The sequence below is a fragment of the Chenopodium album genome, chromosome 18, assembly GCF_948465745.1.
Source record: "Chenopodium album chromosome 18, dcCheAlbu1.1, whole genome shotgun sequence".
NCBI lineage: Eukaryota > Viridiplantae > Streptophyta > Magnoliopsida > Caryophyllales > Amaranthaceae > Chenopodium > Chenopodium album.
This window is the reverse complement of record NC_137851.1, coordinates 14,386,792-14,458,880: the sequence shown is the minus strand read 5'-3', so window position 1 is coordinate 14,458,880 and position 72,089 is coordinate 14,386,792. Positions and strand designations below refer to the sequence as shown.

At 35.5% G+C, this 72,089-nt stretch overlaps 5 protein-coding genes across 5 annotated transcripts; 3 read left to right on the top strand and 2 right to left on the bottom strand.

The window, feature by feature from the left end:
* Positions 1-27,555: 27,555 nt before the first annotated feature.
* LOC145591892 (uncharacterized) lies at positions 27,556-32,976 on the bottom strand. Its single transcript, XM_081648376.1, has 7 exons — positions 32,476-32,976; positions 30,443-32,364; positions 30,259-30,269; positions 29,899-30,161; positions 29,739-29,856; positions 28,191-29,552; positions 27,556-28,034 (listed from the first exon to the last, which is right to left on the bottom strand). Exons 1-7 carry the CDS (start codon positions 32,974-32,976, stop codon positions 27,556-27,558), a joined length of 4,656 nt encoding a protein of 1,551 aa, XP_081504502.1.
* Positions 32,977-35,859: 2,883 nt separating this feature from the next.
* On the top strand, positions 35,860-40,588 carry LOC145591890 (uncharacterized). Its single transcript, XM_081648375.1, has 6 exons — positions 35,860-36,060; positions 36,295-36,473; positions 36,633-36,706; positions 38,651-40,061; positions 40,162-40,411; positions 40,532-40,588. Exons 1-6 carry the CDS (start codon positions 35,860-35,862, stop codon positions 40,586-40,588), a joined length of 2,172 nt encoding a protein of 723 aa, XP_081504501.1.
* Positions 40,589-40,715: 127 nt separating this feature from the next.
* Positions 40,716-41,407, top strand: LOC145590948 (uncharacterized). The gene is made up of 2 exons (XM_081647332.1): positions 40,716-41,033; positions 41,134-41,407. The coding sequence occupies exons 1-2, from the start codon at positions 40,787-40,789 to the stop codon at positions 41,331-41,333; spliced, it is 447 nt and encodes a 148-aa protein (XP_081503458.1). The 5' UTR covers positions 40,716-40,786; the 3' UTR covers positions 41,334-41,407.
* Positions 41,408-54,930: 13,523 nt separating this feature from the next.
* On the top strand, positions 54,931-55,590 carry LOC145591889 (DNA repair protein XRCC3 homolog). Its single transcript, XM_081648374.1, has one exon. The coding sequence runs from the start codon at positions 54,931-54,933 to the stop codon at positions 55,588-55,590; it is 660 nt and encodes a 219-aa protein (XP_081504500.1).
* Positions 55,591-57,502: 1,912 nt separating this feature from the next.
* LOC145591888 (protein FAR1-RELATED SEQUENCE 4-like) lies at positions 57,503-60,456 on the bottom strand. Its single transcript, XM_081648373.1, has 4 exons — positions 59,096-60,456; positions 57,883-59,011; positions 57,721-57,792; positions 57,503-57,622 (listed from the first exon to the last, which is right to left on the bottom strand). Exons 1-4 carry the CDS (start codon positions 60,454-60,456, stop codon positions 57,503-57,505), a joined length of 2,682 nt encoding a protein of 893 aa, XP_081504499.1.
* Positions 60,457-72,089: the final 11,633 nt, after the last annotated feature.

The window sequence follows — 72,089 nt, the reverse complement described above, 5'->3', positions numbered from 1 at the left end:
TTTGATTCAGGTATTTTAAGAACAAGTGATGATAGATTTCAATCGAAATCCAATGTAACGTTGGAATACAAATTAGAAATTTCTAAGTTCCTTGCGAAAGGGCGAAGGAAAATTCTTAGTGTATGGAGATGAAGATTATTATAAAATTTAGAAGTTGCAAAATTCATGTTTATGGGAATGTCTCATGAACTCTACTTACTAAACCCCTTCTATGACCAAGGTATGAGAGTCATACTAAGGTTCTTGGATTGTAGCAAGTTATGTAATTTAAGTTGTGTATGTTTTGAGAAAACATGTCGTATAAGTAATACATTAACTTGCAGAATTATGTTTATCAATTGAAACAAAGTTTCAATCTTATTTAATTATGGTTTTTAAAATTAAATAAAATGTCCAAAATAATTATGGATTGATGGGCTCATCAGGTTGATGACCTGGTGAATGAAACCCCACAGGTGAACTAAATTCATATATTATTTGGTTCCTAATTCGAAATCATTAAAGTGGACATCAAGGCCGTCCTGAACTTTTTAGGGGCCCTGTGCTATTTAAAATTAATGAATTCCTATATATATTTATTATCTCCGTTCCATAATAATTGGCACGTTTAAACTTAACACACGTGACAATATGTGAGTTTGACTTGTTATTAAGCATTAACTTTTTTTTTTTTTACGGGAACTAAAATTATTTAGTATAAAATTTTTTATCTTAAAAATAAAATTATTTAGAAATTAATATAAGTAATTAAACTTCATATTAAAAGCTATATACAAACATTGTAAATAATACCACTTTTTTTTTTCAAAAAAAATATAGAAAATTTGTGTGGGGAGAGTCGAACGCGAATCCACTGACCAAGGCTCTGAATCAATGATTCGCTACAAAAACCAACTCAACCACTTTGTTATAATTTGCATTTATTCATTGTATATTGCTTTTATACTTAAACTGATTTTACAGATTTTGGGGCCCCAAGTAACATGAGGCCCTGTGCTGTTGGGCTGTTTGCACATCCCAATAGCCGGCCCTGGTGGACATAAATGGTTTCAATAAATGGAATAGCATGTAATATTGATTGGATAATGCAGTTTCATGGGCTATAGGAGCGTAGTGAAGCTCGTTCAATCATATGGATATGCATGAATGATGCATAATTGAACTATAGACCTACTTTGAAGTTCAAGTATAAGAGCTTCCGGATATATTAGTGGATTCCTTTGACATGAGTGGAACACTGATTCCATTCAATAATTGATTTGACTGTGGTACTTTCAAACGTCTTTCCGTAACTGGAGATTATAAAAGATGTTTCCTAGTTACTTCAGGAGTTGAGTGGGAGCTTTGGTTGCCACAAGATTGAATTAAGTCTACCTATTTAATTAGGAATGTGTCTTGGCCCCTTGAAGAGGGAGAATTCAGAAAATGCATGGCCGTGCTCAAATGGATTACATAGTAATCATTTGTTTTGTAATTCTAACTCAGATTTCAAGAAAAGATTTGTAGATTAATATGATCACGAAATGAGATGCAATCATATTATCAAATCGACACACATTGACTTAAGGAATTTGAATATTGCGCACTTGTCTCAGACAAGTGGGAGATTGAAGGAATTATGTCTTCGACAAGTGCAATTACTAGATATATCAAGGATCACTATTATGGAGATAATAAGTTCGTTCTTTTGGGTCATCATTGTCTATTGCTAGATTATGATAAATGATCTTTAGGCTAGTCAAATAGTCCAAAGCCCACTAGAAAGGATCCTAAGAGATCACACAATAAGGGTATTGGGTTAAACAAGTTAGGGGCCCATTATTGGGCCTCATGAGGATATGACATACCATGAATGGAGTTGGGCTAGAGTAGTTAGGTTAGAGTTAGGTATTTGGGCTTGACATGGACTCTTATTTAGAGATATGATCTATAAATAAGATCCATGCTTAAGGTTGCATTAAGTCACAATTAACTTACAGTAAATTGTGAAACAAGGCAACCAATCCCAAAAACCCTAAGCTCTCTCTCTCTCACTCTCACGCACGCCCTCCCCTCTCACCCCTCCGTACGGACGGCCACCCTAGGTGGCGCGTGGCGTTCGTGGTGGTGGTTCTTGGTTGGTTCGTTCCTCTCCTCTCTGTAGAAGGTTGATTAAAAGGTTCAATCACGACTAACTAGCATTAGTGGAGGTTTAATTTGTGCCCGTGAACCAAGTAGAGGAATCACGCTTGAGATTCTTTATCTCCCATTGTTCTTGCTCGATCGCACGTGGAATCACGCTTCAAAGGTATAATTAATTGGTCTTTATGTGTTATGCAATGATCTTGGTTATTAGATGCTTATGAATATGATTCATGAAATTCCGCTTAGAGTATCTAAAGTCTTACACATATCCTCGCCTGTATTCTACGTTATTCTTCCTGCTAACTCACTGTAACATTTTCTCCTCCCAACAAACCACCACCAACGAGGCCCCCATCAATCGAGGGCAAGATTATCGCTGGAATTTAAGTCGTGTTATTTTCTCTCCTCCCAATACCCATGGAGTTTTGAAAATTTTAGGCACTTCTTTGCAAGTTTTTTACGGTTTTTGTTTTTGTCATAACTTTTGATCCCAAACTCGAATTAAGACGAATAATATACCTTTGAAAATATCTGGATGTCTATTTTTCAACCCAATTAAAATCAGATCATTTTTAGACATTAAGATAAGGCCAAAATCGTGCAAGGGTTTTGGTTTTAAAACGAGTTTAATACTTCAGCCATATCTTAAAATCTAGAAATGATATTGATGATCTGATTCCGATTAGGTTAGAAAGTAGATATCCATAGCTTTCCAACGATAAATTAATTGTCTTAATTCAAGTTTGGGATCAAAAGTTATGATTAAAAACAAAAACCGGAAAAGAAACACCTAAAATTTTCAAAACTCCATGTGGAGAAACGCCTAGAATAATTTTAGTTTCTCCCAAGGAGTTTTGAAAACGCCTAGAAACTGATATATTTATTTTATATAGTGATTTACCCCCGTCCATTGGTCATATTTGGGAGTATTTTCGGCTATATGGAGCTATTTTTATTACTAATATGCGTTTTCTACTATTTTCGTATCTTTGGTATTATTTTATAGGAATTGCAGATTTGGAGGCATTTCTCAAGATTATTTGATTCAGCCACTACGAGCATTTGATATGGAGAGAATTCATATGACTGCTTTTCGAAGCCCAGTACCGCGTTAGAGTAATCGAGCTCGGTGATTAAGGGCTCGGCGAAGAAAAAGTAATCGAGGCATTGGACCAGATTTCAAAAGATCCAAGGAAGAAGAGCTCGGATTGGGACATGCAAGAAGTCAAATCGAGGAATCCAAGCTATTCCCGGAAGCTCACCCGACTGGGCGATAGAAAGAGTTACACCCGGAGGCTCGCCCGACCGAGCGAGATGGAGTACCCTACACCTGGAGGTGCTCCCGGCCGGGCAGTCAAGCGCCCAGCAGGGCGCATGTTTCTTTAGAGAGAAAGAGCTTATTTTATCTTCGTTTTATTTTAGGGTTTTCTTGCTTAGTATAAATACACTTTTGTTAAGCGAGATTAGAACGTCATTCATTAGTTAAATTCTAGATTTTTGAGTTTAAGATTTTCTAGCAAATTGTTCTCTCAAGATTATTACTCTCTAGTTTATGCAATTCATTTTTTCCTTTATTTCGGTAACGATTTTTTTTCCCTTTTATTTCTAGTAATTTTATTGCGTGCTTTAGTTTAATTATGTCTATTTTAATTGCTTTGAGTAGTTTAGATTTAATTATGTGTTAGTAGTTTAATTCTATGGTTCTTGGGGATCCGTAAATAATATGAAGGGATGATTTATTATTGTTGATTGTTAATGTTTTAGATTAATTTCTTATTGATTGATTTACTGCTATGCTATTAGATTAGGCCTTGTTTAATTGTTTAAGTTATGAAATATTGATTCGAGATTCTACATAATATGAGAATTGATGTTTAGGCTAAGTTTCAATAGGCATGTTAATTTATAAATGGTTAAGCCAAGATTCAAGAGATGTGATTTATTACCGCTAATAAGTTATTTTGTGATTGTAATACGTAGCAAAAGCCCTTAATAATCCGGTTAATTTATGCATTGATGATTGATTGTTGTCCTTCATCCCGGAATATTATTTATTGGTGAATCTATGCCCTAGGATATAGTTTATTGATATTCTCTTAATTTTAATTATTATCCTTAGTTTAATTCATATAAAATCACACTGGTTACTTGGTAATTTAGATTATATTATTTTATTAAGAGTATAAATAACGTTGTTTTCTTGTGGATTCGACCCTACTTCCCTATCTAATTTAGTTAGAGGACTTAGCTAATTCTTTTGATTAAGTGATACAACTAGATACTGTCAGAAAGTAATTCGAATTAAAATTGAACCGAACTGAAAACCAAACCGAATTAGTAATTTAGTTTGTTTTTGTTTTTTTTTTGTTTATTTTTTAAATTCGGATTGGATTGGTTTGGAAAAATTAAAAAAATATGAATTACGGTTTGGATTCGGTTTAGGGTAAAAAAAAAAAAAAAAACCGAAAACTGAATTACAAATTGAAATTTTGACCTATTACATTAAGCCAATTTTCTTTTACAAAGTAACCCAACCCCTTTCCCTTTTGATATATAAACCTAAATGAAAACCCTAATTCTCAATTCTCCTTTCTCAATACATCTCACTCTCTCACAGAGAATATAATTAACAAGAAAAGGTTGAATGATTGTAGGAATTTTCTAGGTGAAGTCCGGGTTTCAGGCTTGAATATTATGAATGAAGGGAAGAAATTCCGGTTTGAATTGGATTTCAATTAGAAAAATCGAATTAATTCGAATTGATTTGGATTGGACCGAATCTTAATTCAATTTGGATTCGATTTGAGAAATCCAAAACCGAAGTAATTCAGATTGGATTTGGTTTTGGCTTTAATCCAAACCACAAACCGAACTTTTACCCCTACCCGCATTGGCCCTACTCATTAATGACCCTTTAAAATATGACACTCTTTGACCCGACCCGCACCGACCCATCCAATAACCAAATCTATTTATTAGAGTTGTCAAAAGTTGACCCGACCCGAAGAACCGACTCGAACCCGATTATTAACCGACTTGTTTGAACCCAGAAAAGTGGTGACTCAAACTTGATATGACCCGACCCGAAACCAACCTAGACCCGAGTTAACCCGAGAATTTGAGACCAAACCCGAACATGAACCAACCTGAAGATGACCCGACCTGAATATAACCCATAAATTATTAACCTGAACTGAACCTGACCTGAACCGAAATTGACCCAAACCCGTTTTAACCCGTCGAAACCCGAATGTAACCCGATCTATTACTAACTTGACCCGAATTTAACCTGACTTGTTTCTAAACCGACCCGAATTTAACCCGACAAGTTATTAACCCGACCAAGAATTTACCCGACCTATTAATAACCCGACCCGAAATTCAACCCGATTTGTTACTAACCCGATCCAAATTCAACCCGAATTGTTCCTGACCCATTTTGAACTCAACCTAACCTGTTATTGACCCGATTTGATTTCGAATCACCTTAACTTCAATAATGTAGACCACCTTATTAATATTGATCAAAGTATAGTTATATAGTTACGTTGTTACTGGTTTTTTTTATGAAATTATTACGTATATCTTATCAAAACTTATTTGAACTAACTAGCTCGAATTTAAGCTTATATGAAATTATTTCTCTTACAATAATTGAAGAAATTGATAATGATTAAAGTATTAAATGTAAACGTCATTATATGAACTGTTAACAAACCGATCCAAAAAATGTACTTGAACCTGATATGACCCAATCTGAAATCAACCCGAAACCCAAATTAACCCAAATATTTGAGACACGAACCCGAACATGACCCAACTTGGAAATGACCCAACCTGATTGTAACCCGCAAATTATTGACTTGAACCGAACTCGACTTGAACCCGAGAATGACCCGACTTGAAAATGACCCGACCTGATTATAACCCGCAAATTTTTTACTTAAACCAAACCCGACTCGAACCTGAGTATGACCCGACCTGATTATAACTCGCAAATTATTGACTTGAACCGAACTCGACTCGAACCCGAGAATGACCCTAACTTATTTTAACCCGTGAAAACCCGAATCAAATCCGACCTATTATTCACCCGACCCGAATGTAACCCGACCTGTTATTGACCCGACCCAAACCCGAAAATATGTATGACCCGACATGACCCGACTCACGCATGACTCAACCTGAACTCGAACCGTATAGGTTACAAAATTAACCCGACCCACACTTACCTGACTCAAACCCGACCCGTTTACCCGAATTGTTAGCTCTACTATTTATGAGCGTTACCTTACTATATATTAAAATTTGTTTACAACATGAACACGTTAGCAAATAGGGGGGTGTTAAATACCGCCATCAATAATGATCAAAATCACCAACATTTAGCGTGAATGGACAATCATGCCTTTAGTATTTCACCATTATCTTCCCTCTTGCCACCAATTACTAACCGGCGACAACCACCACCACCACACTAACCTTCGATAACCACCACTACCACCCTGACCGGCCACCACCACCACCCTAACCGGCGACCCATCACTTTCCCTCGCTGGCAGTGGTGGTTTTTTATTTTCGGCAACTGCGGTAACCAGAGGCCAAACTCAGTTACCGTGCCCGATAACTGGAGCCCGAAACCAGTTACCGTGCCTGGTAAGCGGAGCCCAAAATCGATTACCGTGCCCGATAATTGGAGCCTAAAATGGGTTACCATGCACGGTAACCGGTTTTGGCCTCCGATTACCGCGGTTGCCAGAAATAAAAAAACCACCACCTTCCCGGCGGCGAGGGAAGGTGTAGGGTGGTGGGTCATCATTAAGGGGGATGTGGTGGGCCGCCAGTCAGGGTGGTGGTGGTCATCGTCGGTTGGTAGGGTCACTACAACAAATCATCACTAGTGTCACGAATTATGCCACGGGAATTCAAAATTCGTGGCATAATTTTTTCTAGCCATGGGAAAAGTAAAATATGACACAAAAATTAAATAAGTAGAATAATTATGCCACGGGTATTCATTTTCTTGTGGCAAACTTTACGTTTGTGCCACAAGTAGCTCTTTTCCAGTGGCAAAGTTTACAATTGTGCGATGAGTAGATTTTTCATGTGGCAAACTTTACTCTTGAGCCACTTGAAATAATTTTTCCATGGTTAGCATATATTTATGCCATGGGTTTTGCTACCAAAGAATTTTTAATAGCTAGGGATTTGGTCATGCCATTAAAAAAAGGAGCAAATTATAGCATATAATAACTTTACTCAGAATATATATGTACATATATGACAATTAAATTAGATACTATTCGTATTTACGTGTATGACAATTAGATATTTACGTGAAATACCCATGTTACTGTGTTTTTCTTTAATTTTAAATTTAAACTTTAAGATATTTGAAATACCATAAGCACTAATCGATACTAAGTAGAATATCAAACATAATACAAATTAGAGGTCAAATATATTTATATATATGATCTATTTCTATTACACGCTTAAAATTTTCTTATAGATATGAGTGTACTGTATATCACTAGACTTTATTTAATAGGAAAAACATTACAAGACCATAAGGATAAATATTAATTCAGTTTGCTTTCACAAATTTAATTTCTCTTTATGAATTGTTTGATAGTTTTTGTGACGGTTAAATATTGTGATGGTGGGCGGAATTCAATATGCCCAATTTCTTTTTATAACTACTTCGTAAGTTTGTAGTAAACAAAAGCTTTTACAGCTTCGCATTTGTAGAATTTGTTATATACACCCTGGGTGTACCATACACTCAGGGTCATTTTATCAAATATTGCTCAAAATCAGCAAAAATTAATGAGCAAATAAAAAAAAAAAGACCCCTGAGTATACGGTACACTCGAGTGTACAGAACAGGCTCTCCCCTATCTGCAGCTTTTTTAATCACAAATGGTCGTAATTACTCTTAAATTAGCATTGGCCAAAGGAAAAAGATATATGCTAGGCTGCATATAAAGAGCTAAAAGTGAAAATAATAGACATGAAATTAACATTTATTACACTGATTTACTCGTGAATTGTTGTTAAGTTTCCAACTTAATACTAAAAAATGAAGTATATTAAATTATAGCATTACCCTTGGTGAAATAGTTATCTAGTTTTTTTGCGGCTCACTTAGTTAGAAAACCATCAATTTAAAATTTAGCAGAGGCTTGCTTGATTTAATTAAAAATAAAAATAAAAATAAAAAAAATAAAAAAAAAAATCAAAAGAAAAGGTTGCGTTTTAACCCGGGCAGTAACACTATTTTATTTATTTATTTATTTGTTTGCTTCCTTTTTTGCGCTTTTGTATCGTAATATATTTTCCTATATGATTTGGTCTTTTATCTCTAACATTTAGCTGTTGAGAGCAGTGGTGGATCCAGGATTGTGGGAATGGGGGTACGAAATTTGGCTCGTGAACAAAAAATACAAAGCATGACAAACTAAAATATCATATCTATTGTTTATTTTCATCATCTAATTAATTACATCAAATATATCCCTTACTCCGTATGTGTTATCCATAATTAGTCCAAACAAATAAAACTAATAAAAATTACGGAGTAGTATAATTAAAGGCCATATTTTTACACTATTAAAAAACTTCTAGACGAATTTTTATTTTAACAAGTCAACGATCGTATGTAAAAATAAACTTAATTATACTTGTAGTAATTTAAAGTGTAACTAATTTACTTACTTTAATTCCTTGTCACAATCTAATATATGAATATTAGAATTGAGGCATACTATATAACTATTTATTAATCATCAATAGTAATTAAAATATGTAAGTTTTAAAGGAAAAAAAAATAATAAAAAGCATATATATTGATTAACATACTACATTTAGAAGTTATAATGCGCAAACTCTTTCAATAAGAAATCATTAGACAATCCTAGAATATTAACAATATATCTTAAGTAAATATATCTTAAATAAATATATCTTAAGTAAGATATTATATAAAATAATTGATATTTGATAGTATAGTAGTGTTATAGACTTATAGTAGTATAAACTAAAAAATTACTACTAGGTATGATATATAGTTAGTACAAAAAGTTTTTCATAAAAAAATAGTTTAAGTGTTTTGGATGAAAACAAATAAAAAAGGAAAGGAAAAAAGAAATAAGAAAAAGGAAAAAAAAAAAAAAAAAAAGTCCAGCAAAACAAATTCTTCGTGTACTTGGTAAAAAAAAAAAAAAAAAGAGAGGACAGTTGTCTTAGTAGGCGGTCACTTTTCATATAATCTACAAAACCAACACGTCAGTCTGTCAGACGCTCAGACATGTTGTCAGCGTGGTAATTTGTATGACAATACTTAAGAGACCACCTGTTACAAAAAACAGGTCTCTTTTCTCAACAGTTTTTTTTTTTTTTTTTTCCCGAGAATGGGGGTACAACTGTAACTCTATGTACCCCCTTGGATCCGCCACTGGTTGAGAGGTACTCTGAAGCATTGGATATCCTTGAGTCATGTGTCTGTGTTTAATTGCAACATGATCTGGTCTTCTTTATTGAACACTGACTTATAACTTTAATTCATTTTATTAATCAGTTGTATGCTGAGATTGCGGTCCATCTGCTAAAAGTTGTGCTAAGTTTCTAATTGATGGCTTGTGTCATTGTAGGGATAGTTTACAATAACAAGGTTACTCTTTTTGTGTTCTATCTCCATCATATTGCTTCTCACTAAAGTAGTTCCGAGTTTCTCATAAAATATATCTTCATTATTCTTTCCACTATCTTAAGTTGCTTGTACAATTAGGAAGCTCGCATGCTGACTTTGTTCTTCTTTGGTTCCCAAATTTATAAACACACTCTCTCTTAGCTTGAAAAGTTTCATGCTTGCTGACACTACCTCAATGTTCCTTCACACATACTGACAGAATTCTGCGTGGTTTTAAAGTGCTCATATAGCTTCTCTTATTTTCTTACTATTATTTTCTTATTGTGCCTTTAAACTTTTGAACAATAGGTTTATTTTTGCATTTTCATATACCGCGGATCTTTTACCAAGGTGCAATCAGTATACTATGATGTTCTATCTGTTTTTGATATAACAAACTCGTAGGAATACAAATAAGAATGTCTGATTTGTGCCCAGATTTTGGGGTATAAAAAGGCTATTTCTTTTCAATATGTAGCATTAGTTCTGGCTCTTATAACTTTGTAATTAATGCTAGTCCGGAAAGCAGTGTGCTTGTTGAAATCACACCTTGGAGGAGCTCAAGCTCGAGCCAATCTTTGTTGTATGGAAGTGTACTTTGGACTTTCTTTCTTAGTGTGCTATATGCTCCCCTTGAGCAAGCTCTGTTACATTGGCTCATTTTCTTTTTTTTTTTTTTTTTTTTTTGGGAAATAAAATATGCTTCTTTTGAAATTGCAGTTAATTAAATTTTGGACTTGTAAGTTATAACGACAAAATCTCGAAAAGAAGAAAGCAGATGCTGGTTGAAATCAAAGAAGTTCATGTTGTGCAGTGTATTAGTCAGAGAAAGCAAGGTGTTTAAGATGCTTCAGGATTTGCCGCTGTTGTTGTAGTTAGATGCTGCTGCTGTGTTGGACATTGCTTCTTCTATGCTGATTGTTGCTGCTCCAACTATAGTGTACTTTAATTGAATACTTGTATTTTTTTTTTCTTCTATTTTTTTTTGGGATTAAAAGTGTAAATTTACAATCTGTTATTAATGAAAATATATAAGTTTATTTGTATATATGTACTGTGTCTGTTTATCAAATTGGGTAATAAAAATGCAAAATATAAGATTTGTGGCAAGCAAGCTTATTGGCCACGATAATATGTGGCAAAAATATTTATTAGCCACGTTAATATTTCTGGCAAGTGAACTTGTTTGCCACGTGAATACCCGTGGCATAAAATTTAAGAATTGCCACGACATCCATTTTTCCGTGGCAAATTCCTTGCCACAGCCTCTTGTGCCACGAGAGTAAATTTTTGAATTCCCGTGGCTAAATTACATAGCCACGAAAATTTCAAACTTGTGCCACGATTTTACTCGTGGCACAAAGGTCAATTTGTTGTAAACTTGTGCCACGATTTTACTCGTGGCACAAAGGTCAATTTGTTGTAGTGGGTGGTGGGTCGCCGGGGAGGATAAGGGGTGGTGAAGTAGTATGGACATGGTTGTCCATTCACACCAAATGTTGATGGTGGTGATCATTTTTTATGGCGGTGTTTAGCAATCCACTAGCAAAAAATGTAACCATAGACGTATTAAAATTTGTTTACAACATGCACACGTTAGCAAACAATGTAATTGATACGACTAAATAGATTATTATCAAACAATGTAATTACTTGAAACAACTAAATAACTTATTATCATAGGCAGGGGCGAAGCCAGGATTTTAAATCCACATGGGCCAACCGACCAAAAAAATTTAAAACCAAAAATATATATTCAAAATATACTTCAAAAATCAATACTTCAAAAATCCAATGTTCTTGTCTTCATAATTTAACCTTAACATAGGCATATCAACCAAAAAAAAAAAAAAAATCAATCAATAATTAATACAATGTTATAAAAATAAGAGAAAGAGAAGAAAGTAGGAGAGAGAATAGATCGATATTCTTATTCAATAATATGTGGGAGTATACATATATTTATACATGAGATATAACTAGGGTTTTGGGGAATAATAGTATCTAGAATATTCCCGAATAATCCTAGGGATATAATGGGCATCCACTAATACATATATTATATAACACTCCCCCTTGGATGACCATTATCGAATAGTGTGCCTCGTTAAAACCTTACTAGGGAAAACCCGATGGGATAAAAACCTAGTGAAGGAAAAAGAGTACAACACTTTCGTAATACGCCTTGACATGCTGCCTCGTTAAAAACCTTACCAGGAAAACCCAATGTGGGACAAAACCATGGTTAAGGGAAAAAGAGTGCAGCGCGTATTTTTCTCCCCCTGATGAATGCATAACTTGAGATCTTCCAATGTAATGTATCCAATGCCTTAGTGACTTCACATTTGTACCTGAATAACATTCTTTGATAGCCGATCCTCCCTGATCAAACTTGAATCTTCAAATCTTCACTGTTAGGCATCTTCATTTATCCATGCATACTTGTGAGAACAATACCTATGTTGTGTTTACCACTATCTTATATCACAATTTTGTTTCAAGTTGCCTTACCACAAAATTTTGCCTACTTCTGGAGGTCGTAAAGTAGCTATTGATAATCAAATATTGATAATATTTTATGGCAACTTGTGATATATTGATATCATTATCTAAGCTTATATGAATTAGTAATAATATAACATAAGTAATTATTATATACTTTACTCATGGTTCTTCTGGACCATAATAAGATTATTCTTACTGTAATATATCTCATTACTATTCTTCTTTAGACATTTTCATTTTAGACGAGAGTTTTTCAATGAATACAAAAATCGATTAACTCTCACTTGGTTAAATTTCAGGTTGAAAACTCAATAACTTAATCACCAATACTCTCCATGAGTTTGATAACAATATCAACATTGTCATTTTTCAAAATATAGAATTTGAAGGGCTAGATATTTGAATACGTTGTATGTAAGTTCTTCGGGAACTTTTATGCATGATTCATAACATGCTATTGAATCGTCATCGTATAAACTTTCATCACAATTAATTATAAGCCCATCGAAATATATATAAATTTCTTCTTGTAAGCCTTCATCATAATTATAAACTCGTCATACCACAAACATTCACATATAACACAATTGTTGTATATAACTAAGGCATGCAATATGAGATGTAGAATTTATGATAAAATCATGAACAAAATACATATGTGATGAGTAATGCATCAAACTACATCCTATACATACAATGAGTAATGCATAAATCTAAAACTCAAACATAAAAGACTCAAAATGTAAACACTGTACAGTGTGGATTTCAGAAATCCATTTTCAAATTGGACTACTAGTCCATGATAAACTTTTGATTTATTATCTTAGTTTCATGTCGACATCAAAATGGACATATATTTCTGATCCCTTATTCACAAGTCCATTCATTTTGCATATGCATATTATGTATCGGTTCCATCATATACCGGTATCATATAATTCCTCAAGATACAATTTAATTTGCATGTTATTTTGCAATGATATCTGAATACATTTCTTATTGGTACCATCATAACTTTCTTACATCATAGGCCATCTATTGTAATAATTCAGATATCTATACCACTTTTAGGGTATTTCATACACTAGAGTATTTATATACTATTACACTATTAGTGTTAACTGCACTATCTTGCCATATATCATATATATTAGACTTATCTTTATTTTGGAACCGATCATACAACCTACACTTTAGGTGTAGTGATTCAAGTATAATTGGCAAGATTTTATCTCAATGTATACACATAATTAATATGACCAAAATGTATCTTCAACGTTATGCAACATGAGTCATAACTAAATACAAATCAAATCATAAATGTGCAACATATCTTGATAATATGTAGACAATATTGACATATAACTTTTCAAACTTACATTACAGGGATCATCAAGTTTTTGATCTTGCCAACTTATGCTAACCCTTCTCCCCCTAAGTTGGTAAAATAACTCATATATAGGGGAATTAAAATTCTTGACCAACTTAGTACATAAATTTGCAAAATAATTCATTTCATTGGGAAGATTATATATAATAAAATTTATCTCTTCTGGAGAATATTATCCATTGGGGGAGAGTATATTGTGCAGTTATTCATCATTTCTTATCTTTATTCTTGTGCTGACTGATAATAGCCCCAATAATCAAGAGATTGTTATATAAGTATAAGTCACTTGTATATAATTCACTAGACAGTGATCTTCTGATCATCAAAAGACTTTAATAATGAGATATTAGTTACTCAAAAATTTAACATACAAGTAGCCTTAGTGAGCTTTCAGTCACCTAATACGGTGAGCTTCTACTCACCTGAAACTATACAAAACATAAACTATCCTGTTGAACTTCTGGCCACCCATTACATATGCCCATACAAAGTTGTTAGAAACTTATATATATATTTATATATATACAATCTCTTGAAATTTTTTTTCGTCAAAATAAACTATTAAATTCACAATTTAAATGTATCTCAATCTCAATGTTATGTCTTGCCATTCAATTCATTTCATATATCTAACATTGAGAGAGCGTCAGCACATAATTTCTTTCATATCAAATGAAACTTCAGGTTCTCATAACGAGTATTTATTGAACCCGGATGGCCTATTTAATTTTCACATTCAATCACTTTTTATTTAAACTATATATGGTCAGTTTTCCAATTCTGTGATCACCTTATCAAATGTATTTTATGCATGGTCATGAATGTAATGTGATATAAGAACAATAATATGCATATCTTTATTCACTTGGCAAGACAACCAACTAATACATGATCGATAATAATAACTTAATTACGCTCTGCTGGAGCATTAAGTATAATCTTGATACATGCTAATCTTGTTGGACATTTCCTACTCTTCTGGAGTCTTTTGTATAAATATGGTAAAATTTAATTTTACTAAACATGATGCTTCTAGTGATCTAATAAAGTTTATCACTTCATCATCAAATTTGTCATTGTCAACAGTTGCTCCTTTCTTTTTTTTTCGAAAATTCATATTATCTATAGGTATCCATTAATCTACCACGCTTCAGGCGTCTCCTTGGTTGATTAACAACTGATATTGTCCTTTCTGGGACATAAATTTTAATGGGAGCCTTTACAACTAGTATATAGTCAATGACAGTACAATTGTTCATATATATCTCCAGGATGGTATCATACTAAAGATTTAATTATCGTGTGGCCACCTCTATCAAATAAATGTTGATATGTAAGTTAATGTATGTATCAAACTGACCATCAAAGCATTTTAGTGTTTTTGTGCAAGGATTACCTAAATTAACGGAATGAATAATATCTCCCCCTAATCCTTGCATATGGGGGCATAATATTAATCGTCCAACAACCTTTAATTAATTATATTGCGTCTTTTAAGCCAGAATTTATTTTTGGCAATGTCATGTATCAAGTCAAATGTTCCTGTTGCATTCATTTTAAATTGGAATATCTCATAAGTATGGGCATAAACATATTTATCAAGTGAGTTGCTCACAATGTCATGCATGTTCAATCTCTTGCTCATAAAGATAATATCTATTCATGTTTGCAATTCTATCTTATGAACTTTTCCATGAAGAATTATATACAATCAAAAGAACATCATGCAAGCATGCTAATCTCTATTAAGTATGCAAAATATCATTCACTTCTGGGAACGAATATATCTAGTTATTTATCAATATTCAGCTAGAATTTGGTATCTTGGATATCCAAACAAAAGACAATAATATATAAACTATATAAATTCTTTATATTTTCACATGACATTGTGTATATAGGAACACATTAATTATGTAAACGGTGGATTATCCAAGCAACATACATTAGAAACAATTAGAAATTTATTGGTCATTTATAAGTCTTCATATTATTCCTGGGGCTTTCTGGCCATTCATAAATATTTAAGGAACTTCAGGTCCATATGGTATAATTATTTAATATATAAATGACACATCAATCATTCAAAATACATTCGCATATTTTTCATATGCAATTGAAATAAATCACAAATCTATCTATCATCCATCTACATTTATTAAGGAATATGATATCATATAGTAAACATTGTCATTATTACCACTATTGCTCATAATCCCAAAATCAATTATTTTCACATAAAATAAAAGATTACCCTTATATACACATTTAAATTCAAAATACGATCAGACTACATACAAGTGTATATATATATTTCTTTATAAAGTTTGGGGAATTTTAAATCCATATAAATGAAAAAATTCATTATTTCTAATCATAACTCTTTTCAATATTATTATATTATAGTACTATTTGATACTTCACTACATAACTTGACTATTTCACTATGAAACAATCTTCAACCAAGAACTGTATGAGCATGGTACAATCACTTGATTCAATCAAGATAGACCCAAAGTAAAATCTGTAACAAAAATAATATATACATACTTCTGACAAATTCAATGTTTAGTTCTAGTGGAATAGAAGATTGGCATATATGCTTTAGTAGACTTTATAGAGAGAACAACGTAACCAAGCTAAAGATATTACAAATAAAACAACTTAAAGTGATAAGTATGCTAGGAGATAAGAATGCTAACTATAGTTGACTGTACAAGAATTATCATATGTAAATAATTATGAGGATAATAGTTTACCGTTGTTTCACTTCAATAAATATAGTTTTGACTTGTAATTATTGATCAAACAAAAATAACACATATAATATGATTTTAAACACATACTTACAATTGAACAAAATAAATTAGTCCTAATCTAACGTCATGCTTCTAGTGAAATACAAGTTTCACTTGCAATCCTCTCATTATAGATCAGACAACTTGGTCTGTACTAGTATAATACTTTAACTCTGTAGTAAGATTGAATCGAAAAAAAAATATATATATATATATATAATTATATATAAGATTGAAAACCAAAAATTATACTCCGTACTTATTTTAAATCTTCAAAACTAATGCTCCTTAGAATATCATTGAATCTATAAAAGGGCATAATGATGGATACTCTACATCAATAGTCCATATATACTCAACTAGGCAACAGATACCACTAACATCAAGTTGAAATAATAGTACACAAATAATAATATCAATCATCATATGAATGTTTCAAGCTGCGTCGTGTCTCATTACTACGAGTAGAAGAAAAGCACAACTTTAACATCCTATCATAATTTAACAAAGCAACCTCCAAAATGAGTTCATGTAACTATCTACTAATAGGCTTACCAGAGATACTTGCTATGTATGTAGTAGTTGTACGAAAGATTGACAATGATCATGACACAATTTATTTATTATTTACCAAAGTTTATCAGAGAAAAAATAAAATAATACGAGACGTAAAAAAAACTTCCACCAATTCAATAAATCCACCATCATCCAATAATGCTTATATAATAAGCCATAATTCATTATAATAAGGTAGCAATGATAATCCTAAATCAATAGCATACAAATAAACATAATAATCATGGAATCATAGAGAATAAAGTAATACTCCGTAATTCTTAGTATTGGGCAGTTGGCATTTTGCAACACCTTCAATGCAGGGTTATCAAATTGCATTCCTCAAGCATATAAGGAGATTATACAATAATAAATAAATAATTGATTTTAATAAATTGAAGCATCTATCAAACTCCATACAACAAATATAATCAGTGTCGCATACCGATATATATATATATATATATATATATATATATATATATATATATATATATATATATATACTTTGCATTAATCGAAAGACTACATGTTTATAAAATCGAAATATTGTTCAATCGTAACACAAAAATAGTGATGAATTCATGATAAATTTCATACTAATTAATCCAATAAATACAAAAGACTAACCTCGATGATGATTGATTTCCCTCATATTTTTGGATGACTGATTTCCCTCATATTTTCGTCGAGTTAATCGGCATAGTATTGGTTTTCTGTCTCCCTTTACTCAACCAATTATGATTGATTTTCCTTAGCGATGGTGCTGATAACGTGTTATAAAAATAAGAGAAAGAGAAGAAAGTAGGAGAGAGAATAGATCGATATTCTTATTCAATAATATGTGGGAGTATACATATATTTATACATGAGATATAACTAGGGTTTTGGAGAATAATAGTATCTAGAATATTCCTGAATAATCCTAGGGATATAATGGGCATCCACTAATACATATATTATATAACATACAATACATTTTTATCAATTGTCATTATCAATTAATTTGCTCTGTACTTCTGCAATCAGCAGCTACATACTACATTCTAGTATTCTACATACTAATTTTTTTTTTTTGACGCAACTAGATACTACAATACTATTACTTGTTTATACTTTATAAGATACTCAATTTCACATACAACATTATCAATTAATTTATCACTTATCATTGTTGTTAAACCTTGCAAGATTATAATCAATTATTCGATTATGTATAGAATTACTGAAAAATAATTTAGTAGTATAAGCAATTGAGCATTATTAAAGACCCAAAAAAGGGGGCAAAGTCATTAATCAAACAAATTCCTCACAAAATTTACAGAAAAAAGTCTCATACATCATACCAAAACAACAATTATGAATGAAACTAGTTCAAATTAAGGAAGAATAAAAAAAAAAAAATACCAATTCAATTAAGGTGAATTTCTAGGGTTGAAATTAGAATCCTCTTAAGAATTGGTTTGAATATAGAAAATTGAATTTTGATATTGAAGAGAAATTGAAGAAAGGTTAACTAAATTAGTGGGGGAACAAACTAAAAGAGAAATTGAAGAAAGTTTAAGTAATTAGTGGAGGGAAAAATTAAAAAAAGTAGAGGATGAACTATCAAGTATGCGAACAATGAAGAGTCTGGAAAATGAAGTATTAGAAAATGAAGTATTAGAAAATGAAAAGTCTCTGAGTCACGAAAGTTATATTGTAAAAAAATAAATAAATAAATAAATAAATAACAGGTTTTTGCTCTTTGAAGGCTCGAACCTTGCATTCCTTGTGTAAAATTCCAAAGACTCACCACTAAACCAAGAGCAAACTTATTTAATATAGAGGAGTTGAATAATATATAACACAAAAGTTTACAGGGGCCCAATTACAAAAATTAAGGGCCGCGGGATTGGGCTGCAGGGGCCGGACCCCTGCCAGCCCCCCCTTGTAGCTCCGCCCCTGAATTCATAGGTAGCTAAGGAAAAAAAAAACATCTAGATCATGTACATTGATATAAATTATATAGGAGCTATAGCCGTTGCATTCCTATTCGTACAATATTACAAGAGTCATTCTCATATAAATTGTGTTAACAATTGGGGCTCCTAAATTTTCTTTATATTGACTAGCTTTATTGGTACATACTTTTTTTTTTGGTAAATTATTTCGTGTACTTCCAAGGTTTTAAAAAATGCACCATGTACCCTTGAAAACTTTCAAATGCACCATGTATTAATGAGGTTTTTAAATAAATGTACCAAATATCCTAATTCTCTAACAAATGCACATATCATTGACTTTTACAACTAAAATCATGCCCACACACGCACTCACTTTAGTACTCTAAATTTATGCAGTAAAACCGTTTAAAAGCGTACATTACATCAAAATTTGAACTCCGTCGATCATTCTAAATCCTAAACTTTTGATTGTTAGAATTTGCTTTATTAATTAAGTTTACTTTATAATTCAATGGTTTAGCATTAAGTAGCATTAAATTGTAATAATTTAATAGAAGTTGATGCTTAGAGGGTCTCAATTTAACAAAATTATGGAGTAACATTTATTGTGAGTCTAAGGGTATTTAGTACAAGTTTTTACAAACCTCAAGGGTACACGGTGCATTTAAAAGTTTTTAGGGGTATATGGTGCATTTTTTAAAACCTCAGCGGTACATGGAACAATTTCCCCTTTATTTTTTTTAAGGGGAACACATCGAGCAAATAGATTAATCAAAGGACAAATTGTCCGAGAATATATTGAGGGAGATATCCGGAGGACAATGATTAATCCACACTTTATTCTATCTCAAAAGAAATTACCCTAGCAAGATGATGAGCTACCCAACTGCCCCTCCTTTTGACATGAGACATAGAAAATTAATTTAAATTACAACTTAAAGACAAAATTTCCTCAATCACACTATCTAAATCAGAGAAGAACACTGCTGCTTTCGAAAGGCTCCCAATAAGAACTTCACAATCATATTCAAGCACAACATCCTCCAAACCATACCTCTTGGCTAGCTTAACTGCCATAAGAAGAGCTTTTGCCTCTGCAATCTCTGGTTATTTCTATCTCATTTGCTACCTTGTTTCCAATACACATACTTCGTATTAATTAAGGGTAATGCTATCTTTTCTAATGTAGTATTAATTTAGGAATGCATGACAAAATCACGTACAAATCAGTGTAATTAATATTACATTTTCATTTATTTTTCCATTTTTAGCTCCTTATATAGTTATATGTAGCCCTTAAGGCTAAGTATAACATTCTCCATTTATTAATCATAAATAACTTAATTAAATGGTAAACGGATGGTCATTAACTTGGTTAATGCAAACATAATAATACATACGTGGTAAACGGATTAAATTATTGTTAGATTTATGACTGGGGTTCCATTTTTTTTTTGATGCAAACGAGGGGCTAGGCCCCGAAGAATAAAAACAAACTAAACAGAAATTAAACGTGGCAAAGCCACCCCAACAATATCATCATGCAGAATACGTCCTAATTCAATAGGCGGGAATTGAATTAACTCTCTATTGTTGTTCTGTACGACACCTTAATTTATGACTGGGGTTCCATGCATGATGGATGAGTTGCATCCACTCATCCAGCCATCCACCAAATGACACGTCCCTTTCTTAGAAGTTTGTGATTACTCTGTATTCAGCCAAATTCACCCAACCACAATTAAGAAAGGCACGTGTCACTTTTTCGCCCCGACAACTAGCATCGGTTATAAGTCTTGTAACACTGACGAATTATTCCTTGTAATACTAACTGAGTATTCTTTATAACACTAACGAAGTAACCCCAAATATGACTAGCTACACAATATATGAGCATATGAGTTATGACCAACCAGGCAACCACTATCAAAATTTGTGTAAAAATGTATATATACTCTAGGAATTACTCCGTACTAATTACGACGAAGTTATAAAGAGAGAATATTTTCTATACAATGGATTATTAACGACTTCAATTGTCATATAAACTACTGCATCACCCTAAAATTAATTAGTCAAAAGTATAAGATATTCAAACACATAACAACGAAAGTCTAACTATACCATTTTGTCTAAATTTCATACTGAAATCAATTAGTCAAAAGTAAATTGAAGGTTATTTCGTAATTATCTAGCTTCCTCCTAATTTTCTCCAACTTTACATGTAACTTGTTCTTTTCACACCTTAAGGTCGTATAGATCAGCGTAATGATATACTTAAGCATTATAGATTGTTCTGTGAAAGTTGCTTGAGACAAAAGTCGGCCACACTACGTGTCAATAGTCTAGTACATAGTACTGCGCTTAGTTTTTCTTAAGTTTGAGAGCTACTAGCCTACTATACTACCAATTATGTCAACTCATTTCTGTATTGTAAATTTGGAGAAAGCCTCAATTAATCACCGGAATAAACAAAAATTGATTATTACATGGTATTTTGGTAAATTAATCAACAATTTTTTCAATCATCATCACTGTGAAACCTACTTTTTTTATTAAAAAAAGTTATTGATTTATTTACGAAAATATCACGCACATAACTTGTATATTTACCCGTAAAATTTAAAATTGAAATTTCAAGTTTGTGGCCAAACAAAAAATGATAATTAGAAGTCATTGTGAGAAATACGGCACTAACACTATATTATGAATTTTCGTCAACTTTAACCACAAATTTCTTGTAGGTTCATCTTTTACATCCAATTAGACATTTCATACGAAACTACTCAAGCAATCACAACATTCAATTAACAATAATTGCTGTCATGTCATAATTGATTCCAATTATCAATGGTACCCTTAATTCATAAGATGTGGATAATTGCAAATCGGAATTTCATTGAAATATTTTTCTTGGTGTTTCTGTCTGAATCTGATTTCCCCAAGAACTCGGACCTGAGATTCTGATACTCCTATCGGCAAGCTGAGAACCTACACAATGAGAAGAAGTTAGCTAACCCCAGGGTGGTTCGGGGATAACCACTCCGATGACAAAGTCAGAAAGTGTTTAAGAGAAGAAGATAAGTAAGAGAGAGAAAGTAGAGAGAGAGAGAGTAATTAATGCCCTTATTAATGAGGTCTTACCTACTATTTATAATGATCCACCTTGACAGGTGGCTCTCATCCATGCAAAGCCTCCTGTGCCAAGTGTCGAGCTTCTGTTGCCACGTGCCGAATTCCGACAAGCCGATATGTCTGCTTTCTGGCTCATATCGGCGCCTTCTCACAATTGTTCAAAGTTTAGTCACGTGCTTTTACAAGATATCGGTCATACCCAGATATCATCCTATACAATTAGCCCCCCAAGTGAGGACGCATGGTCATACATCATCGTTCTCGGTTAATGTAGCCAATAAACTTAACCTAGCTAGACAAATTTTGGGTTCCACTTCTCATTTTTCAAATTTTACCTTATGTTGGAAGTTTCATGTGACAACGTTTCTTGTACTCTGTCAAGCACTGTGCATTAACAAAACTTTATTGCTGACCTTGCCGTTGCTGCAGTTCGTTATACCCGCTTGGCTTATACTCAAACACTGCATCGGACGAAGCTTGAGGACACCTCAGAGACTCACATTTTGTGCTGAGAAGATTTGCCTCTATTTTTAAGCTCTATATTCTTTTGCTGAGAAGATTTATTTTAATTTATTATTATTAATTTTTTGTTGTAACTTTCAGGACAACTTTTGTATAGTTTTATAATCCCATATTGTATCCATTTGCATTATCTTTGGCATTAGCTTTTAAATTTATACTTTTTATACCTCCTCGACGCATTACTTTGTTAAATTCTAGTGACTCCTTTCGTTCCCCCCCCCCCAAGTGACCTTGTGTGCCGACAACAGACAAGGTCTACTTGTTACAAAATATATGGGAGCGAAAAACTCCGTTTCCCCCCCCCCCAAGTGACCTTGTGTGCCGACAGCATACAAGGTCTACTTGTTACAAAATATATGGGAGCGAAAAACTCCGTTTTCCCCCCCCAAGTGACCTTGTGTGCCGACAGCAGACAAGGTCTACTTGTTACAAAATATATGGGTGCGAAAAACTCCGTTTTCCCCCCCAAGTGACCTTGTGTGCCGACAGCAGACAAGGTCTACTGGTTACAAAATGCACGTTATGGTAGCGTAACCGTTTTTTTTTTTTTAGCGGGAAAATCATACACGTGTCATAAATCCTGCCACTGCTTTTTGAAATTGGCTGTCGATTGAGATCCGTCGGATCTCTGAACCGCCTTTCACTTCAACTGGCCATTCAGTTTCCCCTTTTTAGATCAAAATTATGCCATTTCTTCTTACTTCCCATTTTTTCTAAGTTTTTTCCCAGAGCTAATTTTCTCGACCAAAGTTCCTACCTTTCTTTTCTTCTTTGTCTTCGATCTGCGCACTTCAGTACTTCAGGCGTGCTTTTCTTCTTCGTCGTTTCTTATCACTTAAAGACACCAAATCAACGATTTCCGTCGAAGGTATTGTCGTACCCTAACCCCTGATTTTGCATGTTGTTTTTATTTTTTTATTTTTAATTAAATGTCTGAAGATAGTGTTGAAGAGAACTTTCCTAACCTTAGTACTGCTAGGCTTCGTTTAATTAGACAATCCCTAGGCAAAGAAACCGGTAGTAATCAGGGTAATTCATCCTCCCTTTCTGATAACATAGATTACCCATTTGAGACGTTATCTTCTGAAGAAGAAAAACGCGCTTTTATGTTAAATAGGACCATTGCTCATCGTGAACGTGCTTATTACCCAACTAACCCTGATATCCCTGCCGATACCGAAATTCTTGACGTTGAGCCTGTTAGTGTTCGTTATCACTTACGCAACTTTACCGGGAGGCGGTATTTTAATCAATACGGCACTAACGTTGGCAATATAGGTATAAACACCATGCCAAGGGTAAAGAGTACCAATTATCAGCCTCGAGTTGCTGCCAGTGAAGCCGCTGAGGCTACAAAAGCCGCTAGGGCTGCCGAAGCCGCAAAGGCGACTGAATCCAGTAAAAGGCCTGGGCAAGGACAAGTCGTGAGTTCTTCTGAAGAGGAACAAGGAGCTGAGATTCCTGTAAATACCCAAGAAGGTCCGTCATCTCCCGTTCATGAATCAGCTGTTAATTCGGTTTTAGGAGATAAAGATACTCAAGAAGATAGTGTCAATAATGAGAGCAGGGAGGATATTGTTGATATGACGGCAGAAGTTATCCAGGAAGAAAATCTGGATGAGGGTTATAACTCCGAGACAGATAGGGCTGAGTTCCGACAACCCATTGTTCTCGCTAACAATGGGAAAGTTGCGAAGGCAAAAATAAGTGATGCTTTTAGGAAAACGGCAATTGAAAAAGATTATTGCCGTCGTGCAAAAAGGTTCTTTAACCTACCTGATGGGTATGAGTTATCTCTTCCTCTGTCTGGGGCTTTAGTGTTGGATTGCCCGGTTGGTTCTCTAGCCGTTTATATGAAGCATTTTGATTTTGGCCTCCGTTTTCCTCTACATCCCTTCGTTGCTAAAATTTTAAAGGCCTGGAATGTTTGTCTAGTTCAGTTAACTCCTCAAACAATTCGTGCCGTTATTGCTACGGTCTGGGTCATGCTATATTAGAATTGCCCTCTAACCCTTAACGTATTTAGACGGTTAATTACCCTGAAGAGGGATGGTCAGTCGGATGGGTGGTGGTCGTTGTACACTCAAACCCACAAGTACACCGTTCATCCTAAGCTATCCAGCTGCAAGGGTTGGAAAGATAGGTTTTTCTTTATGTCGGTCCCAGAGGACTTTCCTTTGATGAGAACTTTTTTCAGGCCTCATCCTCATTTCGACTCGATCCCCGAGAGAGATCTCGGTAAACATGAAGAAAGGGTTGTCAATCACTTTGACATCTCTGAATTTGATGAGGGTGACGGCAAGGTTCGTCTAGTTCCTGCGGTGTGGGTGCCGAATGTGAGTTACATTCTAGGCAATGCACCGTTATCCCGTGTCGGTCTCTGTTGGACTGACCAACACAGTATTACTTATCTCACTAAGTTTTTATTTTTCATCTTATTTTTGATGTTGTTTACTCGTAGCTTATTATTGTTTTTCCTGTCCTTTGTTTTTAGGTACTGACAAGTTGGACAACAAGTTGTTGGGCCTATCAGCAGACGGAAAGAGGGTTCTCAGGCGTTGCCCCAAAGCTACAGCTTCTTAAGACACCTTAGCTTCAATTTGCGGCCGTGCACCTGCCGTTAGTGCTAAGAGGAGAGCTGAGTTGATGGCTGATGACAACGCCAAGAAGAGAAAGCTGACATCCCTCGCCAATCGGCGTGGTGGTGGTGTGGCGATTTCGAGCCCTAGGCAAGTTGAAGGGCGAGGTGAGAAGAAAAAGGACAAACCGGAGACCAAGAAGTCTCCTCCCACCAAAACAACGAAAAGCCCTGAAGCCATCGTTAAGAAGGTTATTCAAGGGATCGAAATCGAGGATCTCACTACTGCTGAGTCTCCTCATCAACCTCAACCAACCACCACAATCGCCCCTACCACTGTTGGGTCTGATTCAAGCATACCGGCTTTAACCTACCGGTCCAATCAGTGGATAGAAAGAGTTTCCGGCAGGTTTCCGGATGAAGTCCTAAGAGGCTTCGCTGTTCCTGCTGGCCATTCTGGGGACCGTTGGCAGCCCAACATGGATGTCGGTCGGAATGAATCAATGATTACCGACGATCCAATGCAGAGTGGGACCCTTGGTTACCGGCTTCTGAGTAACCTTACTCTTCCAATGGACAGACCTGCTGGTCCAATCGGCCCCCTCGCCGTTGCTCATATGCACAACATAATGAAGGTATACTTATTTTGCTATTGACCTTAACTGATCTGTTTTCTTTTTTGCATATCGTTATGCGTTTTACGCATTTTTATTGTTTATTTCTTAGTTTTTGTTTATCCTTATTTGTAAATATCTTCCTGTTCGCAGGCCGTCATGTCTGGTACGGAGCTTGTGGAGATGTACCGCTATTATCAAGAGAAGCACCATCAAGCCTCCTCCAGCCAGAACTCTATGCAAGAAATCATCAATAATGCTGAGAGGGCCTTGGATGACTTAAAGAAAATAAAAGAAAGAGACGACAAGGAGATGTCGGAATTGAAGATTAAGGCTGAGAAGGTTGCTGGCTTGGAATTGGAAGTGCAGAGTCTGAAGACTCAAATTGCTGAAAAAGATAAGGCCATTGAGCGCCTTCCTTCAGTTGAGAAGGATCTCGGCGATGCCAGAGCTAAAATAAAAAACCTTGAGGAAAAGGTTAAACAAATGGAAGCTGATAAGCCTGGTATTCGTCAGAGAGCCGTGAGCCGTTATTTAGCTTCAAACGAGTTCTGCTCCAAGCTCCAAGATCGTTTCGATGGAGGTTGGACTGCTGCTCAGAGATGTGTGGCTCATACTGCCGGTTGGAAGAAGGAAGATTGGGCAAAAGTTAAAAAAGCCTTCAACGAAGAAGCTTACAAAATCCCTTCCGGCTTCGAGACACAGCAATTCTCTGAAGAGGACTTGTACAATTTGGTGCCCAGTGCTGATGACAGCCCTCAAGATCCCAGCATTTTAAACTCCCCAGTGCCTGAGAATGCACAAGCTTGAAGGGACGGGCAGTCATCACCGACATCTTCTTGTGGGTCTTGTATTATTGGGCCTTATCAGCTGTAACTCTCTTTTATTGCCTTTTGTATGTGTTAACATTTATTTTGACAATGTTGTTTTATCGGCATATCCCCCTTTTTTGTGGTGATGCCTGTCGATTGTCAACTTTTCCTGTCATGTAAACTTATTTTTATTTTCGTTGTTTGTTAACTGTCTGCAAATTTTAACACCCCTTATCGTAACTGTGTTGTCTTTGTTTATCACTTTCTAATTTGCTTATTCTAACAATGTTATCATAACTATGTTGCCTTGTAATTCACAATATGCAAAAGACAGTTTGCAAAAAATAAAGATTTATCTGATACTTTGTCTGATATCCGACAACTTTCAACAATCGTCAGCTTATGAAGATATCATATCATTACCCGATGATTTAAAAATTATTTTTAAAAATTACCAATGCATTATAGATATCATATCATTCCTTACCCCCCCCCCCCAGTGTATATAGTTCGTGTTAGAGCTATGTACACTGAGCAGTAATCATTCGTTGCTGGTCCAGATTACAACATCGGTCACCTACTGCTTTGTTGTTTCAGCCAGTTAGGTACCCTCTCGGCGATCACTTTCTGAGCTACGCCTCATATCGGTGTATACTCGAATTGATTTGGCCGGTATTATATTTTGAACCAGCAACCTCGTGAGTTAACATATACAACTGATCAGGTTGTATATCTATTAACTTCACGAAAGCGGTTTTGAGCTGTCCGTCCCATTTAACGGTGTTCTGTTAAATGGAGGATGCCTATTCCAACACATGTTGTTTGAATACTTCTTCATTCATCGCTGATATCCTTTTTGATATCAGCTCCACATGGAAATTGTACATTAAACATAGTATTTCTTTAATACAGCCGAGTTCCATACATTTTTTAGGGGTGTCCCACCCAAAGTTTCCAGATAAAACGATCCTTGGATGACGACATCTCTAATCCGATAACGTCCTTCCCAACTTGCAGTCAGCTTTCCATCTTCACTTCCCTTACCGGTTGCCGCTGTTCTTCGCAGTACTAGATCTCCCACAGTTAACGGTCGATGAGATACTCTTCTGTTGTAGGCCCTCGACATTCTTTCCTTAAGTGTTGCTGACTTAACTGCTGCTTTTTCTCTGAGCTCTGGCAAAAAGTCTAACTGTTGTCGTAGAAGTAAATCATTTTGGTCTTCACAGTAATGCTGAACTCTAAATGTCGGCAACCCAACCTCTGCTGGTATCACAACTTCTGTTCCAAAAACTAAAGTATATGGCGATTCACCTGTGGCCTCTCTAATTGTTGTCCTGTTTGCCCACAATATCTCTGGTATCAAATCTGCCCACAAACCCTTGGCATCCTCAATCTTCTTTTTAATCGCCGCTATTATTTGCTTATTTGCTGCTTCCGCTTGGCCGTTAGACTGTGGATGGCATACTGCTGCATAAGCAAATTTCACCTTGTACATCATCAAGAGATCTTTGACTGGCTTACAATCGAATTGGGTTCCATGATCAAAAACCATCGCCATCGGCAACCCAAATCTTGTGAAGATACTTTTCCATATAAATTTCTTCACTTCTGATGACGTTATCTTTGCTACCGGTTCTGCCTCAATCCACTTTGTGAAATAGTCTATCCCCACTATCAGAAATTTTCTTCCACCCGTGGCCGATGAGAAAGGGCCAACTATATCCATTCCCCATTGGGCAAATGGGATTGGATTTAATATCGGAGTCAGATCATTAGGTGGTAAGTTGATAATTGGACCAAACTTTTGACACTTCTCACATCTTTTGACATAAGCTATTGCATCTGCATTCATGGTCGACCAGTAGTACCCCCTTCTCATTGCCTCTCTGGACAGGGCTCTTGCTCCGAGATGATTACCACAGCTACCTTCATGCAATTCTTCTAATAACCTTGCTGATTCAAAATTCGTTATACACCTTTGTAACGGCAGTGAAAATCCCCTTTTGTATAACTGACCTTGGTATATGACAAACCACACGCTATCTTTCCTTAGTCTTTTCAACTCCCCCTTATCCGTCGGTCCCACACCATGGACGAGGTATGCTAGTATTTTATCATACCACTGGTCCCCAACATCAACACACAAAACTTCTGCCGACATCTCATCTATGCTTCTCTGCTTTAAAACCTCCACCATGACCGTCCTTTCCAAGTCGTTAAAACTTGAACTTGCCAATCTTGCCAGCGCATCCGCTTGAGCATTTTTCAATCTCGGAACCAGTTTTATCTCAAAGTATTGCAATTGTGCTGCTAACTGTTTCATCTTCTCCAAATACTTCACCATTGCCGGCTCTCGAGTTTCATACTCCCCACTGAATTGACTTGATACCAGCTGAGAGTCAGTTGTTAAAACTAGCCGTTTTGCCTCTGCTGTTATTGACAACTGCATTCCAGCTACTGCAGCTTCGTACTCGGCTTCATTATTTGTTGCCTTGAACTTGAACTTCATGGCATATTCAAACATTTTCCCGTCTGGAGCCGTTATCACAATTCCAGCCCCTGCCCCCGTTGTTGTAGTTGATCCATCAACTGATACCTGCCATGTTCCCAATTCTTCCTTTTCATCGGTGTATGTGGTTTCAACAATGAAATCCGATAATGCCTGAGCCTTAATTGATGTTCTAGGCTTGTAGCTTATTTCATACTCCGACAACTCAACTGCCCATGCCAATAATCTACCAGATGTATCCATTTTATGCAGTGATTTCTCTAAGGGGTGATTAGTTAGCACCTCTATTGGATGTGCATCGAAGTAAGGTCTCAACTTCCTAGCTGCCACTACTACTGCTAACGCCATTTTCTCTATCACTGGATATCTGCGTTCTGCCGCATTCAACACATGACTGACAAAGTATATCGGCTGCTGTCGTTTCTTCCTTTCCACTAACAAAACGGCTGCCACCGTTTTTGGCGATGCCGAGATATATAATTGCAACACTTCTCCCTTCTCGGGTCTGGCAATTGTGGGAAGAGATCTAAGATGATTCCTTACTACTTCCAGGGCATCACTTTGTTCCTTTCCCCACTCGAATGCCTTATTCTTTCTTAGTATCATGAAAAACGGAAGTGCCTTATCAGCTGACTTGCTGATAAATCTGGTTAATCCTGCCATCCTGCCAGTTAGTCTCTGTATATCACGAATGGTTTTTGGTTGTTTCATTTGAAGTACCGCATTCACCTTATCTGGATTTGCATCTATTCCCCGTTCACTGACCATAAAGCCCAAAAACTTCCCTGATCTGACCCCAAACACGCACTTCTTCGGATTCAGCTTCATCTGATATTTCCTTAACGTCTCAAATGTTTCCTTCAGATCCGCTATATGGTCCCCTTTTTCTTTACTCTTCACTATCGTATCATCCACATACACCTCAACATTCCGACCTTTCTGCTTCTCAAATATCTTGTCCACCAACTTCTGATAGGTTGCCCCTGCATTTTTCAACCCAAACGGCATTGCCTTATAACAATATACACCGACATCTGTTATAAAAGCCGTTTTATTCCTATCAGCCTTATGCATGCTGACCTGATGATATCCTGAGAACGCATCCAGAAAACTAAGCATTGCATGACCAGAGGTTGAGTCTACCAGCCTGTCTATCCGGGGTAATGGGTAGCAATCCTTAGGGCAAGCTTTATTTAAATCTGTAAAATCCACACACATTCGCCACTTCCCTGTCGGCTTTCTCACCATTACTACATTAGCCAACCATTCGGGATATGTACAAGGCTCAATGAACCCTGCCGCTAAGAGCTTATTCACCTCAGCCTGGATTGCTTCTATTTTTTCAGTTGAGAAATTGCGTTTCTTTTGCCTTATTGGTCTGAATTTTCTATCAACATTCAGCTTATGTTCCATCACCACTGGATGTATTCCCGGCATCTCACTTGCCGAAAACGCAAAGACATCTGCATTATCTCGCAGTAGGCTTATCAAATTACATCTTGTATCCACATCCATATTAGCCCCAACCTTCACTGTTCTACTCGGATTGCCCGGTTGCAATTCAACCTGGACAGTTTCTCCCCCTGGTAACGGCCTTGGTGTTTCCTCAGGCCTTGCATCAAAGTTTTTCATGGTTAAATCCTGAACTGTCGGCTCACCTCCCCTTATCGGATTACATGGTATCGCAGCACTACCAACTGGATTCTTCAAAGCTATCACATAGCAGGCTTTTGACATAACCTGACCCCCACACACCTTCTCTACAGCTCCTAAATTCGACACATAAGCTATTGCCAGATGGTAAGTTGACACAACGGCCTGCATATCATGTATTATCGGTCTGCCGATAATTGCGTTGTAAGCTGACTTAACATCCACCACCAGAAACTCTGCCATCACATCTCTTGCCTGTGGCCCATCACCCAGCCTTACCGGTAACACAATACTCCCTTCTGGCCTTACAGTCGACCCATTAAACCCGATTACAGGATATGATACCGGTTTCAGGTATTGCCTTCCTATATTCATCTCATTGAAAGCTTGCATAAACAACACATTTGCTGAACTACCTCCATTTACCAGCACTCTTTTGATGTCTGCCCCATTTATCTTGGTTATTAGGACTAACGGATCATCATGCGGGAACACTACACCCCGTGCATCTTCTTCCGTGAACACTACCTGGGGTATTGACGCTGGCCGAGGACAGTTGTCTACATCCAAAGCACAAACTAGATGACGGTGCTCAGCCAAATGCTTCTTTGCTCCACTAATTGTCCCTCCATGAATTGGTCCCCCCGTTATCACATCTACCCTTCCAGTAGATAACGACGGTATTCCTACATCCCCTTGTCGGACTATTCCTCCTTGCGCCCTTTCAGGCCTTGCCTCTATCCGTTGCCTCTCAACTGCTTGTGCCGGTTGCTGATTCCTGCCTGCATTCAACCGGTACTGTGTTAAATGCCATTTTCTGATCAATTCCTCAATGTTGTCCTTCAATTGCGTACACTCCTCCGTATAATGCCCCACATCCCTATGGAACATACAATACTTCTTCACATCCCTTGGCCTTGCCTTCATGGGAATCGGCTTTGACCAATCCTCTCTGTTCTGATTTATTGAGTAGATTGCTGCCCTTGGTGTATTCAGTGGAGTGTATGTGCTATATCTCATTGGTAGCCTTGTCGGTCTGGAATCTTGCCGGCTTCCTCCTCCCCTTCCCGGGGCAGGAGCTCTCGGCCTACTTCCTCCAGACGATGTCCCTTCATACTGACTTTGCCCCTTTCCGGCAACGACATGTCTACTACCTGCCTTCAGTAATTCTTCACTCTTTATGTAATCATGAGCTTTGCTAAACGCCGCTGCTAATGTCGGCAAATTTTTCCTTGTAAGGTACCGTTTGAAATCAGAATCAACCAAGCCATTCATTAAAGCCATCACAGCTATTTCTTGTTGCAGTTTTGGGATGGTGTTTGCCTCATTGTTAAATCGCCTAATGTAATCCCTCAAAGATTCATCTGGTTTCTGCTCAACGGCCATCAATTCTCCAGAGGTTCTCTGCCTCACACTATTGCTGACATACTGACCCACAAACATCTCGGTCAATCTTTCAAAACTATCTACCGACCCAACTTCAAGGTTGTTAAACCAATCGGCTGCAGCCCCAATCAAAGTAGTCGGGAAGACCTTACAACAGACTGCATCCGAGTTGGTATACAGCATCATGTGCCCCTCATAGGACGTTATGAATCTTGCCGGATCCCCTCTTCCATCATACCTACAAGTCGGCATTTTCACCTTTTCCATTGGCTGGTCCAAAATATGCTGGGCAAACGGGGACACCCTTAACTGTACCACTGTTCGCACTGCCTGCCCATCTACCTGCGAACTTCTCTGCTGCTGGGTTCTGGTACTCACGGTGCAACTTGAGGATTGTTCAACCCGCCGTGACATTGTGTGCGATCTTATCGGCGATTCATGTCGGGATCTTCTCGGTGAATTCATCAACTGATTGTGTTGCTCCTCCTGGTTACGGTGCGGTGCTCCTCTATCGGCTTGAGCGGCCCCCCTTTCAGCCTGTGCCGCCACAGCCTCCTTTCTCTTCCTACTCATTGCACTCATCACCCTTGCTGCCGTTTCCAATTCATCTGGCGTGAATGCCGTCATAGGATCTTCTGCCTCCCCTCCACCTGTGGGGGAGGTTATCGGCATGTGAAACTGGTTACCCTCTAAGGCATGGGTTTCATCCACTATTTCCACCTGAGGTTGTTCTACTGGTATTTCATTGTTTCCGGCCATGATTATCGTTGTTATATATATGTTTTCTGTGAGGTTCTTAGGCGATAGAAGTGATCAATGACCCCTCCTTCTTGCGCCAAATTGTTTCTGTCTGAATCTGATTTCCCCAAGAACTCGGACCTGAGATTCTGATACTCCTATCGGCAAGCTGAGAACCTACACAATGAGAAGAAGTTAGCTAACCCCGGGGTGGTCCGGGGATAACCACTCCGATGACAAAGTCAGAAAGTGTTTAAGAGAAGAAGATAAGTAAGAGAGAGAAAGTAGAGAGAGAGAGAGAGTAATTAATGCCCTTATTAATGAGGTCTTACCTACTATTTATTATGATCCACCTTGACAGGTGGCTCTCATCCATGCAAAGCCTCCTGTGCCAAGTGTCGAGCTTCTGTTGCCACGTGCCGAATTCCGACAAGCCGATATGTCTGCTTTCTGGCTCATATCGGCGCCTTCTCACAATTGTTCAAAGTTTAGTCACGTGCTTTTACAAGATATCGGTCATACCCAGATATCATCCTATACACTTGGGATATTTTCTAAATGATTGATCAAGTAATAAATTTTTGGGTCCAAAATATATTTTGGGGGGAGTCCGCAAATCATAAGCTAGTCCATGCGTGGATGTACATGTTACAAAAATAATATAGGACATTTTTTTTTCAAATAAATAATATACGACACTTAGAGTCTGTTTTCTTCGGCTTATTTTCAGTTCAGTTCAATTTATAGCTTCAATAAGTGCAGTTCAGTTCAGTTCAGTTCTTATCTTAATTTCCTTCTCTCATAAAATATTCAGTTCAATTTAGTTCAGTTAAGCTCCAATAAGTTCAGTTCAGTTCAGTTCAGTTCAATTTAGTTCAACTCAATTCATTCAATCAGAACAGACCCTTAAATTGTTGTTGAAAATTAAATAAAAGGAAAAACATATATATCGCGTTCTAAATGCCCAAGCACCGCCAGGATTTCCTGTTCTAACCTTCTGATGTAGTATCCACAAATTCATAAGGCACACGTCGGATAGCTTATAGAACCATGCGTCCATGCGTCCATGCTTGATGCTCTTAGTACACAATCTAATTTTAGAGAAAATTTATAAGCGCTACTGTAACCTAGCTAGCTAGCTACTCGTGCAATTCGCTAGGTCCTTGTTGTAATCTTTATTTGTGGATTCAATTAGGTTCAATAAGGTTTCTTTATTTTACTATGTACTTAGTATTAAAACTAGAGTACCTATGCAAATGCATGAGATCAGATAATATTATGAATGGTTTTGGAGGAATTGGATAACATTACTCCATTAGCTTTCAACTCAATCTCCTTAAAGCTGAAATTTATTATGATAATTTTTCGTTTCATTGTTCAATTCAAATGTTTATACGACAAATTACGTATTTGTATTGGTTACGATTGTAATAAATGATCACCGTCTTCATCATATCGTGCACACATTTAAGGAGAATTAATTGTTGGTCTCCCAAAAGAGTGAAAGACTTTGCCCTTGACAACAAACTTATAGTTGTCGCCAAAAAATCACTCTCTCTCTCACCATCAAAATGTGTTAAATACGGGTCTGGGCCGAACCCACAAACCAAGAAAGAGAATTCACTTCACAAGTTCAAAGAATTCAGGTAAGTAGTCTTGATCATGAAATGGAAGATGGTAAGTAAGCTTGCTTGGAGAATAATCAAGAACGGTTTAAGGCATTTAAATTTTATAATCAAATCTTTGTGAGATGGGAAAAAAGAATTAAAGAAATAAAGAAATTAAGGAAGATAATTAAAATACAAAACCAACAAAAATAATTAACCCAAAAATTACATATGGTGGCCGAAAATATTGAGCCTTCCTATGCTCATATTTTCGGACCCCATTATTATTTTTTAGGAAATATTTTGCTAGATTTAAGGATTAAAAATGATTGTGTAAATAATAATTAATTTAAAAATAACTAAATTAACCATGAAAAATTAGATTTTCTACACTTAGAAAATTCAAAATTACTAGCTAATTAATTAGGATTTTCGTCCCATTTAAACATAATTAGGAAATGTAATTTATTAAATTAAAATATACGAAATATATATATATATATATAATTCTATTTTTATCAAAATATTAAATGGACAATAAATCTTATCCGAAAATCTAAAATAATAATTGAGCTAAAAAAGTATTTTTGGTACCAAAATTCAAATATCATTTTGGCTCCAAAATTCAAATAGTAAAATAATTTACTAAATAACTTTTTTTTAAAAAATATACTAATTAATTAATTAATTTGAAAATACGTCTCATAATTACGGGGTATTACAACCAACCACACTCACGCGGCGTCGTGAACACCACCAACCACTCTAGGAAAGAGAAGAGAAGAGAAGAGAAGAGAGAAAGAGAAAGAGAAGAGGAAAGTGAAAAAGAAGGAGAAGAGGCGAAAGAGAAAGAAAAGGGAAAAGAGAAAAAGAAGAAGAAGAGAAGAGGCAGAAAGAGAAGGGAAAGTAAAGAGGAGAGGCAGAAAGAGAAGAGAAAGAGAAGAGGAGGGACACGGTTTAGGTTTTCTTTAAAAGGGTTGTTCTTTTTTTAAAAATTATATTCTGACGGAAATTTTCCGACGGAATTTAAATCCGTCAGAAATTGTATTTTACTAAGGAAAAATCCGTCGAAAAAGTACACATATTCCAATGGATTTATATTCCGTTGGAAACTTCCGATGGAATTGTTGAATTCATCGAAAATATCCGACGGAATAAAAAACTATTGAAAATTTTGACTTTTTCGACGGAATTATGTGTCCGTTGGAACTTGTCCATCGGAAATAGGCTATTTTCTTATGTGTTTTCACGCAGGAAATGGTTTACGAACTACAAGCAGGTTGATGGAGGTGTTACTATGGCCAACAACAAAGTCTGCAAAACAGTTGATATAGGGTCCATTAGAGTTCGGACACATGATGGTAAATCCTGTATGTTAAACAATGTCAGGCATGTTCCCCAGGTCACGAGGAATCCGATTTCGCTTAGTCTTCTTGACAGAAAAGAGTTCGGTTTCAAAGGTGAAGATGGAGGGTTGTACGTCTACAAGGGTTCAAAGGTAGTTCTGAAGGGTGTTAAACGGGAGACATTGTATGTGTTGTAAGGGTCTACGCTATCTGAATCTGAGTCACGTGTTGTCACATCGTCTGTTTGTGGTAGTGTTGAGAAATAGGTGGAGCATAAAGTCACTCTAGGTGGTGGTGGTGGTTAACGTCCGGAAAAGATCAGTTAATACTCACAGTCTGAGTCTGAATTTGAAGCACCACATTTTTTGTCGTTGAAACTCGGTCAGCCTAGTTTTGCTCTTGGTCGACAAGTAAGCTTTGAGAACTCTCCCCAAAGGAACAGTCGGGAAGACAAGGTGGCTTTTGCACAATCTGTTGGAGAAGTGGATAAATCTGAGCCCTCCAAAAGTGGTATTGCTCGTGCTAAGAAGAACCTTTGGCAAGCCGTCTATTCGAATCTAGTTCCGTAGAGTAAGTCGCAAGGTTCCTTGGACTTACAAATTTTTCGAAGCTCTTAGTTCCCTTTTGAGGCAAATTTGGTCTGGTGCCTAGTAGAGGAAAATCTGAGCAAGTAGAGTCTGATTCTGGTTATTTTTTTACAATAATATCTGCTGTTTTCTGGTAGATCTGGTGTCGTGTTCGATGTATCTAGTACATATGTCTGTTTTGGTACATCTGGCATTGTGATCAATGCGTCTGGTACATTAGTTTTATTATAAGGGGATTCGAGCCAAGGTGGAGATTTGTTGGGAATAGGCCTTGAATCCAGAGCCTTGAGACAAGAGCTAAGAGTCGGGAACTAGAAAGAAATGGGGCAAGACACATCATGCCTCAACAAAGAAAAGGTGAAGATCGTCCAGACATGCCTGTACCTATAGGAGGCACGCCCGTTCATGAGCGAGTCGTCAAGTGTGTTTGTTGAGGCATGCCTTAGCAGATTTCAACTATTGTGAAGTTTCTGGACTTGAGGCACGCTTTTGCTTAAGGGAGGCACGCCTGTGCCTCAGCAGTTTTGGTCGAATTAGGTTTCTTCGTCTGTTGACTTTATTTCCTTAAATAAAGTCTATCTTTTATAGTCTATGGGTTATTATAAATAACCCTAAGTTATTTCCTAGTTGTATACAAGTGATGATCATTAGTTGAGTGATTAGAAATCTGAGTCTTTTGTGTATCATGTGTGAGTTGTGAATGAGATAACATTAGAAATGTAAGAGTCAATCAATCTGTTTCTGTGATTGGTCACAAATTTGTTCAAAATCGTTTTCCCCAAGATCAATAAAATTATTACTCTCGCATGTCTGTTGACGTAGCCAACGCATTGTTGGTGAACCACATAAATATGTATTTGTTTTTTCTTGTTAATTTTACATTCAATATTTGTTCTTTTTTGCATCCGTTTAAACAATTTTATAATATATTTTTTTATTTATAACTTTCATTAATTTTTAATTATCTATTAACCTATACTAAAAGCAAATCCTTCCATGACACTTCTCATTACCTTGTGAAAATTTTTTCAGTTTTTTCGTTTTTTTTTTTTTTTTTTTTTTTTTGGCAAAATCTTTAAGTAAACTATTTATACCTTATGTATTTTCTTTCCAGTTTGACAATTATATTCCATATATACTCAAATGAAATATTTTAGAATATCTTTTAGGAAAAATTGTCAAGAACTACCCACCTAATAGGTCATTTTGTCAACAACTACTCGCTTAAAATTTTTATCAGAAAAACTACCCACTAAATTTAAAAAGTTTGAGCAGTACTACCCATTTTGGTTTTCCGACAACAAAATCCAGCAAGTGTGGCCGAATTTTATTTTTTTTCCTCCAAAACTTAAGCCTAAACCTTGTATATAACAACCAACCAATGTTATCAGGATCGCGATCCGGATCGTAGGATCGTACGATCCTACGATCCTAATCTCATCAAACGACTTGGATCGTCCTTAAGATCGGTCATGCACAGAATCGGGCATAGGATCGTTGGGATCGTATAGGATCGGGTGGGATCGCGATCCTATGTCGATCCAACGATCCTACATTAAAGCTTAATTTGTGAAAATTTAGTCAGCCAAACATATTATGGGCTGGCCCATTAATATTCTAGCCTTAGGGATCCAAGATATCGTTATCTTATTCGTAAAAAAAACCCTTTTTATCACTTTTTCCTATCCATTTCACCGACATTCAAGATTCAATTCATTCAACTCCAAATCTCCATTTTACCATTATCTTATTCACGCAAATCGACACATGCATGATGCATAAACTCCATTTTTTTGCTCCAAGCTTGCAAAGGTATGTTCTTTTATTATGAAATTTTCAATTTTTCTTTATTTGCTTAGTAATTTAGGGATTGTTTTGGTAAATTTGCATGTTTTTGTTCGTTTTCTACTGTTATTCAATTTTGGGATTTTGTTTAGACTTCAGATTTTGTTAATTTAACTTTAGTTTTTAGAATTTATGTTAGGACTAGTAAATTATGTTGATAATCTAGAAATATTATTAAGTTTAAATTGATATTTGAAGATTGAAGTGCTCAATTTTTTTTCCTCAAATTGAAATTCCCTGTCTATATGTAGGTAGGTATTATTTATGCGACTCTGTTGAAATTGATCATTCGAACTTCAAATTATGTCAGCCTCAGCAAGCTCTGTTAAAAAAAAAAGGAAAAATTTTCCTGGTAGTAGGACTGACCCAGGCTGGGAACATGGTAGTGAGGTAGATAGTGAAACTAAGAAAGTAAGATGTAACTATTGTGGTGTTGTGCGTGCTGGTGGTGTTTATAGGCTTAAACATCACCTTGCTGGGACTGGTTGTAATGTTGAAAGATGTTTGCAAGTTCCGGATGATGTGAAACATAAATTTAGAGACCTATTACAAGCTAGTGCAGAACAATCTAGTAGAAAAAAGAAAAAATTCAATGATATAGGTGAGGATGATGATAATCATGAATATCAACAAAGTAATAATTTGAACAAGAGGGGGGGAATGGATGCTTTTGTGAGTAGAAGAAAACCTGGAGTACAAACAACACTTAATCAGAAATATAAAAAGGAAGAAAGAGAAGAAGTTTGTCAACAAATAGCTCGTTTTTTTTACACTAGTGCGATTCCATTCAATGCCGTTAACAATCCTGAATTTCCTATCATGGTTGAAAAAATCGCAAAGTATGGGATTGGACTTAAACCACCAAGCTATCATGAAATAAGGGTGAGATTTTTGAGTAAAGAAGTGAAAAATGTAGTGACCATGCTTGAGGAGTTCAAAGAAGAATGGAAAAAAACAGGTTGCACCATTATGTCAGATGGATGGAGTGATAGAAAAAGACGCTCCATTTGTAATTTCTTAGTGAATAGCCCTAAGGGGTCTGTGTTCCTATCTTCAATTGATACATCTGAGATCTCTAAAACAGCTGACAAAGTTCTTGAAATGTTGGATGCGGTTGTAGAAAAGGTTGGTGAAGAGAATGTTGTTCAAGTTGTCACAGATAATGCTGCAAACTACAAAGCTGCTGGAGAAAAATTGATGGAGAAAAGGACTAAATTATTTTGGACGCCATGTGCTGCTCACTGTATTGATCTAATGCTGGAGGATTTTGATAAGAAGATTAAGGTCCATAGTGCTACCATCGCTAAGGCTAGGAAGATAACAACTTACATATACTCTAGAACCATACTCCTCACTTGGATGAAAGAGTTTACCAAAGATAGAGAGCTTATTAGACCTGGTATCACGCGATTTGCTACATCTTACCTGACATTGAGGTGCTTAAATGAGCATAAAGGATCATTACTTGCTTTGTTTTCATCTAATAAATGGACATCAAGTAAGTTTTCTAAATCTGTTGAAGGGAAAAAAGTTCAAAGAATTATCTTGGATACCAGGGGATTTTGGCAGAGTGTTATAATGTGTTTGAAAGCAGCATTGCCACTTGTAAAAGTTTTACGAATGGTAGATTCCGATGAGAACCCAGCTATGGGATTTATCTATGCAGCTATGGCCCAAGCTAAAAACCAAATCAAGGAGAATTTTAACAATGTTGAAAGAAAGTAAGCTGTTAAGCATATAATTTATTTTGTTTTATGTTGTTACTTGTTAGAACATAATTATAGATATATACTTGCGTATAATCTTTTTCTTATAATGTAGCTATAAACCAATCTTGGATATCATTGATGAGCGTTGGGAGGATCAACTTCATAGGCCCCTCCATGCAGCAGCTTATTTTTTAAATCCACAATTTCAATATAAGCCTGATTTTCAAGCCAATGCTGACATTAAAATAGGCTTATATAATTGTCTTCAAAGAATGGTTTCTGATCCGGACGAAAGAATGATGATTGATTTACAAATGGATGCCTTTAAAAATGCCAGAGGGCTTTTTGGGTTGCCTACTGCTGTGATGACAAGAACAAAAAAAACTCCAGGTTTGGATTTTGGGTATAAAATTACATCTTATTTTTTATTACAACAAATCGAATACTAACATACTATTCTGAATGTGCCTTAATTCATAAAGCTGACTGGTGGGATTCATATGGGGATGAATGTCCAGAGCTTAAAAACTTTGCCATAAGAATTTTAAGCCTCACTTGTAGTTCCTCGGGTTGTGAACGAAATTGGAGTGCATTTGAAATGGTAAAACTACTATCTAATTTTTTTTTTTACTTTATATTATACAAATTTGGGTCATTTGATGTCTTCTAAATTTTTTTTCTATATGTAATTTAAACAGGTTCATACAAAGAAAAGAAATCGATTACATCAACAAAAAATGAACGATTTAGTTTTTGTGATGTATAATTTGAAATTGAAGCGAAGGCATGAGAAACGAGCAAGCAAGTCAATCACAGAACCAATAGTTTTGGAAGAGTTGCCGTCTGATGATGAGTGGATAGCAGAGGAAGAAGAACCTGTTCTTCCAACAAATGATGCATGGTTCACTAATCTTGATAGAGCAGCAAGGAGGATTGCTAGAGAAGTTACAAGAAATGGAGATGAAAATCATGAAGACCATGATGGTGAGCTTTTTATTTTCCTTTTCATTCATATTCATTACTTATAAAAATCTTATCTTCTCCTATTTCACCTTTTTAATTATTTTTGCCACATATTGTGTAGATGAAATCGTTGAAGTAACAAATTTGACCGACAATGATGATGACATTGCAGCAACTTATATGGGCTCAAATGAATTTAATGATGATGACGATTTTGGTGATGGCAACAACTTTGAAAATGAGCCAACTAGTACAGGAGAAACTAATGTTAGAAGTGATGATGTTGAGTATGGCAATTTGAGTTTTGGATATGATGATTGATGAATATACTTTAATTAAAACTAAGATTTTTGTAATTAAAACTATTTTATGTCATTATGTGTATTATTTTGTCATTGAAGTATTGAACTCATAACTATTGCCTTGTTCTCAAGATTTTTATGTACAAATTTATTGAGAAAGATGTCGAAATATTCGCTATAATTAGCTTTTTAATGAAGTATCGCCTTTTCAATGAGTAAATCACTAAGTATTAGCATTATTAGTGTTGTTTTTACATAAAATATGATCCCACAACAATTTTATACATCTACTATGTCTTAGAATTGAAAATTGGTAGGATCGTGCGATCCTACGATCCGATCCCACGATCCGATCCTGCTAGGCCTTTCCGATCCAACTTAGAATCCCGATCCTGAAAACATTGCAACCAACCTAATCTCCTTTACAACGACTCACCCTAAAAACACAAAATTTTCAATATTTCCCCCATTAAAGAGGGCGAAAGTAATTGTGATTTTAATTAAGACATATGTAATGCTTCTAAATTGATGTTAAATTCACTTTTTTTGGCTTCTTAATTGAGCGATTCATCATTTCGTGTTTAAATTTTGGAAGAAAAAACAAAAGTGAGCCCCACTCGTCAGATTTTGTTGCCGGAAAACCAAAATGGGTAGTGCTAGTCAAATTTTTTAAATTTAATGGGTAGTTTTTTTGATAAAAATTTTAAGTGAGTAGTTGTTGACAAAATGACCTATTAGGCGGATAGTTCCCGACAATTATTAATATTGTCAAAAATATTTAACAACCGTACATTGCACGGGATTTTAACCTAGTATAAAAATAAAGTCAAATTTGTAAATTGACATACATGTAAAGTTGACTGTATCAATGATTTTGAGAAAGAGGGTCTAAACTCTGATACGACTACACCAGGCTGCAATGCGTATGCAGCTCTATTTTGTTGATTTCTTGTTAGCTTTGCCAAGTTACTTTTAGGTACTTTAAACAAATAATGATTTCTTTTACCAATTTAATCTGAATTTGTCTTTCTTTTTGGTAAAATATATGCAGTAAAACTTTAAATATATTACGTAAACTAAATCGCGAAATACATATTCATCTTTATGATGAACAAAACTTGTTCATCATAAGGATATAAATGTAATTTCAGGACGACGTGGACGACAACACAGTAACACGGTGTATGGTGACAGGGCAATGAAGACACGGGAGATGGAATGCGAGGTAACGGTGTTAACGCGCGGTAGGTGATAGCAATAAGTGGGATAAGCAGATCTGTCAGGTGTATTTATTTGAGAAACCAAGATAAGGCTTACAAGAAAACTGTTCGAATTCAACCCCTAATAAAACCGGAAGGCGTCGGCGGCTGCAATTCACATCCTACGAACTGCGAATTGGTGGTGTAACTGGTCAACACGGAAGGAGTTTGCGGGTTGAAATCTGGTCCTAAGATCTACGAATTGGTGTAAGTGTTCAAATTGTACTTGTAAAACCTAATTGCAAATTGATGAATGTAGTTGATAGTAAGTAGGTGGCAATGAAGAAATTGAAAATTGATGAAGGTAGTTGATAGTATTATATGTGGTGAAATACGAAATTGCAAATTGATGAAGGTATTTGATAGTTTAATTTGCAGTACGTGTATAAATACCAATTTGATGGTTGATGTAGTTATTTGATAGTTTAATTTAATGTATTTGTTGAAATTCCAAATTACAACATATTGGTCTTAGATATGTGTTAGGGTGAATGACAATAATTAGAATGGAATTGCAGAATCAGTAAAAAAACACATGGCAAATCAAAAGAAGGAAATTGCTGCAGCAGACGATAAATTACACCAGGTAAGGAGTAGCATATGATTAATAAATCCGGATAATTATTTTTAATTGGGTAAAGAAAATGATATTTGCTTCCATGGAATTGGTTATGGATAAAGGATTTTTTGTTGACAGGAAGCATGTGGTGGTGATGTTAACAAGGTAGTGGATTTGTACCCTGCCTTATTTAAGGTAAGACCACTGAACACGAACTACGGTTGTTGATTAGAAATAGCGAATGCATGTAGTTGTATGTGTGCAAAAACGTTATCCCAGTTGTTAAATTGGTAGGACAATAGCTTGAGCAAGGGTGGTGTAGTGAAGGCGAGAGGTGAAGTTGTTAGAGAGCATGCAAGATCAGTTAGTAGAGTAAGTGTTAATCCCAATATGATTTGTTAATAAAGTGCGTAATTTGTTATATGTTTGTGATGCAATTGGTGATTTATATTGAGTAAAAATAAATTATGGTGTTGCAGCCACCGAATATGAATTGCCGAATTCAGTCCTTTGGTCGCATATGTAAGAAATTTGATTCAAGAAGGACAAAATGGGTTAATGAGATGGGATTTGGGGGTATTCTGCATTTAGTATCATATAGGCATTTACCCAGGCAGTTAGCATATTGGGTGATGACAAGAATTGATCCGTTGAATGGTATATTGGTTGCACCTAATGGCCGGGAGTTTCCAATGTCTAAGAATCAAGTGAGTTGGGTATTAGGGACACCTTTGGGTTCCAAGTCTGTACCATGTTCCAAATCTATGACAAGCGATGTTCGGGAAAAGGTTCATAAGGTGATACTTAGGTATGGTCGTTCTTGGAAGACAAAAGCAAGTCGAGGAAGTGGAAGTGTGTACACTTCTATTGGAATCCCAGTAACAACACAAATGATGGATAGGTTGGAAGGTGAATTTAAGGAGGAGGAAGAAGAGGATTTCAAGACTATATTTCTTATCCTTGTCCTGCACATGGTCCTTTGTCCCACTCTATCACCACGTCTATCTGCAGACTTAATTCCAGCACTGAGTTGTGCGATGGACAGTGCTGAGTATGATTGGAGTGGGCTGATTTTGAAGAAACTTATGGAAAGTGTTGCTAGTTTTGCTCGTAGATTTTATGCCACAGGATATGCAGGTGGGTGTGGAGGATGTGCGATATTTGCAGTGGTAAGTAACAGCCAGGCGGTAAATATTTGATTTGTGGAAAATGTTGTGTATGTGACAGTCGCTCATGTTGTTTTGTTGTGTGCAGATATTTTACTTAGATCGCCTAGAAAGGCCACCATTGCAGTGGGATGTGTATCCTAGGTTAAAGGTATGGAGTAAGCATGAAATATCTATGGCAGCAAAGGATGATCGGGAATCAAATGGTGATTTTGGGAAGTTAGGGGTAAGATTCTCATTGAAGAGAAAATGTATTTCTACTATGTAGTAGTGTACAGGGAAGGTGTGTGATATGAGGTGTTATGTAATGATATTGGACTTGCTGATTTGCAGTTGATTGATGTTGCATATGGGGAAGGTCATCGTCGGATTGCGAGAGACATGATTCCACCAGATGGAAACGTAATAAGGGTGTGTTCCAATTGGCTGCATCATTGTTTTGTTATACTGAGGAGGCATGTAATGTACTAATCAGGTGTTATGGATACTGCAGGATGTATCTCAGTTGGTGGCGAAAAAGACGGAAAGGCAACGGCGTGCAACGCGTGATCATGAAACAAAACCGAACAAAAAAAACAGACGGTTTTGATAGACATGATTTGTATGTTATTGTGCTATTGTAGCAAAGGATAAAGGTTTTCAACTTCTCATGTGGTTGTCTGCGCATAGAATTTGTAACAACTCGTATACGGGGTGATTTTATTGTTTAAAGTAACAATTTTGTGTTGGAATAAGATTTGCATAGTCATTAAACAGATATGTGCAGCGCTTACAAGGTAATTGCTAGTGTGCACAAGTTCAGTGCTTGTAGCTGTGGAAATGAAATCAAATAATGTATTGAAAAACTTGAGAATTAAAAACAAAAATGAATACGATTGACAAATGCGTAACAATATAAGTCCTGGTAATTCGTAAACGGACAGGATGGATGTTGTGCTGAGTTTGGGCTTATGTGAGTATTGGGCCGTACTCTGTTTTGAATGTGATTATTTAAATGCCACAAATGTTAATGTATGGGCCAATATTATAGAAAATGAATCCAATGTTAAAATCAAAAACCCAATGTCGAGTAATACTTACCTTGTTTTACACGACACATAGGAAGAGCATATCATGTCGATGAATTTCCATTTGTAGGGTGTACATTAGATCGAGGGTTCATATCACAAAACCATGTCAGTGAAGGACCACATCTGAGTGTGAAGGAAATTGTTGGTGATTGTACAAAGTAAGAATATTATAAGAATAGTAACAGAAAAATCAACAGGATTGTAATTAGAGAGGAAAACAAAGGTTGTAGAAAAATGATAATCCGGATGCTATATAAAAAACATTATTAAACAAATGGATGTCGAGTATGCAACACGTAAAAGCGTATGGAATGTAGTGGTGATTATTGGGCTGCATGTTTGGGCCGAAATACTAAATAATGTATGATCCTGTGAGTGGTCAAACATTGGGCCATAAATCAGAAGAAATCATAATATCACGTAATAATGGCAAAGTTGTTAATAATATACATGATTAAAAATAATTTGATGATACATCATAATGCGGAGAATCATATATATAAGTCATTGGAGAGATGATATGTAGTTAATTATTATGAAACTATTGTAGAAGTCAAAGCATAATTCTAAAGGGGGAGAAGGTTCTTGTAGTTTGTTAATGTGTAGACTAATACTATCTTGTAGGGACTCATACTATCTTGTAGGGTGGAAATGATTTAATTGATACTAATAATTGTAATTTTAAATAATTGTAATACATATGAAATACATGCATGAGTCAATGTTAATTGTATTGAAATGGATGTACTTCCTCCTTTACGTATTCATTGCCACTAATGGATAGAGAAAAAGTTGGGTGCATGTGATGAATGAGGAGAGGAGAGCAACCTGCACATAATAGTTATCATTCATTTATAGTATACGTTGCAAATAACCGTTAACGGAGGTATTAATAAGTTATAAATAAACGGATTTGTATGACATATTTCAAAACTTATATAATGTGTTGATTTGAGTAAAAACTAAAAGAATGACCTAATGCAAAGGTTAAATGTTGAATGTTTAGTCATGACATCAATTACTTGGAAAGTTAATTATTTATGCTTGCAATAAAGCCTAATATAATGACCTAAAAAAAGGAGTGTTTAAATGTTCACCGTTTAGCATGAGGTCAAATGTTGTGATAACCATAGTTACGATTATTTGTAATGTACATGCGATCAACTTGGTTGCAAATTTGCAAATTAAATATCATCAAACTAATGTGCTGGCCGGTCAATATGTATCATCACTTAAAATCAAACGGATAGAGTACATATATATATATATTCATATGACTACTAAAGTTATCTTTGACATACAATCAAATATAATTACAGCGTGCTCATCATCATCATCATTGGTATCAAGTCATTGCGCATGTACCACGGTGGGGTGATTTCTGTAGCATGAATGTTAATTGTGGATGCATAGAAAATGAATTGATTTGGGGTCTTTTCTCATTGACTGAAATCAGCTTAAATGCACTGAATTGAGCCGAACTGAACTGAGCTGCACTGAAATGAAATGAACTGAACTCATCTGAAGTGAACTGAACTGAACTGAATTGAACAGAACAGAACTGAACTGAAATGAATTGAACTGCACTGAACTTAACTGAATTGAATATTGTATAAGAGATGGAAATTAGGAGCTGAACTACACTGAACTAAACTGTACTGAACTGCACTGAAATGAGATGAACTGTATTGAAATGAATTGAACTAAATTTGTGAAATACAAAACCTAGTAAGAGATGGTTATTTTGTGAATACCCGGGTCCTACAAAAACGTTTGAGATATAGTAAATAGGTTCGTACCTATTAGCTTAACAAACTAATTACATTGTCATAAAAGGTTACGTATATTTTAGTACTCTAAATACCCGGGTCCTACAAAAACGTTTGAGATATAGTAAATAGGTTCGTACCTATTAGCTTAACAAACTAATTACATTGTCATAAAAGGTTACGTATATTTTAGTACTCTAAATACCCGGGTCCTACAAAAACGTTTGAGATATAGTAAATAGGTTCGTACCTATTAGCTTAACAAACTAATTACATTGTCATAAAAGGTTACGTATATTTTAGTACTCTAAATACCCCGATTATACTCATATTTGGTTGTCATTACCTTAACATGAAAAAATAGACACAATTGCATATGTAGATGGTGGCTAACCCTCTAACACCTATCTACCTCATTAATGGCCATGTATTGTGCACTATATATAGGTGCTTTGCACCGTGGTAGAGTGATTACAATCCCTCCCAATCATTACAATTTTTTATAAGCAAAATTGCATTAGACAACATGGCTCGCCGTGCTATGACCCCATGCCGCACTCCGTCTTTCTTATATTTCGATCCACCAAAGGGAATGGTCCCCGAAATGGATTTCACTCAATACGAGTACTTGTTTGTGGGGGACGACGGTGAAGTGTTAGCCAGTCTCGCTGAAGATACTATATCAGCTCTTATTCTACACCCAAACAACACAAACAATGACTTGTTTAACTCCTTGTTCATGCGTGAGAACGGTTCAGAAGATGTTCCCAAACCAGCCCATTTTCCAAACATACACGACACACACCCAATCCGTCATGAGTTTGAAGTTTTTTTGCTTTGGTGCCTAGGCTCTCTACCCCCATCCACTTTTGATCCAAACAAGATGAAACCTGCCCTACACATTCTCGACCCAAAACCCGTAATTGAGTTTGATTGTCCTGTTTTGGACATAGACTTAGTCTCGATGCGCCTGTGTGTAGGTGCTTTCACGGATACATTTCAAGTGTTTAGGGTACCACCTACTCCTCATATTTTACACTTGAGGGTCGCATACAAACATTTACCTGGAAATATCCCCGGATATCATATGGTCGACTTCACGCCATATGATGCACGTCAGGCCGAGTTAGTGACGTCTGGCCATTTCGCCACAATACCAAATAAATCCTTAATTTGCACTTGGAATGTAAGGGGATTAGGAAGACCTTCACTAGTAGCGAATTTTGAGATAATGTATAAGAAACATAATCCAGTAATGGTTGTTTTGCTTGAAACAAGGCACGGGTATCAAACTGTTAAGAACCTTGTAAACATATTACCTGGAAGGTATTCTTTCGGATTATCCACTCCTCGAGATGGACTGTGCGGAGGGATTGTGTACATGCGGAAGGATCAATATATCGGTTTAGAGCGGAAAGTTGTGCACCACACATCAGGGGCAAGGGTTGACGTGTATTTTAAGGTAAAAATCTGGTTATATCAAGGAGTAAATAATTTTCTTTAATTAGTTAATAACTTTACTAAATATGTACTAATTCGTGTGCTGCATGTAGGGTCATCCTATAGCAAGGCGCGTGTTGTTCGAAGACGAAGCGAAGTACGTGTAGCCATGGGGTGACCACCACATGCCAAATCCGTGTATTAGCTATATAAGTGTAACTCTTACGAATGGTTTTTATATAATTAATTATGTGTTCTATGTTTAATTATCTATCTAAAAGGCGGATTTGTTACGTAATACATATGCATGTCAAAATTTATTAATGAGGTATTTATTAATTTGTTTTTTATTTATATGACTAGTTTATGTAATGGGGAATAAATTTAAATGCCGCATTGGATATGTTTCGAATTGGAAATTTTGGCCCATGTGCTGACTGTTAGTGGATTAGCCAAGACATAATGCGAAACAAAAGAAACGACTTATAATCCTTATTATACTTCATTAACGACATACAATTCGAAACACTCTTCAAACATCAACAAATTCACTCCGACTACCTATGTAATACCCAAAAAATAAGGAAGCAACTATGAAAATCGCAGCTGACATGGTGTAGCGCCTAGACATACCAATTACTTTAGCACACAAATCGTTAATGATAGACTCACATCTCTTCACTTCAATCCTCAAACTTGCAATCTCCTCTGTCAATTTATGAGTCGTGTACAAGGTTGGGTGATGGTCTTCTGAATCCAATATACGTGGATGCGCATCACTGTGGCCAGTTTCATGCCATTTGAAAAAGCCGCAATCCTTTGAACGATCCTAATTTGGAATCACAAATATCGTACAGTAAATTATAGAGGCCAGTTAATTAAAAAAAATTAAATGGATTGATGTGTTCGTCTTACCTGCTAATATGGGCATCCAAAGAAGGTGCGCCCTATATTGGTGCCTTTCCGGACAACGGAAACCTTCGCCGGAATACCGTGTCGGCATTCAACTTGTCTACCAGAGCTTGCTGTGGACCACGACTGTGATGCCATGATTGTTATAAGTTTATGTTGATGCTAATATTAACATGGAAAGGCCTTGGCTTTTGTCTTTATAATGTTACGTCTCTTGTCACGTCCCCAGGCTAGGAATGACATTTCACAGTCGTTGATGAAATTACCACCTTTTTAGCCGTTGCAAATCTTTTTCCTTACATAAACCAAAATGATATAACCAAGAATTGAATTGAATATAAACTTATTTAAAATATATTTTAATATATTTTGGTTTACGTACAAATTCCATAACGTATAGACACATGACTTGATTAACATATGAAATATGTACTAACAACTCTAATATCTATCCACAGAATTAATTCGGATAATTATATGAATATGATTAATGTACACCTATCATATGGTTGCGTTAATTTCATTTGAAGTACGTGGTAAAAATAATGTGATGTGGAACAACCAATACTCATGCAAGTAATGTACTAGGATTAACGACCTTTTGATGTTTAGTCATTAAATGTTATGTTGCATTTGTTTATTACCTATACAAAATATCTTGTTTTACTATTTTGCTAACTTTCAAATACGTGAGTATATACGTGAGTATATATGTGGGAAGTTCCTTCAGTTTACATTCGATTACTCCTACTTGGTTATCCATATGAGCCATTATTTAACGACGTACACGTGGCATTTTGATGGTGTGAAATGGAGTGGGATTAAGATACGTTCTTAATTTAAGTACTCTTTCGTAAATTAAGGACCACACCGTCTATCAAGATGTAGGAGTAGGGCCCGTTTTACAACTTGGAAAAACAGAATTTACAAGTTAAACAAGGTAGAAGAATATTGAATTAAATATAAATTCATATATTGTCTTGCAGTAGAAGATTTATGTATTCATATTACTGTGTAGTTAGTGTGATGAGGTAAACCACATTTCGTTTGTAATGATTTTACCATTAAAAATGTGTTGTGAGTTTAAAATAATAGGATTTGTATTTCGTCACACATGGCAATCTAGTCGATTAACACATGAATGTGTCATGTAATTGTCATTGCAATATATAATTAAGTATTTTATCACATATTATAGAGTAATATGTTGCAATTTTTTTCTTTGCCTTGAATTCCTGTAAACACAATCACATAGATCTAATAACTGCTGTTTAAAATAACTTTGTAATATGTGGGATCCTATAATTCATTCACACGTGCTTTATTTTTAAATCGCACATCATTAGAAACGGAAAAATTGGTTTACCACAATCATTTGTTTATGTGTCTAAGTTAACCACTATACATTGGTAAGATACTTTGAGACCACGGTTTCGTATTTGCAATTGAAAGGGGAAAATCTGTAAAAGCCTTACACACTATAAAATGATGTGATATAAAACTACCAGTTTCAGGCTTTAACATTTAATGCACTCCATCAACCACCTTTTGAATCCCAATTACTACTTGTACTCATTTTTATTGACTTGCATACTATACCCATACTAAACAAAGTTGGGATGTAAATTTAAATTGACAATGCAATGAAATTTCTAAAGGAAGACTATTAACCATAATAAGCTTCATGTGTTAGTGACAAATATATAAAATTACATATAAATCGTTGTGTTACAACCTTCCATCTATAATTAAATTTCAGTAACTCTAATGTTCAAATTAAATCCACATTACGCTTCCTTTTGTGTTTGGAGTCCCAGGGACATAAATCCTATCCTTGTCAAAATGGAAGTAATTGGGAGGGTCCTTAGCAATTAAGAATGCTGGGAGAATTTAATAAAAATTCATCATATCAATCCCCGGCTCCGCGGCTCTGCCAGTACGAATGCAGGTTGTAATTTAATATTTTTTTCTTTCCCAATAAGAACAGTCATGCCAGTTGTTTAATTGCAGGAACGAACAGTGCGGGGGATTATATCCACCAATGTATAAGTTATACTACCCAATATGCCTCCTCTATTTTGAGTATGAAGTGTCTAAAACATTCTTACAATTGATGAGTATAAACAATAATTCCAAAACGAAGCGGGGGTCCAATATGATCCGATTCGGTATTTCCAACCCGCTGTTAAGTGGTCAGTACTGTCAGTGGAATTACCCCAAATGGATTTCCGGCTGAGACCAATTGGATATACATGGTGTGTAAAGCAGACCCATGGATATTACCCGGGTGGTTTAGTCCACGATATATTCTGGTGACTCCCTATAAGATTTATTATAAAACGGATCAAACCTCCTTACCGTGTTACGGTGGCTTATAATTTAAAGTATTGTGAAACAAAATACATGTAACGCAAATATAATTGGGAGACATCGGATTTTGATTTACGTACCAAGTTTTGTCCATGTATACACGAGTAATTTGTGCTTGTACATAACAAAAGATTTATTTTGGTGAAACCTATTGTTTGAGTGCGAAGTTGACATCGAATCCAGCTTATCACACCACACACCCGGTTAGTTAATTTTTAGACCACGTGGCCGTTTATTAATTGTAACGTCACATTAAAAACAATTGAGACCAATGTTAAGATGTAATTACTGTACCCTAATGTGAATTATAATTCACATGGCACAAGTAATTAACCTCGACAACATTGCCCTACGTGTACATGAAGATGAGGTGGAGGCCATAATTGTGGAAAAGTCAACAAATGCAAAAACAAGTAATCCTAAGCAAGTATGTTATATTAATATGCCAAAAAAAAACCAAAATAATAATATGCGACAGACGTCCGCACATTACACAATTATTCAGTCAAATCCCATGCAGTGCTAACAATATAAATAAGGGTGAGAGGAGATCTACCATTCACCAACATTTACAGATTTAACCTGTAATTGATTAATAATGCCTAGGCGAACCACCCACCCAAATAACCCCTCCCCTGAGATGCCTCCGGTCTACGGCAGAAAACGCCTAAACCCATAGGCCATCCCCCCGCAGAAGCATGAGAGCCCTAGCCATGTTAGCTCAAGCAGCCACAAAATACCCCAACCATCCATCCCCAAAACACCAAGGTAGTTCCTCATCTAACCCGTTTCCTGAAATTAAACGGAATGTGATTAACCTTGAGACGGGCCATCACTCACCTCATCAGTCACCTCGTCGATCCCCTCGTCTCTCACCTCGACTCAACCCAGACCTTAACCAAACCCCTGCTGATAATGAGGAGGAGCCACAAACTGGGCATGTGGTGAATCAACCACCACCTTTGTTCCGGCCCATTCCACTTAGACCTCGTGATGGGATGCCCTTGTTTTTTCCCCTCCAAAACCCTCACTACGGCTTGCCGTATAACTATAACGGTGGGGTTCCAATTTTTCATATTAGGGTTCGTAGTACTAACCCCACAGACCTTGGTGTTCCTTACACTATTGCAGCAACGGAAACCCTAGCAAGAATTTATGACCACTATTCGGAGCTTGTGGATCGCGACTCACCTGATGAAATTGTGATAAGGAGGCTTGGAGCGATCGTGTCATCAACACAGACCGCACTGGCAGCCGGAATCCAGCACGGCGACGTTCTCACGGTGGAGGCTGTGGTATGCTTGTCAATTTTATTGTACTTAAATTTTTTTTTTTAAGAGGTGAATTTGATTTTCTGTTTAGTATTGTGTAGATTGACAAATGATTTATGTGGATGTGAAACTGTTTTATCTTGTATACGTACAGTTGATTGTTGAGATGTTGATACATGAGTGTATTTTGAATGAGTACCTCTTCAAACAATTTCATGTGTATTTGTATTAAAGAAATGGAAAATATGTTTTATATGTACGATTTAGCTAGTTTTTGGTCACGTATAGGTAGCTAGCTGGTAAGTTGGATACACGGTTTATATGAATGAAGGCAATATTATAAGGGAATGTAATGAATGTATGAGAATTTAACTGTACTAATTCTATATAATTAGTACGAAATTATGTGCAAAAGGAAATAGTTCTAGATTGAAAGGAATTTAAAGAAATCATTATGTTAAGAAATAGAAAATGTAGGACGAGTTGAGGTCGTGAAGTCAACGTCGTTGACTTTGTCAATGGAGTACATTTTGTGGCGTATTAGTGGTTGTTGAGTAAGATAATTTCACCCTAATAAATCATGTAAATGTCGATGGATTTTTGTAACAGTAACGAATACTACGTACGTGGTAATTCTTTGTTAGTAATAAGTCAAAGATATGTCAGCATCCTTGACCATCCCCGTGGAAAAGTTGGTATATCTTTTGTTTGTTATGACCTTGTTATGTACACGTTGTTTTGTAGGATCCAGACCATAATGTTGATACTCGAGTGAAGGTCTTCAGGATGCAAGATATGACCTCCTTCCCCGAGCAAGTTAGGGTGACAACCTTGCCGGATGATACCCTATACACTGTATACCAGCAGTGGGGAGCTAGAAACAACGTCCACCCACGCCAACTATTTGGTATGTATGAGAACAAGGTTGTCACTGCTCTGGACACCGTGAGAGAAGTAGGGATCAAAAACAATTGGCTTTTGTACGTGTTACCTAACAACTGGAGGGAAATGCCTGTGCGTTCAGTTTGACAGTTACCAAGCTGTGTGGACCTTTGTAGTTCTTAACCATTTATGTTGTGCAAATCTACTTAATCTCGTATGTTTTTAGTAAGGACTGTTTTAAAACTATGCTAGTATTTGTCGTTTTTGTACTCCTTGCTTTTGCTACGACTAGTATGTGTAGCCACACCTGATTTATGATTTGGAGCTGAATGGCTATGGTGTGGAATTAGGAGTACAAATTTTCAATTATGAATGTGTACGTGTGCTAAGTTTGTAGTGTTAAGCTGTATGTGGTATTCACTCGTGTTTTGTTACGATAATAAGAAGGCATGACCTCCCATATAATGTGTACTTAAGTTATTAGTTATGAAACAAATCAGGTAAATTAAGCAAAGGAACTAAATTTGTTTTGCATAATTATTAAGTATTCAGTGAACGTATTTTATATCTTATTTATATAGTTTTGTTATAGTTATATTTAGGTCCAAGCACAGGGGGTTTGACCGGTTTGTTTATATTTGGCAAACCGTTGTCAAATTAATTCGTGACAGGCTGTTTCGTAAAGGGTCCCACTTGTAGTGAAATTATATATAAGTTGATGTACAAAACCATTCTAGCATCACTTCTTCATATAGGATATTGTATGTCCACTTTCATACCAAAAAGAATGCAGACGAGTACAACTAGGTGCTTAAGCATTGATGCTATGCTTGGGGGGGGGGGGGTCTGCGGTCAAGTGAAGTGACGGAGCTTTGTGGTGGGGAGGGGACAGGGAAGACTCAATTCTGCTTGCAATTCATGTTAGCTGCTCAACTGCCTCCGGCAATGGGGGGAGTCAGCTCGTCGTCGGTTTATATTCAGTCAATCAGTGATTTTCCATCGAGTAGAATGAATGAAATGATCCCACATGTTATAGGTGCACATACACCTGCAACTACTCATCCGTTAAAGAAAATTGTAGTCAAACAGGTGGAGTCTCCACACCATCTACACCATACACTGGAATGGCTCGATACCCTTTTGCAAAGCTCCATTGGCAAAAGTGGAAATTACCGAGTCGTAGTTTTTGATTCAATTGCTAGTATTTGTCGTTTTCATTTCACAAGCAGTAGAGATTCAATGATGGAAAGGACGTCGATCTTTAACGTTGTATCGCATGGAATAAAATCCTTGGCATGCAAATATGATCTTTTTATGGTAGTCGTGAATGATGTCGTGGAGGTGCCTATAAATGATGTACACGACTGTGCGTGTTTGATAATGTCACAAGGCCAGAGGTTCCGCCCCGCTCTGGGTAAATTTTGGATCAATAATATTTCTACAAGGCTTTTCATGTCAAGATCCTTCAACACCAACAACGAAGCGTGGGATCGAACAATATCATTGTTACAATCTCCAATATTAGATGTGAATGGGAGCACCTTTCAGATAACTAGGAAAGGTTTAGTGGATTTGTGAAACCATGTTTTGTGTTGCTTTATGTTGCTTTAATTTGTAATGGCCTTGTTCCAGGACTTGTATTGGGTTAGCCAAATGTAATAACATGGATTATGTTGTTGAGTAAACGGGCCTGTTCTTTGGATATTGCCCACTGGTCCAACAACATATATAATGATGTTCATGCTAAATTGATTACCATTTCCAATTTATTATACCCGTTTCATATTTATTATAATTTGTACTCGATGTTGCAATTTCAAGGTAAAGGTGCAATACAAAAGCGTTTGAATTTATTTAGTCCAGTCTTTCCTCCCCCTCCCCCTCTATAAATATAGATACAGAAACAACCATACTCATTTCATTTACATTTCAAGTACTCAAAATATGAGCAAAGCAACTACGGAAGGTGTGTGTGGGAGGGAAATCTCTAGGGCCTCCTACGTAAAGTCCACAGTTTTTAACGGCCCTAGGGATCGACTGACAACGCAACACGTCGACAGTGCCCCCCATGGCAGGCGTGCAACTTTTGGTGAGCTATACGGTCCCATACCGACCTCTTTGGAGATTGAGGAGATGCTACGTGGTGTGCTACCATTCGGCATGCAAGATGCCGAGGACGGTGTTGTTTCACACACTACACTAGGTAACCTGCTTTTTCTCCGCTCTATCCTTTCACCATCTTTTTTAAGTGAATGTGCAAGCGTTTCAGAGGAAAGTGACAATAGTCAGGACTTAAGTGGCATAATATTGCAAGACCGTAGGGAAGCATCCAAATTGATGTTTGTATACAAGAAGTTGTGGAGTCGAGCAACGGCTAAACTGAAGAAGGTAGCCACCACCGTGGCTAAGTGGAGGAGCATATGTAGAAGGGGTTAGTGTCATTACATGGCTGGGAATGACTTCACCATGTATGTTGGTCTAAACTTATCATCATCAGCGAAGTTTTGGTCTTATATTGGTCTGATTTTCCTAGTTTTGGCCCAAATTACCTACCAAACTATGGCCCATTTTTTTCTTGGGCATTATGGCCCAAACTTTTTCATGTTCTTTTGTTATGTACTAGTACTTTAAATTACTCTTGTTTAGAACATACTGTGGTATGCCGTAGGAGTATGAGCTAGGCGTATGTGTGTTGTTATCTTAGGAGTATGTGTGTTGTGTTCTCTTAGGAGTATGCGTGTTGTTATCTTAGGAGTATGTGTGGTATGTTTTCGTAGCGTACCTGTATTTCTTAACTAATCTACGTATTGAATTTGTTATGATCTCTTACAGAGTTATTTTGTTTATTTCATTGCTTTTAGATTGAAGATGATGGAAAATTATTTCATATCCTACTGCTTAAGTGATCAAAGTTCAATTACCGCAACAATAACATTCAACACGTAGACCAAGTGTGCACCTTTTTTATAGGCCCTGACTGTATGTTGGCCCAACAAATCTATTGCACTACATGGCCTGGCCCAACAAATCTATTGCACTACATGGCCTGGCCCATGTACTACTATGTCAACATATCGAACTCGCGAAGTTTTCAGTGTAATTTCCAGGAATTTGCAAACTTTTTTTGCCTCAATACTCCAAATCATATATGATCACATAATAGTGCACATTACAGACCTTTACGATGACAGTCGATTACAGATTTGAGTAAACACAAGTTAAATATGAGTCATACCATATATTAAATTAAGGTGATTTGTTTGCAGACTAAACAACATCAAATTCAAACCCAACAACAACATATCACATAAACATACCTTAACCAATCTTCTTATACTTCATAACATAACAACAATTAACGTCTACCCTTTGCAATTCCACATATCCCACGAAATGAGTTCAAGTGGCTAACCACGCACTACAGATCATAATCTGTAAACTACAATCCTGATTAACAGAAACCCCATCTTCTCGCTCAATCACGTTTAAGTTACACCAACACAGAATCATAACTTGTAGTCGTGCCTGCGACAAGGCAATCGTCATCTGCAACATAGCCAATGTCATTCACCTCCACGATTTCTGGACGACTTGCCGCCCTACGCCTAGCCTGAAAACAAGGGCATCCCACCACATCAGATCAATATTCAAGTCCCGTCATCACACCAAACACAGACATTAACAACATTTTTCAATTGCACCACTTACAGCAATCTTCTTAGGAGGATGGGAAGTCACCCCTTCTTGCGCCATCACGTCCTCCAATGTGGACTGGGGTACCTGCACAATCAGTGGCCTTAGACACCTAAATTAAACATAGAATTTAATAAATTCACATTTAACAACGCATAATGCCTAGCATTTGACTACCTGTCGCTTGCTCTTATTTGGTCTTTTATAACCAATCTTAGCAAGGCCCTTGTTACATGATCCTTTTGGCCTACCTCTGCCTCTCTTCTTAGGCAAAGGGTCTTTCGGTGTGCAAAATGTTGTCCCATTGTCACTAGTGTTGTTATGCTCTACAGTTGGCTCCCCATCCTCTAGATATGTAATGGGAACGGTTTGATCATACTTACGCTTAGCGCTGCATTTTACAGCCTCGTGAATCTTTTCAATGCTAGACAACACCGTGCTCACCGTCTCATCATCGACCATGGCTGCCTCCTCACATATTGGTTCAAAGGCTGTCATAATCTTGTTATACCTTTTCCACAGGCCAGTCTTCGAGGGATCATACTTCGACACCTTCACTCCAGTGTGCTTCCTAAGGACATCTTTTCTCCAACGCTTTAAAACGTATCTTTCAGGTATTTCGGTGACTTGGTTAAGATCCAAAATTCTAATGATGTACCTGCATATTATTCCATCTGTTTCAAATTTTCTGCAGTCACAGAAGACAGTTCGACTTTCGGTGTCATAAGTAGCTGAATAAAACTTCTTCCTGCCAGTCAGCACAGCTTCGCTCTTACCCTCCGGCACTATCCACACCCGATCTTCAATTAGATACTGTATTAGATTTTCAGAGATAATGTTCTCTTCACGTGGGTAGCAGTACAACAATCTACGGCATTCGGTTTGTACCTCCTGAAACTTGGTGTCCGTGTATATCTTCTGAAATAGTTTCTCAGCAGCAAATCCACTAACCAACCGTCTAATGTATTTCCCACATTTCTCATCAGCTTCCATTTCATCATCAACTCTCTTCTCCACAGCCTTATCATACTTTTGGGGGAACTCAAAAAGCTTTGTTTTTCGATTTACAAATCCATCGAAAAAACTGTTGATGCTCTCTACACGTTGCGTCGTCTTCATCCCAGCCCAGAAGAAGTCCCTCATAAAGGCAGGTACCCACATGTGGCGCTCCTTGTACAGATTATCAAGCCAATCATTGCTCTGCAGCTCATACTTTTCAATGAATTCGTTCCACTTGTTCTCAAATTCTTGTATACTAAAACTCTCATACACCAGACACTTTAGCTCGCTCTTGAATTCTTGATACCTACAAATAATAAAAAAAAACCATGTCATAACCACATTAAAGGCACAATAAAATACACAACCACAACTGTTACTACTCACTTACTTTTCGCATGTTCCGAGTTTTTCTGGAAGCTTTCTCATAATGTGCCAAATGCACCACCGGTGTCTGGTCATCGGCATTACTTCCTCAAGTGGCCTCCTCATGGCAGCAGCCTGGTCAGTCACAATTCCTTTGGGAGCTTTTCCATTCATACACTTCAGCCATTGTTGGAAGACCCAAGTGAAGGTATCACAGTCTTCATGGGACACCAGAGCACACCCAAGCAGTATTGATTGCCCATGGTGATTGACTCCTACAAAGTTGGCAAAGGGAAGGTCATACTCGTTGGTCAAGTATGTTGAATCGAAGCAAACTACATCACCAAACTCTTCGTAAGCTGCTCTACTTCGTGCATCAACCCACATCACGTCCTTCAACCGCCCTTCTTCATCCAATCTCTGTGCAACATAAAACTTATTGTTCCCAGTTTGCATTTGTTGGAAAAAATTCATCATTGCAGCACAATCACCTCCCTCCATTAGAACTCGCCTATTTTTATACACCTCATGCTCAATGTCCTTTACTGTGAATGGCAGATGTTCAGGGTCCTCCATCTCAGTCTCAATACACCCATGTATTTGCTTTACTGGTACTCCCCTCTCAAAAAACTTAAGAAGCTTCTTCCTAACTCTAGATGTAAAGTGTTTCATCCGATACTCTTTCACAAGACGAGCATTCCCGGGAGTTGGGGTGTGCCCTGTGTGCTCCAGCTCAACTCTCCTTATCACCCACACACCATCACGATTCACACTGGCATACACGTTGGCAATACACTCACATTTTTTTGACCTTCTTTTACATCGACTCATCTCATCCTCACCAACAAGTCCACCGATCACTCCTCCTGATCCACTTGCATCCATGGCTTTCGCCCTCCTTTTGGCTTCTCTTTGCGCCCTCATATCAAGTCTCCCATAGCACTCACACCTCCACGTCGTTGAGATTCGGTCCCTAACCTCACCCTTGGATAACACCCCTTGCACACGACTCACTCCAAAACCCTTTTCGTCCGCATATTCCTTATAATACGCTTCTACATCTTGCCACCTCTTAAAAATCATCCCAACCCGAGGTTCTTCCACATAGCTCACTACACTCACATGGTTACTTGCTACAACTGTTTGAACTGTCTCAAACGATTTCACTGGGGTTACATACTGCAACCCATCCTCATTCCCTGCATCTGCTTGTGTTATATCCCCCTCCACATAAGGTACAATCACACTACAGTTCTCTACAAGTGGCTCCCTCATCACCCCATCCTCTACATTCGCCCTATCAGTTCCCCTTACACCACTTCCTTTGTCTTGCAAACCTATTAGACTGCACCTATTAACAGGAGGAGTTTCTACACTGTTCTCCATCTGTAACTTATTCCTAAACTGGGATATGCTCCAGCGAATTAATACACATTCCACATATGTTTCTATCAATGAAATAATACCTACCACTTTCATTCAATCAATTACTGCCCACAATCCAAGCAATTAACAAACACACATGCTGCTAATCCAAATTCATCCTTATGACATTTAAAAATCATTTTCACATAAAATTGTTACACACACACCGTAGCAACTCTACCCAAATTTACTACATTTACCAAATTTAGCACCAATCCAACATATCCCTATCTTTATCGACCAACAAAACACATCTATGTTGACAATGTACATCTAAAGCAGTACATTACAAATATCAGCATGAATACATCCACATGTGTACAACTACATTTGCAAATTAAACATTTCGATCAGTTCAAAATAATAATATTTTTTGATTTTATCACATTTCCAATCTGCACTACTTAATCGCAACTATAACCACCCCTATTAACAAATTTTTTCAAACTTTTTAAATTAGTACTCAACTCATTACTGTCACACGTCACATAAATTGACCATAACTAAACAGCTCCACCCCCAAATCAATACACTACTAAAATCATACGATATGAATATTGGTACAGGAATTCTTACCAGATTACTAGATTACACCTCCATTGCTCCTCCGCCTCCTCCTTCTCCTTTTTGACGTTGATACAGATAATATGATACAACACCCTCATTGAATTAGATTTATTACACAACTACTAACTACTAATCGATACAGGCAATAAATTGTTACAGCAAAACCCACAATTTTCCGTCTTTTCCGTCTCCCCTGGTGATAACCATCGTTAGTCCAGTGGCATCCTGAGTCATCCAACCACCTCACCTATTAATGACCTCACCTTCCACCTATGTCTGATACTGTTCAGTTTATTTACGAATGTGCCACAAGATGAACAAAACCCGTTCATCATAAAGATGAATGGGGGCGTCCTTAAACTAAATTCTTACAAATGATGATTTCTTTTACCAATTTAATCTGAATTTGTCTTTCTTGTTGGTAAAATATATGCAGTAAAACTTTAAATATATTACGTAAACTAAATTCTAAATTCTTTAAAAATAAAAACTAAATTCTGAATAGGAGTAATATTCAATGCTAAAAATTCCTTACATTTTGTTTAGTTTTAGATAAAATAAATCCGTAAATTAAATTCCATACAGTGACTAATAATCAATGCTAAAATTTCCTTCTTAGATTTATTTTGATTTTAGAGAAACTAGGAACGAGTTTAAGCAACCTTTTTTTTTTTTTTTTTTTATTTTGAAACTTATTGTACGTAGATGAGAGTTCAATAGATCCAAATACCAGCAAAAGATGTTGCATATCATATTCCTATCCTATATATGGAGTGAGGAGAGGTTTTGGGTGATAAATTTCACTTTTCCAAATTACCTCTCAACTTCATAGAAAATACTACCATCCTTATTATTATTTTTTAAAAAAAACTACAATCCTATGCTATTATTTTTACGATAATACAATTATACAAGTATTTATTTATTTACTTATTTACAGTTTTAAATTACTCAATAAAAAATACTCTATGAGTTCATCATCACATTTATTTTTTAATAACAATTTATTTTTTTATATAACTAGATTAGTAACAACGCGTTGCACGGTAATAATAAGTAATTTTTTCATATTGCTTTTATACTTCGTATCTTTTGTTGTTGATAACTTTTAACATGACTTGGCTCGGTTTTTTTTTTTTTTTTTTTTTTTTTTTTTTTTTTTGTGTGTATAAATAAAGTTTGTTACATAAATATATAAAAAAACATGTATATTATCCTTTTTTTTTTTAATGGTTATAATTTAATGCTACACCATAATATTTACTATGTTATTGAAAATATACTAAAATGATGGTTAGACAAAATACATTTAATATTGCATTATCTAATGAGCTCATACGTTTACTCGTTTAGAGTGCAAGCACAACATTATTGATGTCAAAGTCAAGTTTGGATTTTTTTTTTTTTTTTTTTTTTTTTTTGAGAAAACCAGCGGATGTTAATCATTAAAGAAGGTCAATTTCTGCCTAATCCAGCAAGCCTTGGGGAAAGGGACCGAGACAAACAAACTCGTTACAACCACTTGAATCCCATCTCGCAACAAGATGAACCAAAGTTTAATATCTACTTGGTCCTAGTTTCTAGCGAGTAAAATGTAAAGCCAAAAAAAAAAAAAATAATGACATCATATGTAAATTTAGAGGGAAATTTTTAATGAGAGCTTGACACATAAGACATTTTAGGAATTGATGACATCAGCATGTTTTGTTTTGGTAATAGTTAATAGATAGATTTATTTAAATGAATATTTAGTTTTTTTTATCAACAGTTTTAACGTTTCACCCACTAATATCTATTTATTTATTTTTTTTTAATTAGAATAAAGATCGAAGAAAATAAAGCCTAAATAGGTGTCTTATATTGAGCACACACATTAATAAAAAAGCAGTTGGTTATTGTAATAATTTTAGTACAATCCTTCTATTTTATAGCATCCTTCTATTTTATAGTAACATGGTACAGTGTTTTTTTTTTTTTTTTTTTTGAGGGCAAACATGGTACCGTACTGTCTCAATTTCTTAAATATTGGTTGATTCACCTTGTGGAATACATTAGACTTTAATTAACAATTTTCAAGCAGAATAATGATAATGTACCCTCAGTGAATTGGTTACTACGGTTTTCACTATTTGTTTGTTATTTTGACTTTTATTTAGGGCTTGGTAAGGAGAAGGTCTCGGCCGGTTCGAACTGTTTTTGAAAACAGAATCCCCCTGAGAGTGTAGGGTATTTTGGATATCAAGATGTCTTAGGGTCTAAGTCCAATTGTCCAAAAGTTCTTGAGCTCCACCTTGCAAGAGTATGTCTGAGGGCTCCACCGGCAAGAAAGAGATGGTTAGCTGCCTGGGGTGTGACCCGGGAAAGCCCATCTAATGCTTAAATCAACGAAACGTACTTTCAAGAGAGAGAAAGAAGGAGAGAGAATTAGAAAAAGTTACCATCATTAATCATTGTTGAGCTATTTATAGATCGATATACTTTCAGGTGGCAAAAGTTGTACTTTAGTTAACTGATTATGGGTAAATTTGTACTTTGTAATGAATAATGGATGGTTAAAGATGATGGGCTGGCTCATGGAGAGATATTTTCGTCATTTCTGGTACATTGAGCTTAGGACATGGACTAGCCCCAAACAGGAACCTCTCATAGGTTCTCGGTTAGCGGGTTAGGAACTTGAGGACTGGGGGAAAGGTAATCAGGGTTGTCCCAATCATTTTCGAGGCCTCGTGCAATTAAGATAAATTTGGCCCTTTCTTCAATTAATGCAAAGTATAGAAATATTATTGCTAGACATTTTAAAAATCTTTGCTTACTTTTTTGAAAAAAAAAACATAAATAGTATTGTTTGTTATGAAAATATTTGTGGATATCCATTATCCTCCTTGTATCATTACGGAATATTCTAAATCTAGAGTTTATGTTCTTATCCAACCATATCCTAATTATATTGTATGTATATATATACATATACCCAATCATATGGAATAAGATATATAGATTAATTCTCTCTTAATCTCTTATGTTTCTCTTTATTTTCACAACACATTATCAGCACCGTAGCTCTACCTCTAGTCCTCTACTGTATCTACAATAATCGTGTAGCGCAAAATCCGTAACATTGAGATAAGTATTTATCGTTTTATTTGCTTATTTATTAACAATTTAAAAGACGATTATTGATTTTAAATATCTTATTCTTCATATGTTGAATTTAGGATGCTTTTTATTTGGCGCAACAATTGAAGAGGATTTAAGTCTGCAACCGAAATTAATCTTTTGTGGGTTTTTGTTTTTGAATCATTATAGATTATGATCAAGTTTTGATCTTGGAGAGTTGGGCTCCAGCTTTTCATACCACGTATGGTGATATGCTAAGGGCCTTTTCACTTCAGCTTAATTTCAGTACAGTTCAGTTCAATTCAACTCCAATTAGTTCAGTTCAGTTCAGTTCCAATAAGTTCAGTTCAGCTCAGCTCCTAATTTCCAGTTCAATTTAGTTCAGTTCAGCTCAATTCAATAAATGTGAATATGCCCTAATATTGCTATTTTGGATTATATGTTAAAATAAAATTTTAGTGACATTATAATTGAATTTAATTTTGAGGATTAATTATATGATTGAAGTTATTAAAATAATCGAAATAGCGCGGCAATTATGTGTTTATGTTGAACAACTTTAATCCAATTTGTGAAAAAGCAATTAGTTGTGTCAGATAGATGATATGATTTCATGATATTTGTGACTTCATGGAATTTAATAATTGATGTTAAGCAAGTGATGATCAACCGGCAGTGATATTAGCAATTGGCGAAGTTTCGTGACCCTTTCGGAACATGAAATACTGCAGCAGGATGAACAAAGAACTTTGTTTTTAATTTGCTATGCAGGCTACAATAAGATATCATTAGTGTGAGTAGTATGATTAGATCATTTTAAAACTAGGGGAGTTTTCAACTTTAAAAGTCGTGACGTCAAACTTATGCGTGCAATATTATTATTATTATTATTATTATTATTATTATTATTATTATTTTTTATTATAATTATTATTATTATATCTCAAAAACAAAAGGCATACAACCTACAATAAATTAGTGGGAAGCCGAGATACAATATGGGCCCCCACTCCTCTAGCTATTGCAAATCCTACCCTAGTGAAGATATGAGCTGCAGCACGAGCCCCAATGTCTTGCGTCGTCGAGAACCTCTGAATCCGCTTCAGTAACGCAAAGCCTCTTTCTCTAATTCCCTAAGCGAAGAAAAGGAGAAGGGAATGAAACCATATCCAATCGCCTGACATCGAGCTTCATACTTAACCCTCTTCCGATGAGCTGCATCAGCCACAACCCGCCCAGGAATGAAGTCAGATAGCCCTGAGTGTGTCAAAGGAGAAGACCCTTTCAAATCAACACAGACATCGCGACTACGATCCCATGAATAAAGTAACACATCCGCAGGTCTGAGGGCCTCGTCGTTCCCTCCAACCAACCCAATGTCAACTTCTTTTCTCGCTGAAATCCCAGAACGATAGCAAACATCAACAAGGGTATCCCGAACAACATTATGCCAATGTTTAATACCCACAATACCAGCACAAGACACCGCGTGATCACCGAAAATATCTCCAGCAAAAACCCTCGAACAAGCAGAGCACAACGTCGAGATAGAGAACAATAGAACACCTTACAAAAATAATATTAAGTAAAAATAATAATATTATTATTATTATTATTATGCCGTGATTTTTGTATATGTAAGATTAAGTTAGTTTAGAGACTAACCAGATAGTAAGGCCCTGTTCACTTCACCTTACAAAAATAATATTAAGTAAAAATAATTTCAGTTCAGTAAAATTAATTTCAGTTCAGTAAAAATAATTTTAATTTAATAAAAATAAGTTCAATTCAGTAAAATTCAAGTTTCTTAAAGAAAAATCATAATAGAAAATCAGTAAAAATAATTTCAGTTCAGAAAAAATAATTTAAGTTCAGTAAAATTAATTTAAGTTCAGTAAAAATAATTTAAGTTTAGCAAATATAATTTTGTTTTACTAAAAATAATTTCAGTTCAGCAAAAATAAGGTGAAGTGAACGGGGCCTAAGTGATAAGGATTGCTTAATATGATCAAACCTTAGCTTATCTTTTCATACTTATGTTAAGAATACTGTTATACATATTTATCTTTTACAACTATAGCTTTCTCTCCTTACTCTTAGTACTCGATCTGTTGTAACTATTTACGTTAGCCTAGCTGCCTAACCTAGCTTATGTATAGCTGTATATACTTTCTAAGTTAATGAGAATAATACAACTTCTCTCAAAATCTTTTGTTATTCTCTACAGTAAGTTGGTCCGACTAATATTTGTGAGTGTTGAAGGGAAATACTTGCATGTAAATTTATTATTCTGTGACTAGTATGCTAGTTGATTTACATTACTTCTACTAATCTTTATTGTCTTCATTAGTAAGACGTGATTATTGGTTGATTAGGTATTGTTTGCTTAGTTTCTGAATTATTAAAGTTGTTAAACTTTCACCTTGATCTAGAGGCATCTGCAATTGACCAAAATTGTTGAGCATGTACTTATTGCTAGGTTTTATTTTGTGAGTATCTTGTAAGCTTGCATTAACTCCAAAAGAGAATTTACAAACATGATTGGTATTTATTCTTGTAAATTTAGCATTTTATCCAACTGGAAATGTATATAATTGCAAGAAGTGTAACATTTATTTTCCTTTTGAAGGCTTGGATGAGACCCATTATATTTCCAAGATTGATAATCGAAATGAAAGGTTTGTTTTGGCAAAGGATCAGTAAGGTCATACAAAGTATATTTTATATGTAATCCACATGCAGTAAGAATGAGAAATTTGAACCTTCTGAAATGTTTATGAATATTATGTTTTGTTTTTTTTTTTTTTTTTTTGCTTTTTGTTTTTTGTTATGTGAAGTTAGTAAGATCAGATCTGTTTCAATTATTTATAATATAGTATATTATTCATCCAAGAAATTAGTTGTTATTTCTTAAAGATAGGAGCCATGTTTATTCTCATGTGATATATGTATCATGATGCGTATGTTGAATTATGTGCTACATAGGTTTTATGTATGACCTTGATATGTTGAATTTTGTGAAATACATAAGTATGACTGTATGAGGTTTTTTTTTTTTTTTAATTTTTTTTTTGCTGACATGCATGACATGTTAATATAGCCTTATAAGTTGATATTATTATGAAATGTACCAATGTTTACAAAATTAATTAATGTATGATTAAATTAGATTATATATGATATTATATGCCTGAGCTACATGAATCTGAATTATAAGAATAATGAATCAATTGAGCATAATGGACTTGAAGTCCCTTAAATTTAAATTTATGAATGGTCAAAAACCCAATGTCATGAGAATGAGTATACAAAAGATTTTGAATAGTATTCTATATACTCAAGATGAGGATTGACGATTCGTAGATTATTAGATGTACTCACTCTCTGAATGAGTTTTTATTTTGTTATTGAGAGGATATTAAGTGTTTGCATGAAGTTTTCTTGATTATATATAATTTATGAAAAGTTTGTAAGGATATCTATGTGAGCAAGATATAGTATCACGAATTCAATTCATTGTGAGAAACTTACTTGGAAAATGTATATATTATGCCCATAGTTTTAAGAATTTTAAATATAAAGGTTAATATAATTGGGCAAGAGCAGGATCAAACAAGAGTTTCATAATACTAATTTATTTTACTTGATATATGGCAATGCCAAAAGAATTTATGATTTAAAATGCACAAAGAGATTTTAAATGTTGTTGGATTAATTTCATACCCCCCATGTGCAAGGATTAGGGGAGATAATATTTATTTCATTATTTTATGTAATCTTTGCACATGAATAATAAAATACATTAATGGTCAGTTATGGTACGTACATTAGCTTTAATATCAATGATTAATTTAATAGAGGCGGCCACTTAATTATTAAATATATTTACATACAATAACACCATCCTAAAGATAAATATGAATAATTATCATTGACTATATACCAACTATAAATGCTCCTATTAAATTTGATGTCTCGGAAGGACAACATTAGTTGTAAAAGAACCTAAAGCACGCTTGAAGCGTGATAGTCTAATAGGTTCCGAAGATAACAATCTTCTATTGGGAAAAAAAACAATAATTGACAATAACAAATTTGAAGAAGTGATACATTCTGATAGATCTTTAGAAGAGATTATGTTTAGTAAAACTAATATATACCATGATTATATAAAACACTACAGAAGAGTGTAAAATGTCCAACAAGTTTAACATGTATCAAGATTATAGTCAAAACTCTAGCAGAGTATGAGTTGGATATAAAATATTAGTTGATTGTCTTGCTAATTGTATAAAGAAATACATGTTGGTGTTCAAATATCACAACAAATTCATGGCCATGCATAAAGTAAGTTTAATAAAGTGATCACTAGTGTTGGAAAAATGACAGAGTTCAAATTTCAAGAAGTGATTGGATGTGATATTTAAATTAGGCCATCTGGGTTTAATAATTACCTGTTATGGAAACATGAAGTTTCATTTGATAATGTCCTGACGCTCTCTCAATGTTAGATATATGAAATGAATAGACTGGCAAGATATAACATTGAGATTGAGCTATATTTGGATTGTGATTCATAATAATTCATATTGATGAAAATTTCAAGAGTTAACAGGTTTAGATTTCTTATATAAAAGAGTAATGGGTGACCAAAAGTTCACCAAAATAACTTATACATTATTGTCAACTATTAGGTGACCAGAAGCTCACCAAATACACCCTTTAAGGGTCTATTCTCATACGATTATTTTCAGTTCAGTTTAGTTTAGTTTAGTTCAATTCAGCTCTAATAAGTTCAGTTCAGTTCAGTTCAGCTCTAATAAGTTCAGTTCAGTTCAGCTCTAATAAGTTCAGTTCATTTCAGTTCGGTTCAGTTCAACTCTAATCAGTTCAGTTCAGTTCAGCTTTAATAAGTTCAGTTCAGTTCATCTCTAATAAGTTCAGTTCAGTTCAGCTCTGTTCAGTCAATTAGAACAGGCCCTAAGTCTTTAAAGATCCAGAAGATCACCACCTAGTAGAATTACAAGCAAGTAATTATGCTTGTATAATAATTCTTTTGATTGGAGCTATTATATGTCAGCACATAAAAAATTTGGAAAAGAAGGGAAAATGTACAACTGCACAACACATGTCTTCCCATTAACATTGTTTTTCCAAAAGATATCATGAAAAGGGTAATAATAAATACACATGCAATGTAAAGTTAATGAAGAAATGATTCTTCATTGAAATTGTTCTCCAGAAGAGATGGAACTTGTTTAATACAAATCTTCTGAGAAATAAATTTTGATTGTGATCCTCCTAATGAAGTGAATTTTATTAATGCAAATTTGTCTACTTATTTGGTATAGAATTAGACGTCCCTATAAATGAGATATTTTACCAACTTAGGGGGAGAAGAACGAATTAGCAAAATTTTTAAAAAAAATAATAATAATTATGATCCCTATAATGATAGTTTGAAAAGTTATATGCCAACTTTTGTCTATATATTAAGATATGTTGCACATTTATGATTTGATTTGTATTCAGTTATGACTCATGTTGCATAGCGTCGAAGATACATTTTGGTCATATTAATTATGTGCATACATTGAGATAAGATCTTTTCAATTATACTTGAATCACTATACTTGAATTGTAGGTTGTATGATCGATTCCAAAATAAAGTTATGTCTATTAGATATGATATATGGCTAGATAGTGCAGTTAACACTAATAGTGTAACAGTATATAAATACCATATTGTACGAAATACCATAAAAGTGGTATAGATATCTGAATTATTACGATAGATGGCGTATGATGTGAGAAACTTATGATGGTACCAATAAGAAATGTATTCAGATATCATAGTAAAATAGCATGCGAAATGTACGTTAAAAGAATTTTATGATACTGGTACACAATGGAACCGATGAATAATATGCATATGCATAATAGAGTGGACTAGTGAATAAGAGATCTGAAATATATGTCCATTTTGATGTCGACATAATGATAATGATCATAAGTTTATCATGGACCAGAAGTTCAATGAAATATGGATTTTTAAATCCACACTATACAATGTCTTGCATTATTTAGAGTCTTACGTATGTTCATATGCATATGTGAGTCTAGCTTAATGTATTATTCATTGCATACATCGAAAGTTGTTAGATGCATTACTTTATGTATATTTTGTTTTCTATATCTCATATTGCTACATTAGTTTCTATACAATAATTGTGGTATATGTGAAGTTTGTTCAAAATATAGTAATCGTATTTGTAACTTTGATGGAAAATTACAAAGAAATATTTATATTCCAATGGGCTTATAGTTTGATGAAATAATTATTGATGACATCGATTTTATAGCATGTTATTATGAATCATGTAAGAAGAGTTCTTGAAAAACTTATGTACGACGTATTTATATATCCAACCCTACAAATTTTATAGTTTGAATATTGTAATTATATCAAACTTCTGGTCTATGTGACTATATTATTGACATCTCAACCTGAAGTTTGAGCATCTGAGAATTAGTGAGATCGAGAATTATTATTTGTATTTGCATGAAAATTATCGTGTCATTTATGAAACTTCTAAAGAATATCAATGGGATATTTATGCTTGAGATTGTTTTCTTATGGTCCAGAAGAACCACGATCAATGTATATAATTACATGTATTATATTATTATTATTTCATACAATATTGAAAAACAACATTAATAATATCATGCGTTGTCATATAATTATTAAGGAATGCTTGATCAAATAATGATCATCAATTTCTATTATTCATAGCCTCCAAGCAGGTATAAGTATAATGTTTAAGGCAATTTTAAACAGAGATTTCGAATGTAATGTGGATAAACACATGTATTATTATAATAGGTATGGTAATATGAAGACTCACTTGTTCGCGTGATGTAGACCCTGATTGTGTCTCCCCAAAAACCAAACCCAGTGATAAATATTTTTCACGGCATTGATTTATCGAACAAGGTGAATTGTGAAAGAGTCTTGTGAATCCCTCTGTTTTATAATAATGTTTTTAATAAAATTAGTTCTTTTTGTTTTCGAAAATGTTTCTTTTTGCACCCTATTTATCAAAAACGTCCAATTCAGTTTAGTTTGGCCCATAATATGGGTCCAATAATTGTGTAGCTTGATGGGGATTGAAAAGAGCTTTCTAACGATATATTATAAGCCCAATTCCGAGTTATAACGAGAAAGTTATGGCCAAAATGCTAAACTGGGCCCAAACCGAGTTTTATGTACAGTCCAATGATCATGTGGAGGGTCCATTAATTATTATTCCTAAAGTTATTAGGATTTACCTAAATCTTCTAGAATAATCTAGAAGGCTCTTTTAATTCTAAAGAGATTAGGATTAGTAATTATATTTTTATTTTTGAAAAGATAAAGGATTTTATTTGGAATAAAACAAGTGTTTTAAGGATTAAATCTGATTTTAATTAAAGATAAGTACGGACTCTAATTAACCCAATTTAATTGGAAAACGGACTCCGTACATATTTTTATTGTACAGCACCATCGCACTGCGACAGGTCCATCACGTCGCGATAGGTCTGTCACTGTGCGATGGAGCCATCGTTCGCAATGGCTCTGTCGTGTTGCGATAGAATCAGTTTTACTCCGATCAAATTCGACTCTTTTCTGATCGTTTATGGACGATTTTTCTTTATAAATAGGGTCGATATTCCCCATTTTCAATTCACCAACAATCACCATCTCTTTTCTCTCTCTAAGCTAAGGGCCTGTTCATATTTACTGAACTGAACTGAACTGAACTGAACTGAACTGAATTGAACTGAACTGATTGGAACTGAACTGAACTGAACTGAATTGAGCTGAAATGAATATTTTATGTGAGAGAGAAATTAAGAGCTGAACT

Coding starts and splice junctions, on each gene's coding strand:
- LOC145591892 (XM_081648376.1), bottom strand. CDS start 32,976: ATGGCCGGAAACAATGAAATACCAGTAGAACAACCTCAGGTGGAAATA. Junction 29,857..29,898: donor ATCCAGATAAGGTGAATGCG/GTACTTCAAATG, acceptor CGTGATATACAG/AGACTAACTGGCAGGATGGC. Junction 29,553..29,738: donor CGAGTGGGGAAAGGAACAAA/GTGATGCCCTGG, acceptor TGAATGCGGCAG/AACGCAGATATCCAGTGATA.
- LOC145591890 (XM_081648375.1), top strand. CDS start 35,860: ATGGCCAACAACAAAGTCTGCAAAACAGTTGATATAGGGTCCATTAGA. Junction 36,707..38,650: donor CATTGTGATCAATGCGTCTG/GTACATTAGTTT, acceptor AAATTATGTCAG/CCTCAGCAAGCTCTGTTAAA. Junction 40,412..40,531: donor TTTTTGGGTTGCCTACTGCT/GTGATGACAAGA, acceptor TAATTCATAAAG/CTGACTGGTGGGATTCATAT.
- LOC145590948 (XM_081647332.1), top strand. CDS start 40,787: ATGAACGATTTAGTTTTTGTGATGTATAATTTGAAATTGAAGCGAAGG. Junction 41,034..41,133: donor AAATCATGAAGACCATGATG/GTGAGCTTTTTA, acceptor CATATTGTGTAG/ATGAAATCGTTGAAGTAACA.
- LOC145591889 (XM_081648374.1), top strand. CDS start 54,931: ATGTTAGCTGCTCAACTGCCTCCGGCAATGGGGGGAGTCAGCTCGTCG.
- LOC145591888 (XM_081648373.1), bottom strand. CDS start 60,456: ATGGAGAACAGTGTAGAAACTCCTCCTGTTAATAGGTGCAGTCTAATA. Junction 59,012..59,095: donor AAACTCGGAACATGCGAAAA/GTAAGTGAGTAG, acceptor TATTATTTGTAG/GTATCAAGAATTCAAGAGCG. Junction 57,623..57,720: donor ATCCTCCTAAGAAGATTGCT/GTAAGTGGTGCA, acceptor CCTTGTTTTCAG/GCTAGGCGTAGGGCGGCAAG.